Source organism: Humulus lupulus, chromosome 5, assembly GCF_963169125.1.
Source record: "Humulus lupulus chromosome 5, drHumLupu1.1, whole genome shotgun sequence".
Taxonomy (NCBI): domain Eukaryota; kingdom Viridiplantae; phylum Streptophyta; class Magnoliopsida; order Rosales; family Cannabaceae; genus Humulus; species Humulus lupulus.
The window spans coordinates 238,417,049-238,489,137 of NC_084797.1; the positions used below are offsets into that span (position 1 = coordinate 238,417,049).

A 72,089-nucleotide genomic window follows, 5' to 3' on the forward strand; every position below is an offset into this window, starting at 1 on the left:
ATCTCCTGATTCATTTTCTGCCATCAGACCAGAAGGTTCGAGCTCGAGGATTATGAGCTCGAAGAGGATGATCGCGACAACGTTACTTGTTAAGAGCATAGGCGAACCGAGGTATCGAACTTGTGATGGGTGAATGGTCTCGAAGGTGTGTGAGTCTAGTGTTCAAGCTCGTAAGCTGTGTATGAATATGTTTATTGTTATAAAATCCCTATGTTTAAGAGATCAGATGTAATCTGTTATTAAATCCCAAATATCATGGGATTTATACGCGTACATGATAACCATACGCGTTTATTTGCATTTATTTAATTGATTGGTATCATAACTCTCCGAAATCGGAGGGGAGATATTCGGTAAACCACTCAATAAATAGAGTGGAACAATTCATTTGGAGAGAGCTTAAAGAGAATTTTGTATTGGGAAAGACTGTAAAATTACTTCCAGAAAGCTTTGAGAGAATTCCATAAAGTGAATAACACAAACTCGTGGATTAGGCAGATTTTAACTGCTGAACCACGTAAAAATTGTGTCTTTTATCATTTGTTTCCTCTGGTATATTGTTTAATTGCTCTTCATATCTAAGTTGACGAAAAACGGCGTCAACAATTAATTTTACAGTTTGATGGGAAGAAGGAATATTGTGAGATTGCAGACCTCTTGCCAATCCAACACGAATGGTTAGGTCGATTGATGACATACATTTATTAGTAAGCCTATTTTGTTTATGTGTTCGTTTAGTTTTATGTAAATTTATTAATATTAAGGCTAGCTATCTAACTTAAGTACTTTGTGTTTATGCTTAGACCATCTAAAAATATATATAACTATAAATTCATATAATTATACCATTTAAAAAAAATAAGTGCAAAAAAAAATATAAATTAAGAATTGGGCCATTTTAAAATAATTAGAAATAATTATTCCATAAAAAAAATAGGGAGGGGGCTTTCTACTTCAGTTATTATGTAAAAATCGAAGTAGAAAGTGGGGATTCTACTTCGGTTTTTACATAATAACAGAAGTAGAAAGTGCTCAGCAAGGAAGTGTACACAACTTTCTACTTCGGTTATTATGTAAAAACCGAAGTAGAATCCCCACTTTCTACTTCGGTTTTTACATAATAACCGAAGTAGAAAACCTATATTTCACTTCAGTTTTTATATACTTTTTACTTCGCCTCGAACTACTGCAGTTGCGAAGTTAAGCGAAAACCGAAGTGAATCCAGCATAAAAACCGAAGTAAAAGCCGTTTTTTCTTGTAGTGTATTATTTATTAAAATATATGAATAAAAATAAGTTTAAAAAATATATATATTATGTTTATATTTAATAAAAATGAAAAAAATTTAATAAAATGTATATCATATTATTTACAATTCGAAAAAAAATTAAGAAAAATTAATTAGATTTATATTTCAATATTAATTTTCTAAATGACATGGTAGGTCGGTTGTAGAACCGACTTACCATGCTACTTAGTAGGTCGGTTTTATAAACTGACATGCCATGTTATTTTCTTGATATGTTTTTTTTAAAGTACCCTAATTATTATTTATTAATTACCTTGTATTGTTTTTTTTAAATATAATATTACATTGTAATCTTTTTAAAAAAATAATACATTGTAATTTTTTTAAGTTTAATAAATAAATGAATAAAAAATAAGTTTAAAAAATATATATTTTATGTTTATATTTAATAAAAATTAAAAGAATTTAATAAAATGTATATAATATTTATAAATCGAATAATAAAAAAACTTAAGAAAAATTAATAAGATCTATATTTCAACATTAAATTTCTAAATGACATGGTAGGTCGGTTGTAGAATCGACCTATTATGCAACTTAGTAGGTTGGTTCTACAACCAACCTACCATGCTACTTAGTAGGTCGGTTTTATAAACCTACCTACCATACTATTTTCTTGATATTTTTTTTAAAGTATACTAATTTTTATTTATTAATTACCTTATATTGTATTATTTAAAAAATATAATATTATATTGTAATTTTTTTAAAGTTTAATAAATATATGAATAAAAATATGCTTAAAATATATATATTTTATGTTTATATTTAATAAAAATGAAAAGAATTTAATAAAATGTATATAAATTTAACATTTACAATTCAAATAATAAGAAAAACTTAAGAAAATTATATATCTATTTTCAATATTAATTTTCTAAATGATATGGTAGGTCGGTTGCACAACCGACCTATCATGTTATTTACTTAATTATATATTTTAACATATATAAATTATTTTAATAATTGTTTAAAATAAAATAATTTTAATAATATATATAATTTATTTGTGTGTAAAATAAATGTGTAGTTTTATAATTTTTTACCCAAACATGGCTCATGATGACGTGACAAGAACTTATTACACGTGGTTGGCACGTGGCAGCTTCAGAATGAAGAGATGTTGTTCGCGTATCGACCAGCTCCCTGTTGCTTCATCAAATCTCGCAGATAGATGCGACCAGTCTGGTCGCATGCTTCGTTTTCTTTCCTTTAAAGATTGTAATCTTGTAATAACTACATTGATTATTTTCTCTTTATTGCCTTGATACGTTAAGATTAGGGATAATTAAGGTCCATTGGCCCATGTAACCCCCTTGAGCCTATAAATATGAATGAGATGGCACAAGGAAGGGACTTTTTGAACCTTTTTTCCAAATACTCATAAAAAGAGCACAAGTGTGATTATCTACAGAGATTGTAATCCTCTCAAAGCTTATGAAACTCAAGAACCCTAGTTCTTTGATCACGACATTGTGATTCAACATCAATAAGAACACTAAGTGGACATAGGTCATTACCATCCATTGGGGCCGAACCACTATAAATTATTTGTGTTATTTCTTTACCATTTGATTCCATTCTTGACTATTATCTCATTTCTTGTCGTAATTCTGACTCTGTGTCGTTGGCCAAATCAAGGGTCAACAATAATTTATTAATATTTACATTAAATTGTATTCTTAAAAAATATTATTTTACATTAGATATTTTTTTATTTTAATAAATAAATGTGTTGACTGTGTTTTTAGCCAATGACGTGAGAACGTCAAATACAACAAACCTTCAAGAGAATTTAAGCAACACAGACGGTATAAACAGGAAAAGTAAATAACACAAAAGATTTTATAGTGGTTCAGCCCCGATTGTCGGTAATAGCCTAATCCACTTAGAGTTGTGATTTATAGATCCGTACTCAAGATCAGATGGACTGAGCCAACTGAGTTTCTTCAGTACAGATTGCAAAAATACAAGAATTCTCTCAAATATCAGCACTTTCTCTCTCTAGAATACTCAGACCCAAAGTTTCTCTCTCTAGAAAGAAGAAGCAGAAGCAGCCCCTTCTCTAATCCCATAAGCCCTCTATTTATAGGCTTAGGGTCATACAACTGATATCCCTTAGAATCGGGATATTTTATTATATTTATTAAATTACAAAGAAACATTCAAAATTCAAAATGTAACAAACCCCCCATTTGTGGGAAGAATGAGAGATTCCCGGGTGCTTGGACCAATTCTTGCTGAAGTCGTTCCGGGGATTTTGACGTAGTCTCACATGCATGTTGATTACTCCTTCAAGCTTTCCTTGGACCAAGGTGATATATGCATGGCTCTCCTCGGACCAAAGGCCATGCAAGCTTGGCTCTCCTCGGACCAAGGTGGTCCGAGCCAACTCCCTTGTCCTCTCTCCTCGGGTAAGTCCGAGCCTACCTCCTTCAATCAAGGTCCGATCGGACCTTGTGGCCTTCTCCTCGGACCAAGGTGGTCTGAGGCATCCTCCTTGGCATCTCACCTCGGACAAGTCCGAGGCACTCTCCTCTAGCATCTCTCAACTATGTCCGATCGGACATTGTGTATGCTCTCCTTGTCAAAATCTAAGTCTCAATTCTTGGCTTGCATGGAACTCCTCTAACATGGCACTCTCCTCTAGCATGCCATGTTTCTCCTCGGACCAAATCCTTGGGGTTCTCCTAGGACCACTCTCTTGGGGTCTCCTAGGACCACTCTCTTGAGTTCTCCTCGGATGCATTCTCCTTAGCCTCCTAGGATGCATTCTCCTTAGCCTCCCAGGATGCACTCTTCTTAGCTCTCCTAGGATACATTCTCCTTAGCCGCCTAGGATGCACTTTCCTTAGCTTTCCTCGAACCAAGGTGCACTTGGCTTGGTTATGACATCTTTCAAGCAGTCCCAATTCTTCGTCAGTCTACCGGGTCCTTTATCACAACTCTGAGGAGTCAATGTATTTATTGACTATTAATGTGTCTTTTACTGATCATGCACTACCACTTGTCACCTTTATTGTCACGTTATTTATCTCCAATTTTTGGGTATAACAAAATGAATAAAAATAAATTTGTTATGCTTATTAACAATGTTGAAAATGTGTTATGCTTTCTTAAAAAAAAAAAAGGCGACAAAAATTTCACGTTGTACAACAAACCTTTGAGCGCCAAAATTAAATTTTAGGCTCATAGACTTTCACATCTTCCCTAATACTCTCTGAACCCTAACACCAATCTACCGAAACCCACACCCAACAACCACGCTCTGATAACTTCTCTCTTTCTCAAATGTGATGATGGCGGGAGAAGTGACTGGTGATGGATTTGGGAGCTAGCAAGTGTGGTGGCTCTTCATCTTCAGTGAGGATGCGACTTAAAGACAACCCAAATGCCCCATTCAGTATTTCTGAATACCTTTCCCACCATCTGTAATTGTTTTTATTTTTATTTTTCATTCTTTTTGGGAGTTTATGAACAATCAACAAATCATATATCCAAATATTTGTTTTTGAAATGTTTTCGCATATTTGAATACCCTTTCAATTCGGCTATTGAGTTTCAAAAAGCCACATACTGCATATCGGGTTAGTGGGTTATTGAAGTTCACCATCACAAACCCTCACAGATATATTTATTTCATTCTTTGTTGTTTTTTGGATTAGTGGTTATGTGTATAATGCTTTTAGTTCTCTATTGTTTCTTTTTATATTTATATAATCTAAATGTGACTGTTGGTTTCTTGCTTCGGACTTGTATTAGTTTTTAGATTGCTTTTGTTTGATTGAGAATATTATGTGCAATGGGGAATATGATTTTAAATTTGGTGCTTGATTTTGGTTGACAAAGTGAATAACACCTCGTTATTTACATTTGATTTGTCAATAGTTAAGTCAGTAAGTCTCACTCATTCTCAATATCATTCTTTAAACATATTTGCTTTATGGGATTAGATTTTTGTTTTTTGTTTTGCTTTATCCTTTTATACATGTATGTATGGCTGCTATTTCTTATTTATTCTTGTAATTGCCAAGCTTTTTGCTTTGTTTAAACATATATTTGTAGTTGATTTACTTTGATTCGTGGATACACTTGAATTGGATCAAATAGAAGAGTACTATACTACTATATATAGATGTATGTATGTATGCTACAAAAAGAATGCACGAAAATCAAACTAGGATTTTTGTTTCACTGTTTCTAGTTTGCCTTTACTTTTGTAGTTAGATAGTATAAAGCTGCAACTTTGGAAAAGATTATAAATTGAAGCCTTATTATTATTAGATTTGAGATTTGGGATTGGTACCTTTTTTGTTGGTCATGTTTGATCATTGTTTTTGTATATTGTGGATAATTACATGACACGAGATAATGTCCTCTACATTATCTATACGATTTGTTAAAGACATGGGGTTACTCTCTTTGAACTCTTGTTGTATCTGTTATAGGACAATTGTAACTTCTGGTTACTCCAAGACCGTTACTGTGAACTTTGAACCGTGCTTAACTCGCTAATCGAGTTCTTTGGTTATAAACATGCTTCTAGGAGTTATTAATAGGTTAAGGTGGAAAACCAATCAAAAGGAAATGATATATTTTATTTAAAACATAAAACTGTTCATGAGCCCATAAAAGCGTTTACAAGTTATTTACAATCCAAAATGATCATTACAGTGTAAAATTTACAACCCGCCGACTTAAGCGGCAAAAATAGGGTTAGCCCCTAGTTCCTCTGAGAAACTCCTTGGCCGTGGTGGTCAAGCGGCCGCATATGTACACATCACCACCTAAGCTCTCCACTCAAGGCTGGGTGAGCTTTTCTTTCCCTTTACCTGCACCACATAGCACCCATGAGCCAAAGCCCAGCAAGAAAACTCATTACCGCATGTATATAATATCAAATGATGATTATGATAATCACACATGACTTATAGCCCCAAACAGATGAGTAACAGAGGTATACGTCACTAATGTGGGTTCCGCACCCTTTACAAATGAGTGACTGAGTCACTAGCTTAAACCAGGTGAGTGACTGATGAGCGAGTCACTAATGTAAATCAAATGAATGACCATGGAGTCACTAGTGTGGGTTCCATACCCTAGCCATGTGACGATGCAGTCACCTGAGCCTTCTAGCCCTGGCTCTGAGTGACTAGTCATGGAACTAGACAAGCGCTTTTAGTTTTCATCGAACTTGGGGTCGGTTTGGCATTAATGCTCATAGTGAGTCATTCAATGCTGAAGTCAATTAGATCTAATCTTTTCGGCTTTGCGTTCATGACGCTTATGCCGCTCCTAACTCATAGGTCAATAACATACGACCAGTGCTCAGTACTACTGTCGAACTTGACTAGTAAGTCACAGCTTCACAGTCAGTTCTGACACCATTGTCGATTCTGACTGATAAGTCAGTGCCATTCACAAGTAAGCAAGATTTGCTAAGCATTTGATATGCAATCAACGTCCACATTTAAACACTCAACATGCCTCAATAATAACCATGCATGTCACATATGGGGTGCAGTTCTCTTACCTCTGGTTTGAGCGAGAAATAGTAAAAGAGTGACCCTTGAGAACGATCGACCTTTTGATTCCTTAGCGGTTACCTAGTCGTAACCAATTATAATCTCCATTAATGAAAATTAACAATAAAAGGATCTTGTGGGGCGTGAGTCTCAGGTTTCTCTCCTTCCATGGCGAGGAGGCGCAAATCTGTGCTAAAGCCAGCCAAACAAGATCGTGTTCTAGAGCTCCCTTCATCCAATTCTTTTCTTCCATCTCCGGAGGCCGAGTTTACGAAGGAAGAAGATGATGTTGATGTGAATCTTGGGTTTGGACCCAGGAATTTTGTTGAGAGTGCGGAGGATGATGATATTGGTGTGCAGCAGGAAACTGATCCTTGGGTCGCTGAAGGTAGTTCGAGGGGAATACCTCATTCTGATGATGAGCAGGGTCTTGGGCTGATGAGGTTGAGACTGGGAACTTTCAAGAATCGACAAAAGCAACCTGGGCAAAATTTAAAGAATCTCCACCTACATATGGGGGTTTGCAGTTGCAATACGCAGAACCAATGCATAGGGATGGTCAGATCATTGCTCAATTGGATTTGGACAAGATCGAAGTTGAAGCATCCTTTTGGAAATCAACTTTGATTTGTGTTGTGATTGGAGCTAATCCTCCATTAGCCATCTTTGAAGGATTCATAAAAAGGATTTGGGGCAAACTTGGTGTTGAGAAAGTGGCTCGCCTAAATTCAGGTTTCACCATGGTGAAATTTCATGATGAAGCTACCCGTGATTTGGTTCTTGAAACAGGTGTGGTTCATTTTGACAAGAAACCTGTCATCCTTTGACCGTGGACAACTGATCTAGACTCCTTGAGGTCAGTAAAAACAGTTCCGGTGTGGATTAGATTACCTGAACTTGGATTACAGTATTGGGGTGCCAAGTGCTTAAGTGCACTTGTTAGCACAATTGGGAAACCTATTATGGTGGATAAGATTACCAAGGATAGGTCCATGTTAAGATTTTCCCGAGTCTTGGTGGACATGGAAATAGCTGATAAGCTGCCTCAATTCATCAGCTATCTTAATGAACGGGGTCAGGTTATGGAACAGCCGATTGAGTATGAGTGGCTTCCAACCAAGAGTTCTAATTGTAAGAAGTTGGGGCACTCTTCAAGCTCTTGCAAGTTTGAAGCTGGAACTGTTTGGAGGAAGAAAGAGTCTCAGCATATACTAGAACCTATTCAGCAGAAGGTTGAGGATGCCACTAATTTGAAGTAGAACAATGCTGTTATGATTCAGAAGCCTTCTCCAGCAGAAGGTCCAGTTGGTTCTGGATCGAATGATACTGGCTGGGCTCGTCCTAATAGAACTGGGAATGGGAAAGCTAAAGTCCCAGTTGCTTGTGATTCTTTAAGGAACTCCTATAGTGCTTTGCCAGAGTTTCAGAAGACTCTTTCGGAACAGATCTGTACCACTAATCCTAATGGAATTTTGCAACATCCTATCTTGGAATGTTAGAGGGTTGACCATGAAGAATAAACAGATGTCAGTATTAGATGTTTGTAGATTGAATAAGGTTGGTATAGGAGCTTTACTTGAAACTAAAATCAAGGGGGATAAAATTAAAGTTATAATGAGTTCTACATTTTATGATTGGAGATATTATAGTAGTGACTGTCTAGAGGGCATAATTTTATTAATTTGGAAATCTCATCTGGCTCATGTTGGTATCATTCAGGAGTCTTCTCAAATGTTACATTGTCATGTTCATAGTCGTAGTAGGAACCTAGATTTCTATCTTACTATTGTTTATGGCTCCAACTGTTTAGAAACTCGGAGAGTTTTGTGGAATAATATGTCCTAGGTGCACTTGTCTGTCTAGCCATGGTTAGTTCTGGGGGATTTTAATGCAGTGTTTGATAGCACGGATCGTTTGGGTGGGAGGCCTATATCAGGGAAGGAAATGGAGGATGCTCAAGCTTGGTTGGCTCTCGGTTTGGTTGAAGAAATGAAGGTTATGGGACCTTATTTTACGTGGTCTAACAACCAAGATGATGGGCATCGCATTTATTCTAAATTGGATAGAATTTTCTGTAATGAGGCTTGGGTGGATATGTTCCCTTTAGCTTCAGCTTTTTCCCAATGGGAGGTGGTATCTGATCATAGTACTTTGCTTATCAAACAAGTTGAAGTCAGGAATTTGGGGATTCAGCCATTTCGTTACTTTAATATGTGGGCTTCTCATCATCGATTCAGAGAGATTGTGTTAGATAGCTGGACTAAGCCTATCTGTTCTAGGGGTGATTTTTTGTCGAGGTTGGCTCAGAAATTGATTAGGCTTAAGCATGTGCTAAAAAGATTCAACATGAGGATTATGGGGAATGTTGGGTGCCAATTTGAGCATAGTAAATCTCTGTTCCAGCAGGCTTAGAATGCTTTGTTTGCTGATCCTAGCAATGATTCTTTGGTCTTGGCTGAAAGAGAAGCTTATTTGGATTATAGAAGACATGAGAAAGTTTATGAGAGTTTTATTCGACAAAAGAGTAAGATTACTTGGCTTCGCTTTGGGGATGACAATACGACTTTTTTCCATGCCAGTTTGAAGAAAAGGAAGTTGTCTAATCGCATAGTTTCTTATATATCAGCTTATGGGTCTGTTGTTGATGATTACGAGCAGGTTATTCACCATTTCCTTCATCATTTTCAGAGCTACTTGGGTTGTTCGGGTAGAGCTAATGGTCACATTGATATGCAAAGTATCTCTTATGGCCCGGTTTTAGATATGGCTTCCCAATTGGACCTAATTAAGCCATTCACTACTCATGATGTTAAAATGGCCCTCTCTAGCATTCATCCTGTTAAAAGTCCAGGCCCAGATGGGTACGGGGCTGGTTTTTTCAAGGTTCTGTGGAGAGAAATAGGCAGGGAGGTCTCACAGGCTATCCTTGAGTTTTTTGAGACAGGATTTATTCCTCAAACTTAAATGACACTCTTTTGGTGCTGATTCCGAAGGTGGACCAGCCTTCTACTGCTGCTGACTTTAGGCCAATAGCTTGCTGCACTACCATCTATAAATGCATATCTAAGATGCTCTGCAGCAGGCTTGCTGCAATCCTTCCTTCTTTGATTAATTCTAATCAAGGTGCGTTTATAAAGCATAGAACTCTTGCCTATAATGTTCTCATATTTCAAGATTTGATAAAGGGATATAATAGGAAAAATAGCTCTCCTAGATGTGCTATGAAGATTGACCTTAGTAAAGCTTATGATTCAATTGATTGGGACTTCTTGGAGAATTTGCTAAAAGCTCTTTGCTTTCCTAGTAAATTTATCCGTTGGATCATGATTTGCTTGAGAGGTACCTCTTACTCGTTACTGTTAAATGGTAGAATCCAAGGGCAATTTCAGGGAGGTAAAGGGCTGAGGCAAGGGGATCCTATTTCTCCTTTGCTCTTTGTCATTGTGATGGATTACCTTACTCGAATGTTAATCAAAGCTTCCAAGGATAAAGGATTCAGATTTCATCCTATGTGCAAATCTCTCAATCTTGTTAATCTTTGCTTTGCAAATGATTTACTTAATTTTTGCAAGGCTAATCCTCAATCTGTCCAGATCTTGCATTCAACTCTTACTGAGTTTTCCTTGACTTCAGGCCTTTCTATCAACCATAGTAAATCCCGTATTTACCTTGGTGGGTTGTCTGTTGATGTTAAGGAGGATGTGTTGAGCTGTACTAATCTGCAGGAGGGGTCATTTCCACTGATGTATCTTGGTGTCCCTCTTAGGCCTACCAAATGCAAAGCATCTGACTTTGAAGTTATTCTCAAGAAGATTAGATTATGTCTTAATTCCTGGGCCAGCTGAAACTTGTCTTATGCAGGTAGAACTCAGTTAATTCAGTCTATCTTAATGGGAATTAGGAATTATTGGATGAATATTTTTCTACTGCCTCAACATATGGTTAGAAATATTGATCGTTTGTGTAGGAATTTCTTGTGGGGTGTGAAGGGAACCCACAACAAATTTCACCTGGCATCTTGGGAATTTGTCTGTCGTCCTAAAGCTTATGGAGGGCTCGAGTTTAGAGAAGGGCCTGCTTGGAACAAGACTATGATTGCAAAGTTTTTCTGGGCCATTTCCTTTAAGCAGGATCAATTATGGGTGAAATGGGTGAATACCATATACTTAAAAGGAGTGCCAATCAGGGACTATAAATTGAAACAAGATGATAGCTGGTATTGGAGAAAATTAATCAAGCTGAGTCATTTAGTGTCTGGAACTGATTTGGATGCTGCTATAGTGCATGGTCAGCTCAGGTTGGGCAAACTGTATACTCATTTTATTTCTGGTGTTAAGATTGAGTATGGGCGTACAGTTTGGTGCAAGTTTTCAGTGCCTAAGCACCGGTTTGTTCTATGGCAAGCTGTTAATAATCACTTACTCACTAGAGATCTTCTCCATAGTTCTCATGTGAATATTACTTCCTTGAGCTGCCCTGTTTGCTACCAGTTGAATGAATTCCATTCGCATCTCTCTTTGAGTGCATTTTCTTTGAGAAGCTCAGACAGACCATTGCTATCTGGTTGGGAGATGTGATCTGGCCTGGGAAGTTTACTGATTGGCTTGATTGGCTGGCTGTTTGCAGGCGAGATTGGCTGGGCCAGGTGGTATCTGCTACTCTTCCAGCTGCTGTATATTTTCTATGGTTTAATAGGAACAAGTGTGTTTTTGATAATTGTTGTTATTCGGTTACTAAAATAGATCAATTGATCCGTTTTTCTATCAAAACCAGAGCTCTTAATTTCAACTCTAAGAAGATGTCAACTAGAGAGAGAAAAATGCTAGATTTTATTACTAATCTGTAATTTGTTTTGGAGGAGCGTTTGCTCTGGCCTTTGTTTGTAATTTGTTGGTTGATCAATAAATTTTCTTTCTTGATAAAAAAATATAAAAACAATAAAAGGGTCTTGACCTAAACCTCATTCTCGGGACCCTGAATTGTACCCAAACGGTGAGTAGATTCGATCCTGAGCCAAAAACCCTTAAAAATGCCCAAAACAAGAATTTGGAAAAGCAAGGTAGCACTACAGCGCTGCCCCCCTAGCGCCTCAGTGCTACAAGCAGGGAGAAACTGCCCTGGGACAGCGCTGTAGCGCCCTCCCTTGGCCGCTATAGCGCTAGGACCAAGTAGTTCCTGCCCTGGTTTTTCGTCCTTCGACACCACCATTTTCAACCTTAATAACAAGCTTCCAAACCTCATTTTAAATCCCCAAATGAACCCAAAAACCATCCACACATGTCCTAGGCATCATAACCCAAGTAACCGTAGCTTGAGGTAAAGTTCTAGCCATTAAAACTCAATTCCCATTATCCAACCTAGAAAACCAAACTGAAATCCAAAACAAAAACAAAGCAAAGATAGAGTTTTAATGGCTAGAACCTTACCTCAAGCTCATTTTAGAACCATCTTCAATGGTGGAACACAATCCTAAGCCCCCAAGATCCACTTCCCTAGCTTGAATCCTCAAAAGGAGCAAAAAAATCCAAGAAGAAAATGAAGAGAAAATGAGGAGGAAAGATGTACGAGAGAGAAAGAACTTGCTCTGTTGTGGCTAAGCTTCTACAACCTTCAATGACTTAAATATATCTTAGGGTGAAAAGACCTTTTTTCCCCTAGGTCATTTAAAGTCTTCTAAAGGCTCCCAAGGGTAAAACTGTCATTTCCCGCTATTTCATTAATCATAATTAACACCCTCCAATTTCCATTATTCCCAAAATTCTCAAATACCAATAATTCATACCCCGTTACCCTTTAATTCCCAGCAATTTTCTAATCACCAAATTACCCCAAGACTCATCCTGAGCTCCGAACTTAATCCCGTTATGACCAAACTGTTAACTTGTACTCATGCCAAATGGCTTGAACAAATCCACATTATTATGTGGCCTCAATAATATATCACCAACATGCATACAAATATACAATTACGCCCTCAACGGGCCAAATTACCAAAATTCCCCTATGATTAAATGTGGACCCACATGCATGCATTTAACATCATATTATAATATAATTCACATAAACATGCACATAATAATTTAATGGCATAATAAATCAATTATGGCCCTCCCGGCCTACTAATCCAACCATTAAACCTCATTGGGGATTTTGGGGCATTACAATAACCATATTACCTTGAATAAACTATGATCTTGGTTTCTTAAATTAATAAATTTTTTCTTCTCTATTATTGTGACGAAGAAGCAAAAATGATGATATACTAAATTTATACTTGGTGTTATTTTGTGTTTGGACCTTTCTTACAAACATAAAGAAGGACATTTTTTTTAATCCCTTAATCTTTTAGATCTTATTAGTGTTGTGTTTTTGTATTTTTCATGATTTTTTGTGTTCAAATTTCTTTACAATTGCCGAAAGTGCGTTGGGTCATACCTAAGTCATACTTGGATGTGAAGAACAAAGATTGTGGATGTAAGAATATGATGGACATTTGTGGCATTTTGAAATAAATTGAGTTGCACATACCATACAATTGTATATATATATGTGTGTGTAATTTGACATGAATGGTCCTTCATTCTAAAACATCCTAGTTAGTAGCCATAATTTTTTATTACAAAACTATCCCATTACCAACACAAATATTAATCACAAAGGAGCATATATTGGGAAAGAATACGCCTAATTACTTGTCATTGAGGATGCATATTTAGCCACTAAATGCTTGGGTTTAGATCTTTATGAAATTTAAGTTATAAGATTACTCTTTTGTGTATTGATCATGAATTCTTCTGACTTCTTAGGTATAGGAGTTGTCAATGGCACAACAAAGAATGGTGTTGGCATTTGTGGTGTTTATGGGAATGCATGCTATGGTCATGAAGTGTGTTTCTCTGCTTCTTATGGCTGGAGTTTGGGTATTTATTATGGTCACCAATCTTTTAATATAAGGGATTTGGGCTTAGGCCTCTCCGTGTCCTGATGCCTCTGGGTTGGCCCCACCTGCCTCTTCCTCGTCCAAGGGCTCCGCGTCAGCTTTCTCCTTGACCTCAAACTCGGCTCTTTTCGCGGGCGGGTCGGGGTAAAGCAGAAGGTTCATGTTCTTATCCTGGAGCCAGGCCAAGTAGATGGCCTCGTCAAAGGTGGTCTCCAACAAGGCGTCCACTTGTTCTTTCTCATGACGGGTTTCATCGTGCGCCTTCACCTCCTGCTGAAGCAGGTCGTCCAATTCATGGACCCGAGACTCGAGACCGGTGACCCTCTCCCGGCCCTAGGTAGACTGGGCTTCGATCGCTTCTTGCAGAGCCTTTACTCGGAGAAGCTCTGCCTCCAAACTGGCCACCAGCTTGCAATTCTCGGCTTCTCTCCGGGACATAGTCTCTTCAAGTTGAAACTTAGTCCGGGCAGTCTCTTCGCGGTCTGCTTTGGCCTGAGCCACCTCATTGGCTAGGGCTTCCCGCTAGCTCACGGCTGCCTCCAGCTCCAGTTGGCCCGTCTCCATTTTCATTGCCATCTCGGCCACCAAGTCAGAATTCCGGTGAGCCAATAGAGCGTCCTAGAATGAATTGAAGTTAAAAAAATCTGAAGAACTAAAAATGCAAGAAGAAAAAAGAGGTGTAAACAGATAACTTACAGCAGTGGCCTGATGGCGGATGGCCTGGGAATTAAACAACGCGTCCTGGTCGGCTATAGTGGCGTACCGCTTCAACTGCAGGTTGGACATAGTAGCCCCTACCTGCTCCAGCAAGTCCGCGGCGAATGGAGCCGTGTCCTGCCCCAGTTTAGGACGGAACCCAGTTTCAGCAACAAACCGGTCCTCGATCGGCTAGGAAGCACTAAAGGCTACCAGATGCTCTGAAAACTCGACCTTACGATGGATCGTCAAGGCCCGATAGACCTCCTCCCTTTTCTCCCGACCATGCTCCTATGTCCGAGACACCATTTTGGACCGTTCCTCCTGCATGATCGCCTATCCCTCTTCAGGCAAAGCCAGATGGATGGGAAGCGCGGGCACTTCTGGAAGCTCCTGGGTGACAAGTTTACTTTCCCCGGAGGAATCCTTGGCCAAGCCAGCATCTTTGGTCTTGGCCATCTTCGCCCCTTTCGCGGCCTCACCCGCGCCTAAGTCCGCAGTTCTCTTCCCGGAACCCCAACTCACCAGCGGTTCTCGCTCTAGGTCAATTACCGGAGGATGAGTAGAGAGAGCTGGGATAGTTTCAGGACGAACTGTCATGATCGGGACCGCGGCTGAGGCCTCCTCAATGGAGTTAGGCTCCATCACCGAGCTCCCAAGGATCACGTCCAGAGCTTTCAGCTTAGGCACACCTTTAGCAGTTTTTTTGGCCAAAGCCCTAGCCTTGGCAGCCCAGGCTTCAAGAGCCTGTTTCATTTTCTCCACGGGGTTGGACATGTTGCAATCTTATGAAATAGACAAACAAAAAGGGAATTAGAAAAATAAACAAGTTTAGAAAATGAGTAAAAACAAGGCTAAAAGTACTCCGGGACGAACCCTTATCTAGAACTCAGACTCAACTTAATTCTCCTAAGGCGAAGGAATGGACTCGATCTCCCATGTCATCCGGGTATAGGAAGTTCCCATATTGAAGGAACCTGGACGAGTACATGAGAGTTTCCGGATCTACAGTGATGGGAGACGAAGGTCTCATTTCTCCATCAGCCTCGAACAGGGGGCCTCGATAAGCTAGTCTATCCCTAACTAAGTCCCCAACACGGGGAGCATAAATCAATAGCAAAGGTGAATTACCTCAGCCTGATACATTAGCACGGGGGATCCCCGTGTTCGGTTGGGCCTTATCGAAGAGGGTTTCCAGATCCTCAGAGGTGGCACTCTCCTTCTGCTGAGTCTGGTCCCGCTTCCTTTTGGCCGTGTCTGCCAGGGTCGTGGCCTTCACAACCTTGATGTGCTCAAGGGCCAGCTCCTCCTTCAAGGCTGTGTGTTTCTCGCATTGTATCCCCCGAAGGCTGGGGGCCCTGATCGTTTGGTTGGCATCCAACATCTTGATCACTCGGAGGTTTTTGGTGTTGACGTAGCCCCTACATCCAAATCCTCTACGCTTAGCGTGGAGTAGAACTTCTTCCGGTCTAGGATAAACTGGGTGAGGGGAGTCTGGGCATAGGGTCCTGCCATCCAGGGCAATATATTGAGAATGAGGAATAAAAAGTGAAAACGAGAAAGAAACTAGGAAACAAGAAGCTACTCACCCACTCGATGGAAATACATCATCAATGTGGGATTCTTATCCACAAGGACCCCGGATGTCATGAACCAGTAGTGTTTGACATCCGGGGGGTGCTTCTAGGAGCTAGTGGGGGCAGCGTAGTTGCCACGAGGCTTTAGTCTGTAGAAGTCGTCCAAGCTCTTGTCCTTAGCATTAAGCTGCGACTATAGCTTATAGAAGTACAACACCTCTGCAAGAGTCGGGTCTGGGATTTGCTTCGTTATGCAAAAGATGCGCCATCCCGCAAACAATCGGTATGCTTGAGGCAAGAGCTGGAACGGTGCAATCCCCAAGAACTTGAGGAATTGCGCGAAGTAATCATGAAGCGGGAGAGTGGATCCCACACTGATGTGGCTTGCGCTCCAGACCCCGAATTCGCCCATGCCGGTGTGAGCTTTATCTTTTTTTCAGGACAGGTGGTTATAGAACAGTCTAGGAGTCGACTCCACGCCCAAATGCTTCTCTAGGGCATACATCATCCGATAATTTCAGAACAGGTTCTGCACCCCGTCCATCTCCCATCTGTTGGCACTAGAAGCCTTGTGTCCTAATAGAGTGAAATAGGTTGTTTGAACATGTTCTTCTGAATGGAGGGTAACGCCGGAAGTCATGGCTGATGATCTGGGAGCAAAACAGAACAAAATAAACAACCAAGCAGTCAGCACTAAAACCCAAGAATGTTGGTTAAGGCACGAGGGCTCTCCTAAGAACTGCTTGGAAGAGTCCCCTCCGGATCAGGTTCGGGATCACCAAGGAACTGCGGAACCCTGATCGAGAACAAATTAGAAGGGATCTAGCTGAAGTTCTCCTAAGCCGGCCTATTGCCGCTTGTCCGGGAACCACCTGAACCTGAGGAGATCCGGGACAGTCCGGACAATTTGTTCCTAACCTATTCTAATGCACCCAGAGCCAGCCTAAACAGAGGCGAGCTCTAACAGCCTAAACAGACAATTTTGATGATATGGCACACGCAAGAAAATAAAAGCAAAAGTTAGGAAAACTTACTGGAAATGTCTGGTCGTGAAAAATGGTGTATTTCCGACGACAGTGACGGCAAAATCGCGGTCTTAAACAGATGAAGGCGGCTCAAAAGCTCGTCTATTGGACAGGCCGAGGTCATCTGCTCAGGCAAAGGTGCGGAGATCAGGGACGTCGGAAATAAATGGCGGCGAAGACGAAGTAGATGATGGTGAATGTCGTCGGCGAGCTCGGACATAAAAGGTCTTTTAAGCTTTTTTTTTTATGAGAATGTAAAGATGTCAAATGAGAATTCGAGGTTATTTATAAGAACCAGAAGACTGTTTTGATCTAACGGTTCGACACGATTCCACCCATTAGATGGTCTTGGATCGTGCAGGGACATTAATGGGCCTCCTCATATACTGGGTCACGGTTACCCAAGGGTGCGATCCGCACAACCCTGATCCAACGGCCCAGAGGAAGAGCATCTCAAAGGTCATCCCATTCAACGGTCCCCTTCGATGCAGAGGTAATAAAAGGGCTGTCCGTGCGGATGGGATGCTTCGGAAGTCGCACAGACGAATGATTGCCAACACGACAACCAATAAAATGTCTTATGACCTTTCCGTTTCAAGTTCCATAAATGTGCCAGTCACAAGAGGACACGTATGCACATCATAATGAAGCTGAGTGAACATGAGGCCTCCCAACGGCCCTGAAGTAAATGAATCGGGGTTCTGGTAAACAAACTCGAACCCTAGTAAACGGATAGGGAGCTGAGCCGGGAAGGTAACAAGCCTTCACCGCGCAAGCACAGATGAAAGCTTGGGGGGTAATTGTTATCCCCGTTTCTTCCAAAATGTACGGATCCACACTCTAATCCATGGGCCGCCTTCCAAGGAGTTAAAGCCCAGATCGGGCCCATTAGACGAAAAGAAAATGAATATTGGCAGCCCAAGTCTCGGCAAGGCCCAAAGGGCATCCAGGAGTGTAAGTCGGGACCATCGCCGGGGCAGGTTTTATAAACCCGGGACCGCGTACCGGAATGTCTCCTGGGATGCGGTAAAAGAGGTCGCGGCTCCCAAGTCCAAGATTAGGCTGGGATAGCTGAGGATGAACCCGGGTCCTGGTAAACGGACCGGGACCCTGGTAAATAGAGGGGGATGTTGGTAAACAGACCTGGGTCGGTTGGCCGAGTTTGGCGTGGTGAAGTATCCCCAATACTGACGTCATCCCAGGAAGCGTGGAGCTATGTCCCCATAAGTAACCTGCAGAGGAGGTTGCCTCGGGAATGTACGCCGTTGGTTCAGAACTACGCCACCACTACACTGACTGATCTTGTCCCCCGAATCTACCTCGTAGCCCATGACAACCAGACTGAAACACCAGTTTATCGCAAGTCTTATAATGCGACCGTGTTTGGGCTGGCCCAATGGGCCTTGGTTAATTTATGTTTTATATTTCAATCATTTGTATTGAGCCTCCATCAGAGAGCAAATAATATTTACACCCTTATTGGGCCCAGACTAGCTCGACCCAAGCCCAGTGCACTCGCTTGCCTATAAATATGAATAATGGTGCATTGACGAGGGGATCCTAGTTTTTTCTTGTAAGCAATTACTCTGCTAAAACTTGCGGAAAACTCCATTGTCAAAAGCTCTCTAAGCTCTAATACAGCTGACTCGTGGACTAAGGCTCATTAACGCCCCAACCACGTAAAAACCTTGTTTGCATTTCCTAAATCCTTTCTTTTAAGCTCTCTTATCTTTTATAATTCTAGTTTCTGAAAAACTTGGTAAACAGTTATATTAAGTGTATTTTTTTATTTGTGACTTTAGTAATTTTGATATTAGTTTTATTCTATTTGGTGCTCGATTTTAATAGTGCTCATATGACTCATTATTTTAGATAATTAGTTCAAATTTAGTCATATTATTGTAATTAACAATGTTACGGACGTTTTGTATAAAAACAATATTTTTTTGGGGATAAATATGCATATAATATATATATATATAAATAATAACACCACAAGTAAGTTGTAAAACTCACTTGTGATACAAAACACCATAGGTCGGTTATAATCGACCTACCGTGTGTTAGGCCTTATGTCGGTTCGATAATCGACCTACTGTGTGTGACACCATAGGTCTGTTATCGAATTGGCCTACCGTGTGCTACACCATAGGTCAGTTAGTCGCCAATCGACCTACCATGTTTTGACATAGTAAGTCACTGTTTATAGGTCGTTTTTTAACCGATCTCCCATGCATTTTTTGTACTAGTGTCCATTCAATCTGAGTTCTCTCCCCAGCTTCGTCATGCCCCTTGATCGATGCTTCAGATCTGCAAGTTTGCAGCTCAGTCAAAGAGGATAATAAGCCATCTCTGAAAGCAAGCCAGCAACTCCTCACCGTCAATCGAATTGAAGAAACGAGCACACCAGTTGACAACCCCCAATCTCCCCTGGAAATTGATGACCCTAGATCTATATAATAGAAGAAGAAGAATTAGCGTGGGTTGGGCTGGGATGGCAGGGGCTCTCGGCTGGGCTGGGATGCCACGCGTGGGATGGTTGAATCTCGCCTGGGTTGTCTCGGATGCCTAGGGTCATAGGGGTCTCGTGCGCTTGGTTGCGCGCAGCTTGGAACGATGCCTGGGCTGGGGCTCACTGATGGGTTCTGCTTTGGGGTACTTGAAAGCGCAGAGGTGCAAGTTAGATGGGGCAGAGCACCTAGGTTCACTGATGGGGCTTGGGGCTGGGTCTGGGTTCGTGGATGAGAAGGAGAAGAAGAACAGAAAAGAAGAAAATGAGAAGATTGAGAAGGAAGGGGAAGAGAAGAGAGGACAGAGAAAAGAAAAATAAAATTAAATATTTGTTTTTTTTTTCATTTTTTATTTTAAAATATATTTTTCATTATTTAATAAATTCATTAATTCAGAAATATAAGGGTATTTTAGTCATATTAAAAAATTGTTTGACCAAAATCGGGTTCAGGATATCATTTGGTTTCATTTTGCAAAACACAAGGTCAAATTTGTCGTTTAACAAAACATAAGGGTCGATTGAGTATTCAGGCAAAACATATGGACCAAAATGATACTCTTTTTAAACATAAATGATAATATTTTAAATAAAAATTAAGATTATGTATTATATATTATTATTATAATGATATTTTATAATTTTTTTTTATTAGTATAAGTATTAAATATATAGTCTTGTATTAATAATATTTTATAATATTTGAATTCATATTAATATAATTAGTAAATATTAGGATTATCATAATAATATTTATAACATTTAAATTTAAATTTATATAATTATTAAATATTTAGTCTTGTATTAATATTATTATAATAATAATATTATATAACGTTTGAATTTGAATTTATATTAATATAATTATTATATATGTAGTTTTATATTAAATATTATTATAATAATAATATTTTATAATATTTGAATTTATATTAATATAATTAATAAATATATATATTTTTAGTTAGATTTAAATGTATATTTCATTAAATATTTAGAATATTTCATTAAAATTAACAAAACAAACCATTACAACAAAAAAATTTCATTATCTACACACTTTTTATTATAGAAAAAATATGTATTTAATTATGTCGTGTTAAAATAAAATTATAGGTTACTAGTGATGAAATATATTATTATTATTTAAAATAAGTATATTTATCAAAAGTTATACTAATAACACGTTATACATTATATTAATATATAATTCATATTACTAGTGTTAATTATTATCATTAGCTTTCAATAAAGTAAAGAATCATTCATAGGTACCACCCATCTATTTATACTAGTAGAATAATATAAAATAATTAAGAATGAGTAGATTTTGTTAATAATGTATAATCGATCGATCGTGGAGTATATATATTTATATATATACTAGATACAATTAATCTTGCTTAGTTTTCTTTATAGAATTAATTAATTATTTTTATTATATTTATAATAATGTCATATAAATTTCAAATAAATATCTTATTTTAATTAAATAATTTATTTATTTTGTTCTAATTTTTGAATTTGAGAGTGACAACAAAATATTATATATTATATGTTTAATGTAATATTAAATATTATATGGATTTTAAATTTAAGTTTCTTACTAGTTTTTAAAAAAAAAAAGTAATTTGTTACTAATTGACAATAAATTATATTATATGTTTAATATGATATTATTTTAATAACTGAGTTTAAATTTAATTAAATTTTATTTAAATTATAAAATAATTATCATTGTAAAATATCTAAAAAGTATCATATTAATTTTTAATTTTATTTTATTTAAGTTTAAGTTTTTACAATTTAACATTAAATATAAAAATATTCTATTAAATATAAAAATATTTTGTTAAAATTAACATTAAAAAAATGAAAAAATTTTAAAAACAAAAATTTCCGTTATCTACACACTTATTATATAAAAATATATATTTATCATGTCCCTTGTCATGTCTATAAAATTGTGTATGAATAAAATTCTAGAATTGAGTTTAATATCATAAAAAATAATTTGAGTGGAAGTATATATATTAGGGTCTAGTTTATATTATAAGGATATGATATATCTAAAGAGTATTGCTAAAGACTAACAGAGTAGCTCAATATCATAAAAATGTGATATGCTATTGGTGTAATTTAATTTTAAATTTTATATATTTTAATTTAATAAATATTATAAATTATCGTTATCTAACATTAAAATAGTAATTGAATATCTTAAATGTCCAAGTATCACCGATTTATATCTATGACGGAGGAGAAGATGAAGTGACATAATTATAGTGCACATACAGTAATATATAATATATATATATAAATAAATAAACAAAATTTTGAAATCCACCGATATTTGACTCCTTCAAAACTGGGATAGCAAAATTCTTGCCCACTCCGCGTGGTAAAGCCTATAAACCTAAGAACCTACTTAAATATATATTATGGCGTTTCGGTCCCAAAAGGCCATTCCTCGATCTAACTTAACTTCCCTTTATTTCACGTAACAATACATTATTATACACTTTTTTTTTTGTTAAAATATATATAAAAAATATATATATGATATCATTATCATTATTTTCCGCTAATAATTATCTTTTATTATTATTATTATTTTTCTGGATGACGTCATCCCCTCGTCATCCTTAGTTTGCCTCTAATAAGGATATAAAGTACCACACACGTTCACAACAACTTGCAAAGTATTATTATTAGTAATATTGAATAATGAAATGCTATTTTCTTCACATTTGACTCTGAGATAGATTTCGTGTGTTTTCGCAGCGTTTTCGTGTTCACTCTGTGAAAAGTGCCGGATTTAGACAAATTGACTTAATGATAACAACACGAGAGAAATTAATTAAGAAGTCAAGAAAAGGATAAAGTCTTTATTATAACTGAACAGTTTTAAACCTTATAATAATAATAATAATATATTTCTTTTGATGCAACTTGTTGTAGAGAGCTATAGTGTAGTGTGTCTGCTGTATTTTTGTCACGTAGTCTCTTATTCCAGCTTTAAAATACGCAAACTTCACTTGTTTTATTAGGCAAGCAAACTTCACAGGCTCAGAGAAGAAAATTATTAATGAAGGTCGAATCGAGTCCCATACTTTTAAAAAAAGGGCACTATATGTTGGGTTAAGAACGGGGTCTAAGCTATATCATCCTCTTACTAGTTGAGGGTGGGAACAATATTAGGGGACCAAACGAAGCTATATTATATATATATATATATATATATAACAAATCATTAGTTCTATATTTACTAAGGATAATTCTTTTATAGATCTTCATTTTAAGTTTTATCAGTGGTGGGATTCTTAGTATTTCTCGACTCGCGAACAGTTTTCAGCATAATTTTTTTATAACCGTGTATATTGTAGTTATTTAGAGCATCTAGTAAATTTTCAGAAAATTCTAAATAGTTTACAGTATCGAAACTAGGTTCATACATATTATTTTCCACGCGCATAAAAAAAATTAGTCACGTGTGCAACAACATGTTTGAACTTAGTTTTCGTTACTGTAAACTATTCGGAATTTTCTGAAAATTTGCAAGTGCTCTAAATAGCTACAATAGACACGGTCATACAAAAAAATCGCGCTGAAAACTATTCACGGGTCAAGAATACTGAGAGTCCCACCGATAGGGCTTAAAGTGAAACCCTGTAAGAGAATTCTCCTGTTTACATGTATATATATACGTGACAAATTAAGGGAAATCTATGGTCGAAATTGAAAAAATATCTTAATCCCACGAGCTTAATTATGACATGCATGCACAAAAGAAAATATTCATACGTCAATTATGAAAATAAAAATGAAGATGAAAATGTTGCTCATTGATCTGAGATTTTATTAGTTGTATATATATAAGAAATACTAATATTAGTACGAAAATACTTAAAGTTTAGAAGTTTAAAGTTTTTTCTTTTCCTGGCTTTAGTTTATTCATTTTTTAGTTCATTAGTTTTTAAAAAAATTTAACTTTAATTATTTGAAATTTAATTTTCATTATATTTTTAATGAATTTTTACAATAAAAAATAAAAATAATATACCTAGACCAATCACATGATGCCACATATGCGTTGATCGAGCCGTAAACGTTGAGGTGTCAAGAAAGTATAACAAGACTTAGGCATTAAACAATTAATTTTGAAAAACTTAAATATTTTTTTACGCCAATTGCTCTCCAAGAAAAGAAATTATGTGCTATAAGAAGAAAGACGTTCAATTTTTTTTCTTTAATAATGATATTTTGTTTAATAATAGGAGCTTAATTAAAAAAAAATTCATTTGAAAATAATTAAAGATTAAATTCATTTGACCAAGAAAAGCAATACAAAGAATTAGAACAATCACGCGGCTGAGCCGACGTTTACAACAGCGTGGAGATTCAATCCATAAATTTCCAAATTATTGGTCCAAACAAGCCCTACTCAATTACACACTCGAACTCTTTAAACACTAAACCACACTCGCTTACCCACTTGCCTAGACACTTGCAACTTAAGCAACACGACAGCTGTCAGCGAGTGCAAGCGAGTACATATCTCCGCGAGTGCACTTTTTGTTTTTTTTGTTCACGTCCTCTGACTTTTGCTAAAAGTCAACTCGTTATTGTATGTGCAAATTGGGGACTTTGTTTGGATTTATTTTAAAACGAAAAAACCTTCAAATCAAGTGTGTGTATTTATATATATATATAAACAAAGTTTTGGTCTAATATCTTCATAAGCAGAATTATCTTTGTTTATAGAGATTTCAAACACTATTTCAATGGAGGACTGGGATTTGCTAGCTGTGGTCAGATCAGGAGGGAACAGTAACAATATTTGTTATGAATCTCCAAACATGGCCACTAATAATACCATGAACTACACTCACCAAACGACATCGTTCTTCGTTGGTAATCCTCTGAGCGGTCAAGAAAACGACGATGATAATCATGGTGATCACGATAATCACCTCTCCCTTTTCCATTCTTTCCCTCATCTTTTCGAAACGACAACACCTTTCGATGAGCTTGAAGAGCTCTACAAGCCCTTCTACCCCGTTGATCTGAAACCTCCGATCATGAACTCTCATCTTCCGCCGTCTGATCTTCCAACTGTACAACCCAAGCAAGAACCACCGCAGAAGAATCTGACCATGGTCCAAACCGCAAAACAACCAGCTCCACCTAAATATAAGAAGAGGTATATATATATATGTATATATATTTAAAGCTTCTGATATTATGTATTGGTATAGGTGTACATTAATATGTATTGAATCATGATTTTTTTTATGTATAAGCAGAAAAAATCAGCAGAAAAGAGTGGTGAAAGAGGTTAGGGAAGATGGTCTTTACTCGGATAAGTGGGCTTGGAGAAAATATGGTCAGAAACCAATAAAGGGTTCTCCATATCCAAGAAGCTATTACAGGTGCAGTAGCTCAAAAGGTTGCTTAGCCAGAAAACAAGTCGAGAGGAGCCCTTCGGACCCAGAGATCTTCATCGTCACTTACACCTCCGATCACAGCCACGCGCATCCCACGCGCCGCAACTCTCTCGCCGGCAGCACACGAAGCAAGTTCCCAGTCGGTACGATATCAAATAATAATAATCTTAATACCCCATTAGAGGATAATAAATCTCTTCTTGACTGTACGGATTCAGATAAACAAAAAATAATAATGAGCTCGGATAATAGTACTACTGTTAATACTAGTGTTCATCGTGAGGAAGAAGAGGATGTTATGTTTGGAGATAATAATAACGAGTACTTGTTTCCGAGTTTGGAGGATTTGGAAAAGGGTTTAGAGGAGCTTGATGATGAAGTTCAGAGTGCTAATACTACTGGTTCTAATCCTAAGTCAGATCAAATATTTGATTATAATGGTGGGTTTGATCTAGATTATGAGTTTTCAGATCATGATCATAATTTTATGGATGCTTGGTTCAGTGATCAATACTCCACAACCGTGACCGGAGCTTGTTGACTCGTACAAAAAAGAGCAACCATACACTAGTTTTAGCTATAGTTAGATTTTGATTATGACATACTTTTTTTTTTCTTTTTTGGATTCTTTATTTTGCAATATATATATAAATATATATGTAATTTTGGGTTGATTAGTGACAAAACAAAGATGCATGGTTTGTAAAGTAAAAATCACAATTTGTATATGCAGAAAGAGATTAATAGAATTTGCAAGTAATTATCACTCCTTTTATCCATTCAATTATATACTTGTTTTATTTATTACTTTTATTCTTTAATTATTTATATTTATATATTAGCTGCTTTTAACAATTTAATAATGTAACTAATAAGCGAAAATCTGTTCAAAATCTTGTTTTATTAGTTAAAAGATAAATTATTGATTAGGATTTTATCATATTGTAAACACTACTCAATCAAGGTTAAGAACTAATATATATGAATTTTGCTTGTTAATTATAAAGAGTTGATATATTAAATACTTTGCATATACAAAGGTATAAATAAATAAATATTCACATGTGTTTTAGTTTGATCGGTAACCGCACAGAATTTTTTTAATTATGTTGAGTTCTAAGATTCAAATCTTATGCTATATAAATACTTTATCTTAATCCATTCGGTTAGTAGATAAGTCCATTACACGATATCATTTAGATATATATATATATATATATATATTATATACTAGATACAAGCATCATACAACACGTTTGTTTAGTTTTATTAATTATTTTTATTAAATTTATAAATTTTATTTTTATTAGTTTTTATTTATATTTGTTAGATAATTTGTTGCTAATTCACAATAATTTATATTATATGTTTAATATAATATTAAGTGAGTTTAAGTTTAATTAAATTTTATTTAAGTTATAAAAAATATGATTTTATTATTTTTAAATAATCATCATTGTAAAATATCTTAAAAATATCATATTTTAATTTGTTTCATTATTTATTACTTTAAAATAATTATTATTGTAAAATATCTTTAAAATATCATATTTTAATTTGTTTAATTATTTATTATTTTTAAATAATTATCATTTTAAAATATCTCAAAAATATCCTATTATAATTTTTTTTAATTATTTATTTTATTTTATTTAAATTTAAGTGTTTACAAACTACCGTTAAATATAAAAATATTCTGTTAAAGTTAACATTAAAAAAATAAAAAGCCGTTAAAACTAAAAATTTTCGTTATCTACACACTTATTATATAGAAGAGATATATATATCTATACATATTAATGTGTCAAAAAAATAATAATTCTGGATTTAGTCATTTATATTTATTTTGAGATGTTACTATATGCATGCATTGGATCAAAATAACGTCATCTTCTCAATAATTGATACAATTATATATCGACAACTTGGGGTATAGTTTTTTTTTTATTTGATAATTTTAGATTCTCTTATTTTATATGTAGTGCACTGTCAGCGGTAACCAACATCCCAACTGCAAGTGAAAACGATGGATATTTATATGGAAATTTGGTTATATTTATATATAAGTTATATCAAATTTTTGGCTTCAAAAAGAGTCTTATCGGTAAGATTTTTTTGTGTTCTTAATTCGTTAATAGTTTTCGGCGCGATTTTTGTTATGATCGTGTATATTATAGTTATTTAGAGCATTCTGCAAATTTTCAGAAAATTCCAAATAATTTCCAATGCCGAAAACTAGTTTAAAAACAGATTGTTGCATACGTGACTAATTTTTTTATGCGCATGAAAAATAAGATGTTTGAACCTAGTTTTCGATATTGTAAATTATTCAAAATTTTCTAAGAATTTACAGTATATTCTAAATAACTACAATATAATATACACGGTCATAAATCGAAAATACAAAAGAGTTGCACAGATAAGCCTATTTTTGAAAGTCCTACTATAAAATCCTCCTAAAATATAATATAAACTATAAATATAATAAATATATATCTGGAACCCTAGGGTTGGAGAAAGTTTCAATATCTATTACATGCTCCCTAAAAAGGCTGCATAAATTTAATGAACATGTTTGTAGCTTAGAGGCTTCTATACACTTCCCTTTGAAAATTGATAATTAATGGCCTTATTAAATGATAGTTACAACTTATTAAATACATGGTTTAATTAATTAATTAAGTTCATGACTTAATTAGTGTGAAATAAGACCTCAGTTTCTTCAGTAATTAAATGTAACACGGATTTGTTAGATACACGCGAAGAATTTCCTTCCATATAAAAAAAAAATTACTTTTTAAAAAAAAAATAATAATCCAAAAGAAAACGCTTAATATATTTAAGCACAATTATTGTCTATACAAATGTATAATTATTTTTAAAGATTATCTAAGAAAATGAGAGAAAAAAAATAGCCGCCCTATATCATACGCTACTGATCACAAAGACAAGACTTATTCACATCTTTTTAAAAATTATCTAATAAAGGTAATATATAAATAGTGCTAATTAAACGATTATTTTATTTGTCAAAAAAATTAAATGATTATTATTTTATTTGTCAAAAAATTAAATGATTATTTTAGACTGGCCAATTCGTCCATAGGGTATTCAAAATAAACCAACTTAGAAAATTGGCTAACGTACCTAAATAAACCAAATTAAATCAAAACGTTAGCTTTAATTTATTTTGTTTTATTATAAAGTTGGTTGGTTTGAAAAATATATATTTGCAAATAATATAATTAATAATGTTACGTTTTTGTGTGAAATTGCTACCAAATAATACTGTTAAATCAATTATGCAGTTTTGTCCTTACATTAATTTTATATATATGTTTCGGAAATTTACAAAACTACCTAACATTAATTTTAGTGGCATAATCGTAAACAGGATTTTTTTTAAACAAAGTTTACAAATTTGTAATAATATAGTTTTTTATAATAAAAATTTATAAATTTGTAATTAAAATTTATAAGTTTATAACTATATTTTAAAATTTTGTAAATAATATTTACAGACTAAAAAGAAAATTATAACAAACTATTATCTCTATTTTTATAATTTTTATAAAATTCCATATTTTTCAAATTTTTTAAAAATTTACAGGTATAATTTTTCATATTTTGTTTCATTTGAATTAGAAAACAGACTCCCTTTTGCATATATAGTTGTGTTTATTGAAATTAAAACCTAAATTTCGTTGAGGTTAACTGTTTAGTAATGAGTGGTTAAGTTTGATTTGTGTTAGTTATATTGGAATTTATGTATAAAGTTAAAGTATATATATTATATTATTGTGACTTTAATTAGATTATTATATAAAAAATATATAGGAAAATTATATAAATATATATCTGAACTTTTTAATGACATGTGTTTAAACTATTTAAATCTATTCAAATTTAGATAAATTATAATTAAGTACGTCTCCATCAATTTTTTTAAAGTTTTTATTTATTATTTTTATCTTTTTTAATAATAATATATATCTTATTTTATCTTTATATAAAAACAGAATAAATAATTGTATTAGAATATATTTTTGTGATTTAGAAGCTAGATTACTCAAATAATAACAACAACAACAAAAATTAAATTTATTTTCTATTAAGTATAAATTAAAATTAAAGCTGAGCTAAACAAACAAGTGTGCATGATTTACTTTTAGTTTGGTTTCTCCCAAAATTCCATATTCATCAACACAATAAATCTAAGAGTAATGATATGTGCAACAAAATTATGCACTATAACATCACACCAGCTGACGTGACAGTTTCATCATTTAACTATTTAAATTTATTTTCAGGCGAAACTCACTGTTTTTTCTACGTCAGTTAATGTAATATTTTGATGCATAATTTCATTACACATAAATAATCATGTTTAGCATGATTATTTTAACCTTCAAAAGGGATTAAACCAATTGCATGCACCATTATTATTTATTGGACATGCAATTTTCCTAAGTGACATTTCTATATCATCTACCACAAGTATATATATTATTCTTTGTATGTATATATAAAAAAATGTTAAATATTTGAGATGGCATCTCCAAATTAGAATAAGATTCTTTAGGTGATTTGGGGTATTAAAGCAGCCACCGAACCTACAAAAGCAGCGTTGATATAGGTGGTAGGCTCCAAGTGGGAGTAGTCGGATCTCACATCACTGAATTGGTCACTAGAATTAGGGCCTCCAACTAGAGCTCCCACGTGAGTGTTTGGATTTGGTTTGGTTGATGAGAAGTAGATTGCTTGGCCTTCGTTGCAACCCACCTTTGTTGGGTGAACCCTCAAGGAGGGGATAGATGATCCTCTGTGGTGTAGTTGAGTGGGATATTTGCTTCCAAATCCAACCATGTATGATCTATTCATGGGGTTTTTTCCTAATATGTAGTCCACCTGAAAAAAGAACACTGAATGATAAGGAGCAATTCAATGTCTATTTTTATATTAGATTTTGACAATTAATACTCGAGATGAAAACGGGGTGAGAAATGCCTTCCCCGTCCTCATCCCCGCCCCCTGTTCCCTCGTTCTGCCTAATCCCTAGTGGGTTTGGATTTGGTAATAGGAAATTAATCTCTATTGGGTTTAGAAACACTAATTTAAGGACTTACTTATGTAAAAATAAAATAATATAGAGTTATATAAAATAAAAACTAAAACTACAACACAAATAAATATATAAATATTAAAAACAAAATTATAATTTCAAAATATATATAAATGTATGTATTATATGAAAATAAAAATAAAAGTAAAATATTTATTGTAATAGGCATATACATATATATATGTAATAAAATATAAAATCAATTAAATAAATAATAATTTTTTATTAAGCAGGGGAAATTCTCAAAAAATTAATATTAGGTCACTGATACTTAAGAGTTCTTAGGTCTTGTCAATTGAACAAAAATCTGCTGTCCCATTTTTTCAGTCTCATTCCTGTCCCAGTCAATTAAATATTGACACATCATTTAATTTGACACATCTAAAACTAAAAATGCTCTTAAATTTTCTGTTAATAATACCTAGCATTTATTATTTTATTTTTATTTATATTTTTGATAAAAAAATAAATAAAGTCTGGTCTACAATGAATATATTGCAGCAGAAAATATCTTTTCATCTTCTTCTTCTTCTAATTTTCATCTTCTTATTTTGTTTTTTTTATGAAATAACAAAGACTGTTCTTGTAATGAATATATTGTAGAGAAAATTTTTCATTATTTTTCTATTCAATACACCAACCAAAGAGTTCTTAGGTCTTGTTAATTTTTTATTAAGCAGGGAAAATTCTAAAAAAATTAATATTAGGCCACTGATACCTAAGAGTTCTTAGGTCTTGATAATTGTGGTTTGGTAATAAATAATATGATTTTAATTTCTTTGTTTTGAAATTTGAGATGAAGAATTAAGATGGTGCAAAAGTGAACCTGTGATTTTGCCAAGGCTCTGATTTGAGAGGCTGAGAAGTTTGCTGACCCACATTGGACTCCACCGATTTGAGTCGAGTTTAATGTGTTGGAATACATCAAAAACACCATGCTAGAGGTTGTCACATACTGCAAATTACTGCTGTCTCTTGTATACAATAGGCCACCTGCCATATATAATATATAATAAATATATATATTTTTTAAAACCTTAATAATGGAATAAATTATTCTACATGAAAAGTGTGGGCTATATCCAACAATTTATATTAGCATAGGTCACTTCATTCATCACCAATTGATTTTGAGATGGAATCTCATGCTTCTTACCATGCACATCATTCTACTTCTAGACCACTATTCAACATTATAACATGGTATCATGAGCCAAAGAAAAAACCGTCCAAGATTAGTGAGCAAAAACCATCTTAAGGGAATGGTAGAGAAAATATCCTACATAGAAAGTGTATGGATATATTCAACAATTTATAAAAACATGAGTTACTCTACTCACCAGTAATTAATTTTGAAATGAAACCTCAAACTTCTTAATATACACTTCATTCTCGTTTTTAGAGTGAAAATCATTCTTTTTAAATGAATTAATATTAATTTGTTATGTCAGATGTGTAATTAATTCTACCTGGGGTTGCTTTAATTTGTACAGAGCTACTCCCTGGCATCACAGCACAAACAAACGACTCAATATCACTCTTGTACTTCTCCAAATCCTTCTTTCCTCCATAGAATTCCTGGAAATGGAATATAACTGTTTTATTATTTTTGTATATATATATATTTCTGAGAGTAACATATATGATCATAAATGAGTAATATATATATAGGCCTACCTTGGCTAGTAATGTCTGAGCTCCTACAAATTTGTTGTCCCAGCTAAATTCAGACACCGGTTGGCTCCACCCTTTGTTGCTTAAAACATAGTTCAAGTAAGTGATATTCCCACTTGCCTTGTATAGCCAAATCGCTGCCCATAACAGCTCGTCCTATGAAAATATTTATGTGATTTAATTTATAAGTGCATCAGTTACTCCACTCATTGCCAATTGGTTTTGAGATAGAACCTCATGCTTCTTACTTCTTACCATGTACTTTATTCTACTTCTAGACCACTTTTCACATTCTAATAAAACATAAAAATAAATTTTTGGTCGAGCATTTGCCTATATTATATTACCTGATAGCCAGAGTATGAGCAGTAGAAAGGACAAGAACCTTGGTAAGATCCTCTATATTTGTCTGCAAATTCAAATAGCTGTAAAACCTCTCTCAGTTCACATTGAAATCTTAATTGAAGCTTTCCCATTTTGGTACATAGTGAAAGGCACATAACAAATTAATTAACAATTAAGATCTTCTCACTTACTGATTGAGACTGGCTTAATAGCCTTGATGAGTAATTAGAATCAACCTCTTTAAAGACAATTGAGGCGGCAGCAAGAGCGGCCGCAGCCTCGGCCGCCACTTCAGTCCCCGGAGAGTCAGAAGTGATTTTGTACAGCCACCGCGAGGTGTCCATGTCTTCAGGGCGCTCCCAACATTGGTGATCAGCATTTCCATCTCCTACCTATGTGGGATTAATCATAAGTACGAACTAGCTAGGAACTAAAAAAAATGCTATGATTAGTCATATAAATGTAACATAAATGTTAGGATATTTATGGCATTAGCCTTTTGGGCTGCCTTTATTAGAACTGAAGTGTACAATAAATGTCTCAAAAATCTTTCAGAGCTAGCCCAACAAGTTACTAAGTATCAATTTTGAGTGTCTTTTGGTTATGTAATGACTAGTTTCTAGTCCTCTCACATTTCTCAAAGTGATTTACTCGGTGAGTATGTAAATCATGTTAGAATATTTTTTTATATGGTATATAAATTCAATTTGTTACAATTAATTGATTTCATATATCAAAGTCAATATTTTATTTATTGAAAAATATTCTAATTAATGGTAAACATAATTTGTTACCTAATTTTATTTGTTACCCGTCAATTGACTCGCTACTTATTACTCTGTCTTTCAGTAATTCCATCTAAAAGAGTTAGTGAGAGCTTGGAAGCCTGTGTACTCGTTCTAATTTATTTATTTTTTTTTTTGTAGATCTAGAGTTATAGATCGAGATTATCAATAGCAATAGCTGGAGTTACATATATTCGATCGTCTAAATTTTATAACAATCTATTTATTCCGCATCAGGATTGTTATGCATCTAGATTAAGATTACTCTAACAAATCAGATTCAAATCAAAATAGTAAGAGTAACAAGACCAAAGACCTGGGTATACAGAGTGGTGGGTGAAGTGTGAGCTTTTAGAATGAAGTCAGTGCCCCAACGGATTGCACTTTGGAGATAATCCAGTTGGTTGGCAGAAGATATCTCAGCCTGGTACTCAACAGCAGCCCAGCTCAATAAGCTGACAGAAAACGCCATAGGCCATCCAAACTTCACATTGTCACCAGCATCATAGTACCCTCCCTCCAAATTCACCTGCCAATTTCAAACACCCTTTTAGGTCAACTTATATCTTTTCCTTTTGTGATTTTATCTAACTACACATAAAGTACCATAAGTATAATAATTACCTTGGTTAGTTCCTAGTAAGTATATTATAACTACATGTTACTTACTATGGTTAACTTATTAAAGAGACTTAAGCTCACAAATCAGCTAAAAAAGATGAAAAGTAAACCGCTCAACAAGCATGTTTTGAGGCATATGAATGGCATGCATGCATTTACGTACATCATCAGGCTGGCCATCTGAGAGGGCAGAGTCTCCCCTCCAAGTAATTCGCTGGCTCGCCGGCAACTTCCCCGAGCGCTGCCCTTCGAAGAACAAGATGGCCTTGTCAAGGGCATCTTTATAGTCAAAATCAGCAGCAGAGGAAACTTCCTGAAAAGCTAGCCCTTTGTCTTTGATACCAAACATGACACATAAAAATGCCAAAGCACCCCAAAAAACACCAAATCGCACCATACTTCAACTCTAAACTACTTCTTATAGATAGTACCTCTTTGAGTTAGTTGATATGTATAATACTCCAAGACTAAACTAATTAAGTTTTACAGCTCCTCTTTGAGCTGGTTGCTATATATAGAAGTAGAAGTAATTGTTGTGATTAATTGGGGGCATGTGTAGTAACTTCATTTCAACTATTTTTTTCTTTCATTATCTGAAATTTATTATTTATTTTGACAAGGGTAGTGCATGTGTTTTGAACCTTCAACCTAACCTCAACATTGGACAATCATAGAAATATTCCAATAATATGAGGTGTGACAAAAGTGTTGCCTCTTGCAGCCAATCTAGTTTCCATTCAAGAAAATTGATTTCCAAGGAATGAAGAGCTTTGAGTCAAATATGTTCATAGCTATCATTGAGCTAATTGAAGATATCTTCACCACATCAATTTCTTCAGCACGTTTTCAAACTAATCTCCAAGCCCATTGTGTGTGACCTGGCAGTTTCAATGCAATATTTTCACAATGGTCACTAATTAGAGTGGCATTTCATTCATTTTTTGACTCTTGCTCTTTCTTCCCTAACATCCAAACCAGAGGACTTAATTTATTTTCGTTTCAACAAAGAAAAACGACAACTATAAGGGATGCTGCTATTGTTCACAAGGAAGAACATGCTAGCAAATTTGTCAAAAATAAAAACTAATTTTGTGATTTTTTTTCTTCTTTTGTTGAGTTTGAAGAAGAAACATTGACTGTACGAGACTTAATTGTATAGTTTTAAGGAATCTTATCAACATATATATATAGTATTTCAACAGTGTTGCCTCACTTTCCTCTGATTTTTAGCATTCAAAACAAGAAAAAGAAAATTTGATCTTCAAGAAAGCTAGTAATATATTAATCACCTATTACAATTTCATAGCATAATAATGTTAGCCCCACTAGTTACAAAGCCTAATAATAACTTCTTTCACACATTGATTACTATAACTATAATAGAGGCAGCATTAATAATAGTACTATACTAATGCTTATTTATATAGCCAATTGATTTTCAAGCCTTGATATATATCATCAACCATAGATATTATTTGTAGTTAATTTGAGGTTGCATCACCAAAGAAGATTCTTCTGCCTTTAGGGATAGTAAAGCGGCCACCGAACCTACAAAAGCAGCATTCATATAGGTGGAGGGTTCCAAGTGGGAATAGTCTGATCTCACATCAGTGAATTGGTCATTAGAATTAGGGCCTCCAACAAGAGCTCCCATATGAATGTTTGGATTTGGTTTGGTTGATGGGAAGTAGACTGTTTGGCCTTCGTTGCAGCTCACCTTTGCTTTGTGAGTACTCAGAGAGGGAATGGATGAGCCTCTGTGGTGCAGTTGAGTGGGATATTTGCTCCCAAATCCAACCATGTATGATGTTTTCATAGGATTGCTTCCTAATATATAATCCACCTGAGAAACAACAATATAATATCACAATTGTATACGAGTTAACATGTGTAAATTATTTATTTTTAGAATGATTCATAGTATCTATTGATGAGTATTAATTACTAACATATACACATTAAGATTAATTTAGAATTTTCAAAATATATTGTATTAAAAATAATTCTAACTACATTTAATATAAAATTGCTTAAATTTATTTATTTTTAAAATGATATATAGTATTAATTAGTGACATATACATATTAAGATTAATTTATAATTTTCAAAATATTATATTAAAAAAAAATTCTAACTACATAAACTTTCATAAACGGAGATTACTTTACCCAAAATAAGAAAATAATTGGTAAGTTAATCATTTTAAACAAGAAAGGATCAGAGAATATATATGATACAAAATTATAAAAAAAAAAAAAAAAAACTTTCTTATCAAAGATGTGGGATTGGATAAGTAAAAATATTTCAATTTGTTTATGAGACTAAATTATTTTATGCTAAACAGATTAATTAGGTAGGATTTTTTTTTCTAATATACTCTTTAATTACTTAACCAAAAGTCATAGCATAAAACTTATCCAATCTAATCCTTACAAGAAAAAAAAAACCTAAACATGAGCATAAATGACCACACATAAAAAGTTATTTGTCTTGGAATCAACTTAATAGTCTATCATTCAAATAATATCATATCAATACGGTCAATTTGTTTAAAATTATACTTTTTTTTTCTTTTGTATATATAAAAAAAAAAATTTAACAAAATCTTATAGTTATGTTTAAAATTAATATTTATCAAAATTAGTGAAAATATAACTAAATAAGAATAAAGTAACAGTGCATGGCAAAGTTAACCTGTGATTTTGCAAAGGCTCTGATTTGAGAGGCAGAGAATTTTGTGGAGCCACATTGGACTCCCCCAATATGAGCAGAATTTAAGGTGTTGGCATAGATGGATAACACCATGGTCGATGTTGTCACATACTGCAAATTACTGCTATCTCTCGTATACAATAAACCCCCTGCAATTATAACACTTTTTAATAACAGTTTTTACATTCAAAATCAGTTATGTTAGTTATAGATTGGTATTTATTCTGTTTAGGCTGTGATGGCCATTAGTTTATGTAATGTAGACCATACAAAAAGCAAAACAGAGTGTTTGTGTAATGGTGTTTTGCATTTATCATTATTCGACTCAATTAATAACATTGGATTTGTATCAATTTTAATGTTTAACATGTTGATTTTAAAGAAAAATTAACAAATGTTAGGTGTAGTAAGATGCATGACTAAAAAAAATAACAATCAACTCAAAAATAACAATATAAATTTATATTTATAATTTTCGACACTGTCATGACCAACAGATACAATACAATATGAATCTCACTTTTCACATCTAAATTTCATTGAGGATAATTGATTTTTTGCATTTTGATTTGGTGTTTTTCTTGACTATAATTAGTCGAAAGCTGCTTGATTAGAAAAATGTATGGCCTCAATTTCCAGTGTGATGTGAATCTCTTTTTCTAATACTGTTAGATTGTTGGAATAATTTCATTAGCATATTATATATGACATATACATATTGGTCATGGAAGGAACTTGTAACTCAAATAAATTAATTATTAGTTATCAAATATATATTGAGAAATTAGTAAAAATGGTTTTTTATTTTATTTTAAGTGATTTTGCCCTCGAACCTACATTTGATAATTTTTTGCAAAATACCCTCTGTCTAAAATTCGACTAGTTGTCTAAATTTTTCGATTAGCTGTCTAAAATTTTCGACCGACGGTTTAAATGTTTGACTACCAATCTAAATTATGAGACGTCATTTGGCAAAAAATTATTAAAACTAAGCTAGAGCGCAAAATGACTTTAAAAAATAAATCATTTTGCCGAGAGACCCATAAATGCATATTATTACCTGGAGTGGTTTTGATTTGTACAGAGCTACTCCCTGGCATGACAGCACAAACAAAGGACTCAATATCACTCTTGTACTTCTCCAAATCCTTCTTTCCACCATAGAATTCCTGGGAATGGAATATAACTGTTTTACTATATCTATATATATATATATATATATGAGTAACATAAATTGATAATACTATTATTGAAGTATTAAATATAGGTACCTTGGCTAGTAATGCCTGAGCTCCTACAAACTTGTTATCCCAGCTGAATTCAGACACCGCATGGCTCCACCCTTTGTTGCTTGAAACATAGTTCAAGTACTTGTTATTCCCACTGGCCTTGTATAGCCAACTCGCTGCCCATAACAGCTCATCCTTTCAAAAGTTTCAAATGCAAAAAAAAAAAACCAAAATGGTAATGTTTAGATGTGTCGATCAGAGTATTATGTCAAATCACAGAATATTATAACAAGTATTTAGCTTTACCTGGTAGCCAGAGTATGAGCAATAGAAAGGGCAAGAACCCTGGTAAGATCCTCTATATTTGTCTGCAAATTCAAATAGCTGCAAAAGAAATTCAATTTGTTAATTGAGTAGAATGAGGGAATTAGTAGTGATTAAAAGATATGTACTAGCACTTTTATTAGATGTTTCATAATAGAGAATTATTCAAATATTTGAAGAAAAAAAAAAAGTTAAAAGTACCCTCTATAAATAATGTAAATTGATTTTTCATTTTAAAAATTGTCTAAAATTTACTATTCCCTCTCTATATCTAAAAAAAAGGAATAGTGCTTCTTCAAAAAAAAAAAAAAGTAATTAATACTTTATTGTCTTTACTTTTGTTTTTCTACTCTAAAGAGTTTTTAATTGATATTTAGTATTTTTTTATTATTAAAATGAATAAATAGTATTTAAAATTATAATTTTTCATGATAAAAATAAAAATATAGAGAAGCATGTATGGAGTGATGTAAAATAGAAAAAAATAAAGTTTTGATTATGTATTTTGATGCAAAGAGTAAAAAAACTAGTGTGAATAATTTAAGTAAATAATTAACAAATTATTTAATAATTAAGATCATCATCTTCTCTCTTACTGATTGTGACTGGCTTAATAGCCTTGATGAGTAACTGGAATCATCCTCTTTAAATGCAATTGAGGCAGCAGCAAGAGCAGCCGCAGCCTCGGCTGCCACCTCAGTGCCCGGAGAACCAGAAGTGATTTTGTATAGTGCTCGGGACGTGTCCATGTCTTCAGGACGCTCCCAACACTGATGATCTGAATTTCCATCCCCTACCTATATAATCAGTTTATGAAATAATTAAAATTGAGAAAATTACTTTTAGCATGTGATATTTTTTTGTGTGTTAATTAAAAATGGTTGAAAAATCAATCCAATCTTCATCTATAGGATAATTCTTTAATGGGGTATTACTTTTGCCCTACCAGTAGGAACTTTTTTATTATAATTTTTCCAAGTGCTAAAAATAGAAATACTTCTATTAGTAGAGTAAAAAATAATACTCGTATCATAAAAGCTTCCTATATATATGCTACTCTTTTAGTTACAATAACGAAGTGTTATTTGTCTGATTATTTAATTAATTTTGTAATAAAAAATTAAGAGTATTTTGGTCATATTGAAAAATTATTTTATCAAAATCAGGCTATTATTTTGATATGTTTTGCTAAACACAAGGTCTAAATTGTCATTTAACGAAACATAAGGATCGATCTAATATTTAGACAAAACACAAAGTCAAACTGGTATTTTCCCAAAGTAAAATATTCAAGTTACCTGAGAATATAATGGTCTAAAATAAGTTCTAAGTCAAATTTAACTCAAAGAGGGGCCTAATACTAAATTTGAATGAAAGTTAACATGTATAAAAGCCAATATGCATTGTACATATATACATATAAAAATAAAATCTATCATTGATTCAAATGTATTTAAAGACCTGGGTATAAAGAGTGGTGGGTGAAGTATGGGCCTTCAGAATGAAGTCAGTTCCCCAACGGATTGCATTGTGAAGATGGCCCAGTTGATTGGCAGAAGATATTTGGGCCCTATACTCAACCGCAGCCCAACTCAACAAGCTAACCGAAAATGCCATGGGCCATCCAAACTTGACATTGTCACCTGCATCATAGTACCCTCCCACCAAATCAACCTGACCAAAATATTCAAACATGTAACGAACACCTTTATAAGTTTATTGATAAACCTAACATCTTCATTTTTTATTGTATAAATAGAGGACAATTTATTTTAGGAGCTTTACTTTAAGCTCTATTGGTTGGGTTCTTTAGTGTTTTTGATTCGTAAATAATTTTTGGCACGATTTTTTTTATGACTGTGTATATTGTAGCTATTTAGAGCATCCTGTAAATTTTTAAAAAATTCTTAATAGTTTACAGTACTGAAAACTAAGTTCAAGTATGTTGCTTTCTACACAGATATAAAAAATTAGTCATACGTACAACAACATATTTAAATTTAGTTTTCAATACTATAAACTATTTAGAATTTTCTGAAAATTTATAAAATACTCTAAATAGCTACAATATATATAGTCATAAAAAAAAATATCGCCAAAAACTGTTTACAAGTGGAAAAGTGAAATCAAATAAATATATATATGACATGGTCAGGTGATAGGACCATATATGTATGGGGTGCATGTGCAGCTTGACTTTTTATCCCAGTGATTGTATGTGAAATATATTAAGATTTAATAAAATATAGTATGCACTAATTACCTTCTTAAAAAAGCCTATATTTGACTCATAAAATGTTATTGGTAAAAGTAAAAAGAAATTTAGATAATTAACTTGTAAAAAATAACTATTTTGAACATTATTTGAGTACAATGTTAATTTTGTTGCCCATTCTGAAAAAAATAAAAATAAAATTAAAAATAAATTATATAGAGAGCTTCTTAGTTATGGGTGTCTCTTCTATCTCTATACCACTAAGTGTATTTTCTATTTTCGGTCTTAAAAAATTATTACTCAATTTTTTTTATAAGATAGTAAACATGACAACTATAGCGCAGGACATCCTACAAATTTTTAAAAAATTATTAATAATTTATGTAGTATCAAATAATTAGGGTTCAAATAATTTATTTTACACGCATATAAAAAAAATCAATCACATGTTTAATAAACTGTTTGAACCCTGATTTCGGTATCATAAATTATTCAGAATTTTTCAAAAACTGGTAGAATGTCTACTATAACTATAATGCACACCATCATATAAAAAATTTTTGGTTATCATCATTTCTCCACATGCTAGATTTAAAAATGCTACCTAAGAACTATTTAAACTTTGAAATATATTTGATGAAGACACTACCGATCATATTTACCAAAAGCTTAATGGGATGTCATCATAACTTATAATTACTAGTTATATATGTTGTAGAAACCAAATGAATATGTAAATATATATATATATTTACATATATATATATAAGACATGCATGCATGCATGCAAGTCACGTACGTACTTTCTCAGGGTTGCCATCGGAGAGGGCAGAGTCACCCCTCCAATGAACTCGCTGGCTGGCCGGCAACTTCCCTGACCTTTGCCCTTCAAAGAACAAAATGGCCTTGTCGAGGGCTTCTTTATAGTCATAATTATCATTATTATTAGTAGCAGACGACATTTTCACACTAAACAATAGTACATATAAAAATGCCAAAGTACCCCAAAATACCACTCCACACTTCTCCATATTAATTTCCAAGAGATCTTGATATAAGCTAATTATAATAACTTATATATGAAACTCTATCTCATTGATATTGGAATGAGCTACTATAGTATATCAATTGGGTATTTATAGAACTAGAATGAAAAGTAGTGCATGGGGTACGTTATAATTAATTAATAATAACTATAGTTGCGTGGAAAACATATACTTGTTCTAAATCAAAAATAATTTGATAAACCTTTATTAGTTTTGTTTTGAAACAATAAGTCCATATGATCTGTATGAGGATGACACGCCAAAGGAATGGAGATTGCGTGAATTTAATTAACTATATATATAATCTTTGGATCAGAATATCTTAGATTGAGTCATAGAGATTGACAATGATGGAGAGAATTTCATAATCAGTGTCTATACTATCATAGTAGTCTACTGTAATTGGCTAAGTGTATATGATGTTGTAATAGTAGTATTAATTGTATATATGGTTTCTTTGGGTTGGGATACCAGACATGAATAGAGCCACCGAAAATTGAATTAGGTTTTTAACTATATTTTCATGTGGTTACAGGGATTTTTGGCGTGAAACTCACAAATTTGACAAATAAAGAAATGTTTGGAAACTTGAGGAGAACAACTTTAGCAGGACCCATAATGCATGAAGCCACAGCCAATAATGATGATGTAAAAAGCTTGATTCTCGATCTTTTGGTTCGATCAATAGAAAATTAATATAATTTGTAATTATTCATCTGTTTTACTTTTATATTCAGATTAATTAATCATTTAGCTTTTTCATTATGTGTCCCTTATTTTCTCATTCAAATAATTAATTATATATACACTTTATGAGATATATATGGAGCTTTTTCGGTAAAGATATCACTTTTGCTTGTACCGTAAGAGCATTTTCTATTTTCGGTCTTGTAGAAATTATAAATCAATTAATTATAGTAGGTATTCTGTCAATTTTCGAAAAATTACAAATAATTTACAATGATGAAATCAGAGTTCAAATAATCTATTTTTCATCCGTATACAATGAATAAGATTGTTTCTTGTATAGTTGATCTTATACCTAGTTTGTACTTAATTTTGACTAATTTTCCTCCTAGTTTTGGCTTAGAAAGAATTTGAATAACTTTTCTGTTAAGGAAGAATAACGGCAATTTGAATAATGTGGATGTGATTATTCATATATCTTTTCATCTACTCTTTGATTTGTTTTGCTCATAAGAATATAGCCTTATATGGATTGTGCTCAAAATCTTATCCGTTAATTGTTGGGGACATAGGCATGATTTAAGTAAATAGTGCCATGTAGTCCCTTTTGGACTTGACCAAATCTCGTGTTAGGTAGTTTGTACTAGGCGGCTGTCCAACGCATATATATGCTTAATTAATGGGAAATTATAGATATTTCTAGGAGCTTTTTGCGCCACAATAAATGACCTGATGAAAACTTTTACAATACTCTCATAAATATACATACATATAAGAAAGTATTTATATTTTTGTACTCTGGTTTTTTGTCTCATTATCTGTTTAGATTATGTATTTTGATAAATTATTTTTTTGACCTTATATTTTATAAAATTATTCAAATTGAACCCTAAACTCAATTTTGGTCAAAGTTTTCTCAACTGAAATCACAAATAATTCACCAATCTAACAATTCAGAACAAAAATAAAATCATTTTGCTTAAAAATTGTGTTGTTATATTCAATTTTTTCTTCATCAAAATTAAGTTTAGGGGTCTATTTGAACCATTTTACAAAATATAGGGTTCAAAAATAATTTTTTTAAAACACGAAGTCCAAATAGGTAATCGGAAAAAATACAGGGTCCAAAAATATATAAACCCCTATAAGAATACTCTATATAACAATAATCTCTATTTTATTATAAAAAAAAAAATTGGTCTCAATTTGGGCCAATTATAAATAAGAATAACCTTTAAAATGTAATTAGTTATACGTTTTTTAAGTCACACATTAAAAAATATATCTCTATATAGTAATAATTATATATACAGTCAAATAAATATATATATTATGTCATTTATTTGTACACAAATAAGAAAATTAAGAATTTATTCTACATTTGAATTACTTAAGTTACTTTTAAATATATAATACATATTAGGGAGTTTTATTGTTATTGTTGTTAAAATTGATACTTTTGGGTGTTTAAAATTTTTTTGTACCAATACCTCTATTCAGTTATAACCTCTCAATTAGAATAAAATTAGTTTGATCTCAAAATTATTCTTATATAGAAATTTTATAATATATAACCAATTTTTAAGAAAAATAAATTATTACATATATGTTATAAAGTAAAAAGTAGTCAAATATGCATTTTTAAATATTTAATTATATTTATAAAACTTTACACTTAATACACCCTCAATTCACTATAACCATTATAGGTATTTGCGGGGTAGGTATTAGCGGCAGGCTCAGTCCGCCTCTATTGTATAGACTATAAGCGGTGGACTAGGGTGTCCGCCGCTAATAATATTCGAGTAATTTTAAAAAATAAAAAAATATTTATTAGCGCGGACTTACTATTATTAGCGGCAGATGGTCCGCCGCTAATAGACGTAATAAAAAACCCGGGAATTTTTTTAAGTTTTATTAGCAGCGGATAATCATCTATATTAGAGGCAGACTATCCACCGCTAATAATATTAGCGGCGGGTAATTACTATTATTAGCCACGAGAACTAATAATAGCGGCGAGACCCGCCGCTAATGCTCTTGAACAGTTTTAAATTTCATCACATCCCCTCTTCCTCGCCTCTCTCGTTCTCTCTTCTCCATCTGCTCTCTCTAACGCCGAGAAACACCGAACCAGACGAAACATCTCCATCTCCATTTGCACACAACAAACACCGAACCAGGCGAAACCCGGGTGACTTACTATCTAAGCATATATATATAGGATACTTCTTAGGTGAGCACATGACTTTTGCCCTTATGGGTGAGGGTGTTTTTGTAGACATTGATTTTCAATTATGTGGTTGTGATTTTGTTTGGTTATAATAGAATGATTTGCATTTGAATTTTTACTTTTAATATATATTATTGCTTACCCACGTTTTGCATTAACTGCTTTCAACTTTCACTTTCCTGTTGCAGCTTCAATTAAACAATCCTCTCATCTTTCCTCTTTTTTTCCATTAGCAGTCAAAAAGGTAAGTAAAGACCTATAAACTAGATTTTTTTTTATCAAAGTTCTTGAATCTAACTTTTAATTTTTTGTTTTCTATTTCGTTAGTTCACAAAAAAAAAATACAATTTTATATATTTACTTTAATTCCTCCCATCAAACTTCTACTGAATTTTTTGTTACACCCAGATTTCGAGCTTTAGGAATTGTGATCTCAAAAGCTGGATTCGTCAGAAATGGACTCGTAATGTCTGGAACACGTGTCCACAACCTAGGCACCAAGCCTAGGAAGCAAGGACAACTTCGAAGATGGTAGGCTCGAAACCCTCACGAGCTCGAAAGGGAGATATCGAAGTGCGTCTGTTCTCGGATGACCTCGGATCATGGGTTCCGAGCCTGACATAAGTATGAGCTCGAAGCCACATAATCTCGGGAAAATGCTATAGCTCGAAAGTCATTAAGAGACCTGGGTAAACGTGGTATTGACAATATAAGCTGATAACTTTGAATATCATAGTGAATCATCTAAGAAAGACGCAGTCTACATTCATTGTTGTAAATCCCCTATAATCAAGGGATATTTATTATTCAGTTATCCGCTCCCTAATCTTCAGGAGACGTTTCCTTGTATATAGGATTACAAACTTTTAATGCCATTAAATTTATTTACATATACAGAATAACTTCCCGAAATATGTGGGATAGTATTCAGAAATCTTCTCTATAAATAGAGTAGTCATGCACCATTGTAAAGGACCGAATTTTTGTGATCTTGAGAGAAACTCTAGAGAATTCATTCTTAATGAATTTCCATAAATCATCTTAAGTTTTAATAACAAAGACTCGTGGACTAGGCAGAGTTAACTGCTGAACCACGTAAAAAATCCCATTTGTGTGATCATATTTTTCTTGGCCATAACCAATTATTGTTTTCGTGCTCTTATTTCACTGTTGACGAAAAACGGCGTCAACAGTTTGGTGCTTTCATTGAGAGCCTTAAGCATTCAGTCCCTGAACAAGTTATGGCCGCTAATGATCAGAACGTTTCTGAAGAAAACTATCCGAGACGCCCTGGGAAACAACCGATGGTAAACCCAGATATTGAAGAGAGAAGCGAATCCTCCGATTCTCGAGGACCACCCGCACCACCAAAGGATGAGGATATGTATTACAATCCTGAGCGGTACGTTCCCATTGTGGAACTTGAAAACCGGCAGCTGAAACAGCAGTTGGCAGAAGCAAACAAGTGGAATGAGGAGTTAGCAAGGATAGCCGCAGAGGCGCAGGCAGCTCAGCCCCCGCCTCCGCGTGAAAACCAAGCTCCCCCTCCGAGGGACGTGCATGCTCCTCCCTGCAGGCCTCGTGGGCGTCCACGAAAGAATGCTGCCACAAGAAGGCCGGAACAACCTCCGGCACTAGCAGAGCCATCCACTCCCTCGAGACCCCAGAGAAGTACCCGAGCCAGGGCCCCAGTTAATCCACCTGCGGAAGTACTTGCGGGAACTGAGAACAACCGAGCCCCTGCAGAGGCTCGGACTCAAGTCCCTGGGAGCGCACAAAATGCAACCAACCCATCTCGGGCAAACTCCAGACCATCTAGGCTGCGAAATGGGTGGCAGCCACCGTCACCCATACGGTTCCCTCCATCACCTATAAGATATCCTTCACCTCCTCGCAGGAATGCTCAATCAGTTCGAGGTGAGGACGAAAGACGTGCGGGGAGGAGACAAGGAAATAGGGAGACTTTCCAGGAGCGGAGAGGCGCCCCTCTAAAAAAAGCCAAACGTCCCGATCTCGCACTACAGAAATGAGGCGGCATGAAAATGACCCACCTCGAAATAATCATGCGACGAGTATTACTAGTGATGACTCTGGAGATACCAACTCGATCAGCATGCATGATCGAGGTCGAAAGAATACTGGAAGCCGCAGGAATTGCTCCGACCTACGGGAACACTTGAATCAGAGTCGGGGTAATGTTAACCCGATGAACACGGACCAGAGGGATCGCTTAAATAGGCGTAAAGACCCCCTGCGAAGGCACGAGCCTAGAATCGTGATCGATGACAACCAATTCCAGACAAGACCCCTCGCGGACCCAGTCTAGGAAAGAATTGATCAGTTAGAAAAAGCCTTCAGGCTTTTGAAAAATGAGCAAGGCCAGGAGTATTTTCTCCTAAATACCCACTTACACCCAATTGGCTTAGACCCCGGTGGGAGGTCTACCAATTCCCAAGTGTTATTGGAAAGAATGGAATCCATCTCATCATAGATGGCTTCTTTCCAAAATGCACTATCTCTCGATTGCATAGCTTCTCTATAAGTCTTAGGATCATCCTCAACGAGAAGTACAATAGGAATTTTCCTAATGACTTCCTCTCTATTTCCTTCTACCATGTAGAATGAAATTCGTTGAGAATCCACTACTAGACTTTTATGATTTTTAAGCCTTTGACTTTTTCTAGGTTCAAAGGGTTTCTTTACATCCTTTTGAGAATTCTCCTCTTGAGAATCAACTTTGGATGTAGAAGCTTGAGAATTATTCTCATATAACAAATTCTCCTTTAGAGATGTTGAAGCTTGAGAATTGTTGTCACATAACATATTCTCAAAGAATTCAACTTCTCTAGATTCAATCACAATATTAGAATCTAAGTCTAATAACCTATAAGCTTTACTATTGTTGGCATAACCAACAAAAGCACACTTTATGGCTCTTGAGCCTAACTTTGTTCTATTAGGTTCGGTTTTCTTGCAATATGCAAGACACCCCCACACTTTGAAGTACCCTATGTTGGGTTTTCTTCCTTTCCATAACTCATATGGAGATATCTCATTTTTCTTCATCGGTATTCGATTAAGAATGTGACAAGCGGTTAAAAGCGCTTCACCCCATAAGTTGAAGTTCAACTTAGAAAACACCAACATAGAATTTATCTTCTCTAGATAAGTCCTATTTTTCCTTTCGGCAACACCATTGTGTTGTGGTGTATAAGGTGCAGTGCACTCATGAATTATACCATTTTCTTCACAAAATGTATTGAATTCATTAGAGAAGTACTCTCCTCCTCTATCACTTCTTAACACCTTAATATTTTATTTAGTTGACTAAATAATCTCAAAGTCACTTAACCAACTTTTGTGTGTCTTCTAAGAGTCTCTTTGAGATTCTTTTGAAAACATCATTTGACATCCATTGATTTTCTCATCAAAATCAATTTGAAGATGTCAATTTTAAAAAACACTTAAATCAAAGAAAATAAACCCTCAATGATTTATTTAAACACTTTGTTTTCTAATGCTTTGGTTTAACCTTGTCTCCTCATTGAGATTAATTTAAAACATATCACCATCTTTAACAAGAATGAATAAAATTCTCTTGAACCTTATTCATTATTGGTATAAAGATTCAAAATTGCTTCTCCAATTTTGTAATGTCACCTCATTCAGACATTGAATATTTGAGAATTATTGTCACTAAATAATTCTCAAATGTTTTCTCTTTTGACCACACTTTAGACTCCAAGCCTATAGGTCAATATTTCATCCCATAATTTGGATCCACCTTGATCAATTTTTCTTGCAATAGCAAGATACTTATCAAAAGATGTAACCTTTTTAGGTTCATCTTTTCTTATCTCATAAGTTGAGATGTTCAACACTTAAATGAGAAATTTTAATTTTTCAAATAATTCTCTTTATTTACCAAATAAATGGTAACTCATCACATTGCAATAAAATATGATAAAACATATTTATATTATTATTATCACCTTAATAATCATATTATATGGCACACCATAATAATCATGATAATTCTCATGTATATATCAATATACTTTTATATATTAACACAATTATGTCTCAAAGAAATTTCACATAATTTTTCAACATACATCCATCATATTAGCATGCATTTTGAATCTCATAATTATATTGTAAGTATATCACAAATATCATACAATAATTCACATATCCACATATTTATATATTTTATTGATTCACAAAATCAATATATAGGCATGTCAAATACTACCTAATTATCATGATTTATAAAATCTCAAAAAATAATTTTCATGTCAAATGTATGTCTTACTATCTCACATATAGCATACACATAAGATTAAAAATCACTAGATTATGTAGAGCTTCTCAAAAGTTCACTTCTAAAGATTTAACTTTCACAAATAGATGTGTAACCTATGTTACAATGTATCTCATATTATATTAACATGTTAACATTTACACAATTTATTCATATATCAACATTTGGAAAATATGCTAATACATGAAATAAAATTTCATCACTATTATATAAAATTTACACTTACCTTGTCTTACCACCAAGTTCAATTGAATCCATGAAACATATTCCACCCTACTAGGTATTGGTTCATGATTTTGATAGTCTCACATTCCATTGAAACAAACAATGGGGATAAGCTTTTGAATGTTAAGAAAAAATAATATTGCCTCAATGGAAATGGTAAGATAATGTTACAACTCTATGAAAAATATTACAATGGACAAGATTGATTAAATAAAGTGTTACAACTCTATAACTGAAAATACAAATAAAACGGAGGAAATGAAGAAGATGATGAAGAAGAAGAGAATAGTAAAATACAACTCAAAACAAAAGTTACAAATAAAATAAAGTGTTTGGACCAAATGAAGAGATTACAAATCTTAAACAAAATATACAAGTAAATAAAACAAGAGAATAAGAAGAAGAACAATAGAATAAAAGGAAGAACATAAACCACAAACAAACTCTCACTTACACAACCTAAGTGAAGAGGATTGGGGATCACCAACTTGAACAAGGTTTAAAACCTTTGTCCAAAATCTTATTTCCCCCTAACTCAAGCACTAAGGGATCTCTCTCAGATTTTGGAAATGCTTTATGGAATTATCAAGCCTCAAGGTGTTTCTAGCCAAGTGCTTTAGTGGATAGAAATGGTGTGTCTTACAAGTGAGCATTAGGCTCCTATTTATAGAGTTTAGAGACACCCTTTGAATTTCAAATTCCACCAACCCCATGGCTGTTACCAATGATTAATTGGGTGTTTTATGGAATTAAAATAGAGACTTGGGAGTTACTGGCTGTTGGAATCGTTCAAAATTGGATAAAAACCGAAATTATATGAAGCTGTCAGCCATTAGGGCCGCGGCGCTTGTTCTAGGCGCCGCGGCCCTCAGTCAATTTTAGCAACACATTTTTTCAGTTTTTTCCAAAACGTTCCAATTTATTCCCACTTGATTTTGTAACTTCCATACACAATATGGGAGTTAAAATCACATCTCTATCAGCCATTTCTCATATGGCTTTAAGAAATTCATCTCAATATTGTGTAACAACAAATCTACACAATAATGGGTGATATTTAGGAGTTACAAATTTGTGATGAATTTGTAACACCAAATATGTTACATGTTTGGATATTTCACATATATCCAAATAATGTAACTCTCTATTATATGTTACAATATGTGACACTCTATGTCACATTTATTTAATCTAAAACATTATATTATAAAATAATATAATATTACATTATATTATAAAATAATATAATATTACATTATATTATAAAATAATATAACACAAACCACACCCAGCTCGAGGAAACCTTAGACTTGATTGAAGAAAAGAGAGAAGAGGCTCAGCTGAGAAACGCTGCTTACCAGCAACGAACTACCAGGTATTTCAACAAGAGGGTTCGAGATCGAAAGTTCGGAATGGGAGATCTGGTGTTGAGACGCGTATTCTTGGCAACACGAGATCCAGCAGCTGGAGTGCTCGGGCCGAATTGGGAAGGACCATACCAGATAGAGTCAATCATCCGTCCCGATGTGTACAAACTTGCGAGATTGGACGGGAGCCTGGTACCGCGAGCATGGAATGGCGAACACCTTAGACCTTACTATCAGTAGTGTAGGAAAAGTGTTGCCTATAACCATGATTTTCTATCTGTATTAGTTTGTTTGCTTTTGAATTCCATCAAATAAAGATATATTTCATTCAATATATTATCTCTTTTTATTTTTGCAATCTTTCTTAATTTAATAACCTATGGTCACACTCATAGGATATTAAGGGGGCATCGTTGGTATATATACCATCAGCTTAAAAAATAAAAAAATAAATACATAAAAGTATTTGGATATAACTAGATACGCGAGCTTAGATAGTTCAGACATAACCGAATTATCAAAAACATAAAGTATTTGGATATAACCAGATACGCGAGCTTAGATAGTTCGGACATAACCGAATTATCAAAAACAGAAAACGTTTGGAGTTAACCAGATGTGCAAACTTAATAGGTTTGGAACAAACCAGCCAAAAAACTAATCAACGATAAGTAGGAACCTAAACCTACTTCGGGATAAGTCGAGATCGAGGCTGGAATATCTTAAAGAAAAATAGTATCAAACTCTTAACCTTGGAGTAAAAACCGAGGACGAGGAAAAGTAACTAAGCAAAAAATATATAACCAAACCATTCACATTACATACCATATAAGTACTTTCGGGTTCATGGTTAAAGTAATATCCGACTTTGATGAATAACGAGGTCGGAAGCATATAATTTGAACAAACTATGCATGAATGCATCGAGTTTCGAGCCTAAATCCACACTATGTTTGTATGAATAAATAAACATAAATGATTCATCAATATAAAATGTGCAAAATATTTCGAGCTGAGAAATGTAAAGCATAAAAGAAATTGTATCAGCCCGTGGGCATAAATCAAAATAATTACAAAAATAAGGGGACGCAGCCCCAATAAATGATTTCCCCGAGATCAGATTTAAGAAGGAGGAGTCTCCTTGGCCTTCTCAGTATCAGCAGCACCGGACTCCTCAGGACGAATAGCATGACTATCCTTCTAGGCTCCCTCCGAAACGGCCTCCCGAGCAGCCTCTTCCTTCTCAAGCCGAGCATTCCACCTGTCAAGAAGTGTCGCCTCGTGAGGACCTAAGAAGCTGGTATCCAGGTCTTCGTTGTTGGCCCACATTCGGTACATGGCCGAGTCAACCGCCTGGTCCTTCTTCTCTTTGTACTCAGCAAGGAGACGAGCTTTTTCATCCTCCATAATGTCAAAGGTGGCGGCCTTTTCATCTTCGAGCTTCTTTTTGGCCTCCTGGAGCCGAGTGATCTCCTTCTTAAGATCCGCGAGCTCGGCATTCTCCTTCTCAAGCTCCTCGAGCTTAGCCTTCATCTTCCCGAGCTCGGAGGCCATGCCCTCGAGTTCCTTAGCTCCTGCATCAAGCTTTGCATTGGCTGCCTTCAGATCATCGCTTGCTTTGAGGTGGAGATCCTTCGCCTCCTGAGCATGAGACTTGCTCGAGTGAATCTCGTTGTTTAACTTATAGTTGAGCTGGGCAATAAAGGCAGGAGACTGACAAAGGAAAAAATCATCATTAGCTCCAGGTCAGTGTGATTATAACCAAGAAGTAGGATTGTAGAAGGACACTTACTGCGGCAGCGAGCTTGATACTCTTCTCATAAAGGACAGTGCAGTCTTGGGTGTCGTTCAAGCATTGCCATTGGGGAGCTTCGAGACTGCCAAAGCTCTGGCCGATCTGGGACATAACATCCGAGACCAGCGTAGACCCATGAGACCCAGCGGCATTGTCAACCACATATGCATCCATGTGGGTGGAAACTGACAGCTTTTGAGCTCGAGAAGCAGAAGGCTTTCTAGAAGGTGGGCCAAGTGTCGATCGAACCACTGCAGGAAGTTGAGGCTCGGTCGTGTTAGAGGCATCGACCTCCGAAGTCAATGCCACAGTTGGGGCACTGACCTGCGAAGACGACGCCGTGATGGAGCTGGTAACAGGAGGAGCTGGGGGAGGAGGTGTCTTCTCGGTCCTTTTGGGAACTTTGGTGGGTCGGTCCACCTTTCGCGATGGTGCCCTGGGACGCTTGGTCCTTTTGGCACCACCGCTCTCGATGATATTGTCAAGGTCGGAGTCCATGGAACCTGCACAGTTCCAATCGAAGTTAGACATAATGATAATAACTTGGAAAATTAAAAAAAAAAACCAAGTAAAGAAAAGACCTAACTAGAACTCCTCCCCGAACTAGAGCTCGGGGACCATGAAATTCCCCCATCTTCAGAAGAAGCAGGGGGAGTACCTTCCCTATAGGTGGGTGACAACCTCGAAAGGTCCCTATAATCGTTGGTCCCGTATTGGACAGCTATCCCGTTCCACACCTCGTCCGAAGTATACATGGTGTCATACTTCCCGAGCCCACTATCAAACCTATGAACACAGTCGTCTACCCAACTCCATATGTAGAAGTGGTATCCATCATATGGGCATGAAACTAACCTATTGGGTTTATGCTTTAGTAAGGTGGGGGACCACATTCTCGAGATAAGGAGGGCTTTACCTTCATCCAAATCTGAGCTCGAGGCTTCATCATTAGCCTCATTCCCCGACGGCGGACTCCTTATGCGAACTGGAAGTGGGGGCCTCACCTCTCTCCTCGGAGGGAGGACGCTTGTGGGCAAAGGCACCTGCTCCCAGTGTTCATACTTTTTATTGGACCAGTCAGAGGTGGACTGGCCCTCCCCCAAAAGTCCGCATTTTCGGAGCTTATCCTCATGTAAAAGGTACAGGAGAGACCTCCTACCATGAGGGAGTTGGAGCAGGGTCTCCTTATGTCCCTTCATTGCCTCGTCAGGAGAGGGACGCTGAAAATTGGCTGAAAAGCAAGACACATTTCAACTAAGTACGGATCTAACAGCTAAAATCCCGAGCACAGAGATAACAAGAACTGGAATACTTACGAATCCGCCTGAACGAGTAGTGTCGAGACGGGGACAGACCGTCTGTCCAGAAGAAGGCTTTTTTGAAATCAGATGGATGATTGGGGAGATCTTCAAAGACCTTCTTCTCTTTGGGATAGCTCGAAAGATAGTAAAAGCCATCTCCTCCCCGAGCTCGGGAGGGGTTGATTTTCAGACAAAAGAGATATAAAATCGCCTGAGGCGAAGGCCCTTCCCACTCCAGCTCGTGGTATAGCGACCTCAGGGCAGACAGCACCCTGTAAGAATTGGTGTTGAGTTGGAACAGAGCCAACCCAACAAAATCCGTGAAGTCCTTGAAAAAAGACTTCAAAGGAAACAGTTCCCTCGCCCTCATGTGTTCCTGGCTCCATGCCGCGTATTTCAGCTTGGCGTCACTGTCCCCGGGCCCGAAACAGCTTCGTTCGTGGGCGGCCGGAGCTCGACACTTCAAAGAACCTGACAAGCTGAGGCCATGGAGGGCCAAGATGTCAGTTATCTGACTAGTCAAGGTAACTGAGCTCCAATAGTGCTCGGCCTCGAACATTTCTTTCCTCGGCTGCGAGGAAGAAGGCTCCCCCATTAGTGAAAATTGAAGTTCTCCTGGACTATACGCGACAGTGACCTTTAATGCGGGGTCGAGGGGAATCGGCCTAGGCCCTGAGTTGGACTCTGGATAAAGGGACTCCCGAAGAGTTCTCCTCTTCTTCTCTATAACCTCGTCTATTTGACGGCGATAATGAGCTCGGATATCCTCCTGCTCGCGCGCAAGCTCGTACTCCCGAATTCGGCGTTGATTCCGAGCGAACAGCGACTCCGGGCTCGGGGTTTTTGGCGAGTAAGGGATTGCCAGCAAGGACCCCCATCGTTTTTACAGATTCTGTGACATCTAGCAAGAAAGATAAAATGGTGAGGGCCATGCATGCAAGAATTACGAGCTCGATAGAGCGAGCTCGGAGTTTAGGAACAAAACGAGCTTGATACTAAAACCCTATAAAAAGTCAGAACGTGTATTCTACGGGAAAAAGGAGGAGAATGGACATAACTTTTTGAAAATCCCGAAGTATCAGGGAAAAAAGGTGGCGGTTATTCAGGAAAGGTAACATGGGGTATCGTGCATTCTTTAAAAACCAAGATTGCGTACCCAAATATCTTGGTGTGCAAGATACGTCTTTTAAATTTTGAAAACCCAAAAATGAAGAGACCATGTTTGGGTTTGTTCTACACAAAAATAGGATTTGAAACCAGAGATTCAACACCTAGTATGGGAACGTAAATGTAGAAGCCTATTGATCAAAAATTTCCTAGCATATAATACTAAGGAAATATATCAGCGCATTCCCAGAAATAACAAGAACACTATGGACAGAAACTGACACAAGGGAAAATAAAAATTGCACACTTACACAATAATGGCGATTGCAGAGAGATCGTTGACTGAAGGAGAGGCTGCAAATATGAGCTCACGGACTCGAACAAACCGGAGGTTCTTTGTTTTTTCGGCCGAGAAAACATGCACGAGAAAGAAATTCTCTGAGATGGCCTCTAGTTTCGTCTTTTCCTTTTCTTTGTTTCTGATGCGTGTAAAATAAGAGGAAGAAGAAGACCTTGAGTATATAAAGGGAGAAAAGTGATAAAAAGAATTAATCTGGGCCATTGGCTAGAATCCTCATAAAATCCAACGGTCAGGGGTCAGTGACATGATGGGGCCGAAAAGATGGCAGACGAATGATCGTGGGCATGTTTCCAAGGTACTCAAGTACCAAAAATGAGCAATACCCAACTGACGCGTGTCCATTTTCAAGTGTATGACGGTACGGTTCCCGAAGGAAGTAGTTCAAAAGTTTCCTTCTCTTAGGATTCGAACAAATACTTTTGAGGGGGCAAGATGTTATACCCAGATTTCGAGCCATGTTAAATGTGACCTCGAAAGTTGGATTCGCAACGAAATGAACTCGTAAAGTTTGAAGTATGCTCCAGGACTAAATATCGAGCCTGCAAGACTGAGACGACCTCGAATGTGGTGGTCTCGAAATATTCACGATCTCGAAGGGTAGCTCCCGAGACGCATCTATCCTCAAGGATGACCTCGGATCAAGGGTTCCGAGCCTGACGCGTGTATAATCTCGAAGCCATGTGACCTCGGGAGATGTCATTAGCTCAAAAGCTGATGAGAAACCTGGAAGAATAAGGGCTTGGAGATATATGATAATGACCTTGAATATCTACAAGTGTTGTCTATAAGGGACGTGTTCTGCATTTATTATTGTAAATCCCATAAAATCATGGGATATTATTTGATTAGTTATACGCCCCCTGGTCTTCAGGGGACGTTTCCTTTTATATCGGATTGCAGGCATTTAAAGCCATTTAATTTATTTACACAAAAAGAGTAATTACCCAAAATATGTGGGATAGTATTCTGCATCCTTCTCTATAAATAGAGAGGTCATGCACCATTGTAAAGGACCGAAATTCTGAGTCTTGAGAGAAAACTCTGGAGAATTCATGCTTAAGAATTTTCAGAGATAATCTTGAGTTTAATAACAAAGACTTGTGGACTAGGCAGATTTAACTGCTGAACCACGTAAAAAATTGTGTTGTGTATTGTCATATTTTAATTGGCCATTACTAGTTATTGTTTACGTGCTCTTCTTTCACTGTTGACGAAAAAGGGCGTCAACAATAACCAAGCAGTTAAAAACGTACAAGTGTTTGGATATAACCAAGCTGTTAAAAACGTACAAGTGTTTGGAGAGGATAATTTGGATATAACCAAATTATTAAAAAAACATACAAGTGTTTGGATGTAACCTGTACGCCCTGGTTTTCCCACGGGCTATTAGCGAGCTGAGATACAGCCTAATCATGTCTACCACGTGAACATCCCCAAGAACGGAGCTTCCATCGTAAGATCCTTCCTCCTTAGCTCGAGGTAACCTAAGGGTTCGCCAAGATTACTTAAGGACTGAGTCTGGATTCTGAAGGCCACAGGTCGAGGGAAGCATCCAGCTCGCGGTGCGAGCTAGAGTTGGAAGCTGTGACCCTTTATAAAGTCAACCACGCAAGGTAAACGTGCATATATCAGACATCACGTGTCTGATATATCCCTGACTTCTCGGACACGCTGCATGAACGTGCGCATTCAGACACCAACGGCTAGGTTGGGCCATGCGGCCCATTATCCCCCTTACTTATTGATTAGACCACACTTCATGTGTCAGGTTTTAGGAATTAATCATGAATGTCACAGAGTTGACATGATAGGTAAGAAGGTCACGGGATGACCTTCTTACCAACTCCCAGGTGCCCTCTCCTATAAACATGGAGACCCTGGGAGTTGCAAAGGGTTGGATTCTATCGTGTAAGAAATACCTTGTAAAAGAATACCAAGCATATAGAAATAATATTGACTGGTGGAGTAGAAGGATTTTAACCTTTGAAACACCTAAAAACATGATTGTGTCACCAGCCCATTTTCAAAAGATCATTCATCTATTTCGGTTCAACATAAGAACTAATCCCTTCCTCTTATTTTCTTAATTTCCTGTTGGCGAAGAACCGCGTCAACAGTTTGGTGTTTTCATGAGAGCAAGTTGGATTGGTGCTGTCGCACACATCTACTATGGTGACCACTCGATCCAGGCATGGTAACGAGACGGAACAACATGATGGGCAGGAAGCTCATCATATCGCCATCTCCGGCGAACAAGTCCAACAGCAGCCGGGCAAGCAGCCGGTGGGCCAAGATGACACTGGAAGTTCGGCGCCCCGGCCACCTAATCCAAACCCAGATTATTACACTGCGGTGGAGATGGAGAATGCTCAGCTGAGGAGCCAGCTAGCAACAACTAATCAACAAATCAAGGAGGTGTTGGCCTGACTGCCCCCTCCTACAACCGACGCTAACGTCGGAAAGAGACAAGGCGAGACTCATAAGTCCCGCCGGGGTAATCGGTCCAGGCCTAACTGCTCAGATAGACCTCCGACAGCCAACTCCATTCCCTCCTCGCACCATCGAGAGGCAAACTTCGAAGAAATGCCTAGAGCCGAACAACAGTACAGCTGTTCGGTCCAAACCTCAACACCCAGCTCCCAATCAGCCTTGAGCGCGACCAGGAGAGCTCGAGGAAATTCCAGAAGGAGATCCGGGGAGGGCTCATAGCATCAACCCGTCCCCGCCAACCGTCCTGCACCTCGTCCAGATCGCCAGGCGCGGGACCTACATGTTAGTAGGGCCACGAGGCCCCCACCTAACTTGATCTGCCCTGATGGAACCAGGATCGCATCTCTGGTCAGGCATCCTCCCTCACCAATAAGATATCCGTCTCCACCTCGGCCCATCCGAGATATCCCAGCTCATGGAAGTAGTAGGAGAAACCCGCCGTCCGTGGGACCTTCCCGACGTAGCGGGGCACCGAGAGGGAGCCCGGATCCTCACCCCCAAAGGCGGACTCCGAGCTTTTCCAATGGGAGCTACTGGACCAGCAGTCGCCGGAGCGACCTTTCTGGCGGAGACCTGCGCCAGCGTTTAAGCTCGGCATAAAGTCCTCAAACTACCCATGGGGGGCGACCTGCGAGATCGCCTTAACTCTCATAGAGGAGAGCCAGTAGGAGGCGGCAGCCATGCTCGCTCGAGGGAGATCCTGTCCGAAGTACGTAACGGCGGGAATGCCCCAAATAACCTATCTCAGGATAGGAGGGGCAGTAACCCACCAAATATGTACAATGGATCCGGAGCTGTTGAGCAGCCCCAGAATAACCAAGGAAATTAGGACGCAACCCTCGAGCGCCTGGCTCAGATGGAGGAGTTGATGAGGAAGCTCCTGTCGGAGAAAGAAAAAGATGAATATGATTCAGGGGACGAGATGGAGCTCTTCGCCCCCAGCATAGCAGCAACGGCTTACCCACCCGGTTTCTGTATGCCGCACCTGTCCAAATTCAATGGAGAGGGAGATCCGTCGGATCATCTAGGGATGTTCAACACCCTGATGATGGCCCACAACATCGGCCCAGAGCTGAGGTGTCTGATATTTCCCTCCACACTGACTGGGCCAGCCAGGCAGTGGTTCAAGCAAAGCAAAAGACAATCAATCAGCTCCTGGAAGACTTTCTCGGCTGACTTCAAAAGGGCATTCCGAGCCTCCCAAGCTACCCGCGTCAAGGCCGATTCTCTGGCTAACGTGAGGCAGCAGCCCGACGAAACTCTGAAGGCTTACCTGAGCAGGTTCGTGAACGTCGCTGCTCGGGCCAGAGACGCGGATGACAGCTCCAAGCTCATGGCCCTGAGAATTGGAATCCTCGTCGGAGGGGAACTCTGGAAAGATATACAAAGGAAGGGAGTTAGCTCGGTGAACGAGTTCCTAAACAGGGCCCAGGAATGGATCAGCTTGGAGGAGGCCAAAGCCTCAGCTTCTGGGACCAGCCAGGTCCCTGAACAGCCCGCTAGAGTGGGGACGGAGGTCACAACGGCGACCCAAAACGTCACACAGAACAACCAGTTCGGTGGAGGCAAAAGAAAGGGGAATGGCGAGGGCAGCCAGCACGGCCCAAAGAAGAATAAGTCCGTAGACAAGTTTAAGCCTGTCTACGCGACTTATACACAGCTCACACACTCTAGGGAGAACATCTTCCTAGCTAACTCTACTCGCCTCCCCTGGAAGAGGCCGGAGCCGTTGAAGCATCAGAAGGGGAAGAGAGACAGCTCCAAGTTTTGCCGTTTTCACAACGATGTTGGCCACAATACAAATGATTGTAGGCATTTGAAAGATGAGATCGAGACTCTCATCCGAGCCGGCCCCTTGGCTCAGTACGCGCGGAACAGGGTTCCAGCAAGTCGACCTGCTCCGGAAGTCCCAGTTAGTCAGCCCGGGTCTCGGGTAGATCAGGACGTCCCTTCTCCCGTGATAGGAGGAGAGATATCCACAATATCTGGAGGTCCACATATGGCTGGTACGAGCAGGGGTGCCCAGAAGAGGTACGTAAACGAACTCAAGGCGCATAATGGAGTAGAGTTCGTCCCGGAGCAACGTCTGCCGAAGCAGCAGTGATTGGAGAGACAACTGATCATTTTTACAGAAGATGATGCGGGCCATGTCCAGTTCCCTCATAACGACCCTCTGGTCGTAACAGTTCAGCTCGCCAATCGGAGAGTTAGGAGGGTGCTGATCGACAATGGGAGCTCGGTAAACCTTTTATTCCGGTCCACATTGGAGAAGATGGGTCTGACTGTCGCCGAGGTGAAGGCGACCTCCATGATGCTGTATGGTTTTTTGGGAGAAGGATCAGCGGCTATAGAGGCTATCGAGCTGGTGATCACCCTAGGAGAAGGACCTCGAACAGTCTCCAAAATCCTCGAGTTCGTGGTCATCGACTGCTCCGCTGCATACAACGCAATTTTGGGACGACCCACGCTCATAGCCTTTGAAGCCATCACTTCCATTCGCCACCTCGCGATGAAATTCCCTACTTCCACGGGAATATGCACTGTCCATGGCGATCAGCTCGCTGCCAGGGAATGCTACAGCATTTCCATGAAGGGAAAATCGAAACCCGGGCAGTTGGCAATGGCCATCCAAGGTGGTGAAGAGGAATCTCAGGAACCCTTAGCTGATCTTGAGATTGAAAAACCTCAGAGCGCCGAAGGGGAAAATATTGCCTTGAGTGAGGATATTGACCCCCGAATAGGCGAGGACAGGTCCGAGCTCCAGGCTATTGAGGAGCTCAAGGAAATAAACATCGATCCGCAGAACCCTTCACGGATGATCAAGCTCGGGAAAAACCTCTGTAGCAAGAGGAAGGCGGAGCTGATTAAATTTCTGTAGGACAATCTGGATGTGTTTGCATGGTCACACGAGGACATGGTGCGGATCAGCCCGAGTGTCATCATGCACACCCTTCATCTGGATAAAAGCGTCCCTGTGAAGTCTCAGAAGCAGAGGCGCCTCGGAACAACCCGGGCTGAAGCCTTAGAGGAAGAAGTAGCCCGGTTCAAGAAATGTGGCTTTATCCATGAAGCCAAGTTTCTGATTTGGGTAGCCAATCCCGTGCTGGTCCCGAAGCCCAACGGGAAGTGGCGAACCTGCATCGACTTCTCCGACCTGAATAAAGCCTGCCCCAAGGATTGTTTTCCATTGCCAAGGATTGACCAACTGGTGGATGCCACGGTAGGGCACGAACTCATGTCCTCTATGGACGCATACTCAGGCTACAATAAAGATCGCCATGAATCCGGCGGACCAGGAGCACACCAGCTTCATGACCCCGACTAACGTTTATTGTTACAAGGTCATGCCATTCGGGCTGAAGAACGCCGGTGCTACGTACCAAAGGTTAGTAAATCGAATGTTCGCAAACTAGATCGGGAAAAACATGGAAGTGTATGTTGATGACATGCTAGTCAAGTCAAAGACTGCCGATAACCATGTTTTCGACCTGGAAGAATGCTTCAAGATACTACGGGAGTATGGCATGAGGCTAAATCCACAGAAGTGCACTTTTGGAGTCGCATCGGGAAAATTCCTGGGTTTCATCGTCAATACCCGAGGAATCGAGGCAAACCCTGACAAGATCAAATCATTGCTCAAGCTTCCCTCTCCCAGGTCGCGCAAAGATGTCCAAGGCCTGACAGGAAGGGTGGCAGCCATCAACCGATTTATTTCAAAATCCACCGATAAGTGCTTGCCATTCTACAACCTGCTCCGAGGAAATAAGAAATACGAATGGACAGAAGAGTGCGAAAGCGCTTTCCTCGACCTGAAGGCACATCTGGCCGAGCCGCCCGTATTTTCCAAACCAAAGGCAGGAGAGCCTCTTTTTCTCTACCTAGCTGTCACAGAGGATGCAGCTAGTGCCGTATTAGTCCGAGAAGAAGACCGGGTTCAGAGACCAGTATACTACATCAGCAAGAGACTTCTCGGAGCTGAATCTCGGTACCCGTTGATGGAGAAACTGGCGTTCTTCCTTATCACGGCCTCTCAAAAGCTTAGGCCGTACTTCCAGTCCCACTCAATACACGTCATGACCGCTCAACCTTTAAGGCAGGTTTTGCAAAAACCTGAAGCATCGGGACGTCTGTTAAAGTGGGCTATCGAACTCAGTCAGTTCGAGATTTTATACACCCCACGGACTGCTATAAAAAGTCAGGCCCTGGTCGATTTCGTAGCAGAGTGCACCGGATTCCAGGAGGATCCTGCAGAAGACTCACCCCAGGTCACCTCGGCCCAGGCGTCGTGGAGGATCTTCGTGGATGGTTCTTCCAATGAGAACGACTCCGGGGCTGGAATCATTTTAATATCCCCTGAGGGACATAGATTCCACTCAGCGCTGAGATTTGGATTCAAGGCCTCCAATAACGAGGCCGAATACGAAGCTTTGCTGGCCGGGCTAAGAATAGCCCAGGAGCTGAAGGCGAGCTCCGTCCAGTGTTTCAGTGACTCCCAGCTCGTGGTAAACCAAGCTATGGGCGAATATCAAGCACGAGGACCCAAGACAGCTGCCTACTTAGCCAAGGTAAAAGTTGAACTGTCCGCATTTGGGCGAGGCTCAATCGAGCAGATACCTCGGGAGTAGAACGCTAACGCAGATGCTCTCGCCAAGCTCACCACCTCCGGGGAGACAGAAGCTCTGGGGTTAGTTCCGGTAGAATTCTTGGAAAAACCAAGTATAGAAGAAGCCCGGGCGGAGGTCGAGATGATCGACGCTAGGCCGACCTGGATGACCCCCATCCTTGAGTATCTCACCGAGGGGAAGCTTCCTGGTGGACGTAATGATGCGCGATGAGTACTGTATCAAGCTCCTAGGTATACGATTATAGACGGAGTGCTATACCGACAAGGGCACTCCCTACCCCTCCTACGATGTGTTCTTCCAGGCGAAGCAAAGGCCATCCTGCAAGAAGTGCATGAGGGTGTTTGCGGAGATCACACTGGGGGGCAAAGCTTGGCCCTAAAGGTCCTGAGGCAAGGATATTACTGGCCCACTCTGTCCAAGGATTCAATCTCGTATGTCAAGAAGTACGACAAGTGCCAGCGGTTCGCCACAGTTGCCCAAGCTCCCCCAGTCGAGCTGAAGATGATCTCTTCCCCATGGCCATTTGCAGTTTGGGGAATCGACTTGGTTGGCGCCCTCCCTACTGGAAAAGGCGGGGTCCGCTACGCCGTGGTGGCCATTGACTACTTTACGAAGTGGGCTAAGGCAGAACTTTTGGCAACGATAACTTCCAAAAAAGTCCTCGACTTCGTGGTTAAGAACATCATCTACCGATTCGGGCTGCCCAAGAAAATTGTTTCCGACAATGGGACTCAGTTCGACAGCGACCTATTCACCGAATTTTGCGAAAGGTACGGAATTGTGAAAAGTTTCTCCTCCGTGGCCTATCCTCAGGCGAATGGCCAGGTCGAGGCCATCAACAAGATGTTAAAGGCGAGCCTCAAGAAGAGACTAGACGAAGCGAAGGGGGTCTGGCCAGAACAGCTCCCCCAGGTTCTGTGGGCATACCAGACCTCGCATCGGACTCCTACGGGTCATACTCCTTTCTCCTTGACCTTTGGGAGTGAGGCAGTCCTCCCCGTGGAGATTAAGGTACTTTCGCATAGAGTCCAGGCATATGACCAGGATCGCAACCACGAGCTACTCTGCACTTCCCTCGACTTGGTTGACGAAAGACGAGAAGATTCACAACTCCAGCTCGCGCATTATCAGCAAAAAATCACTCGTTATTTCAACTCAAAAGTCAAAAAGCGCGCCTTTAGCATGGGCGACCTGGTCCTCAGGAGGGTTTTCTTAGCCGGTAAGGATCCCAAAGACGGAGTGTTAGGACCGAACTGGGAAGGACCATATCAAATCGTCGAGGTCATTAAAGAAGGAACCTACAAATTAGCTCTGCTCGATGGAGGCGCAGTCCCACGAACTTGGAACGCCGTCCATTTAAAGAGATATTATCAATGATTCCCTTGTAAGGCCTAAAAGGCCACTTTTTATGTATTACGCAATGAGAATTAACTTTTTTGTTTATGAGTGTACGTATTTACAAGTGTAATCTAAAGTAACCACGAAAGACCATTTCCCAGTTACTTGGGGGGTATATGGTGCCTGGATATAACCAGGTCGCCTTAAAAGGCTTAGAAGTTAATTCAAATCGATTGATCGTTGTTCTTCTTAAAGAGCACGAGATATTGATAAAAATTAACGCGAACTAAGCTGTATCCTGGATATAACCAGGTCATAAAACTTAGAAGTTAACTTAAATCGATTGATCGTTGTTTTTCTTAAAGAGCACGAGATATTGATAAAAGTTAACACGAACTAAGTTTTCAAATTAAGTTCCTGGAAATAACCAGGTCATAAAACTTAGAATTTAACTTAAATCAATTTATTGTTGTTTTTCTTAAAGAGCACGAGATATTGATAAAAGTTAACACGAACTAAGTTTTCAAATTAAGTTCCTGGAAATAACCAGGTCATAAAACTTAGAAGTTAACTTAAATCGATTGATCGTTATTTTTCTTAAAGAGCATGAGATATTGATAAAAGTTAACACGAACTAAGTTTTCAAATTAAGTTCCTGCAAAATAACCAGGCCATAAAACTTAGAAGTTAACTTAAATCGATTGATCGTTGTTTTTCTTAAAAAGCACGGGATATTGATAAAAGTTAACACGAACTAAGTTTTCAAATTAAGTTCCTGAAAATAACCAGGTCATAAAACTTAGAAGTTAACTTAAATCGATTGATCGTTGTTTTTCTTAAAAAGCATGAGATATTGATAAAAGTTAACACGAACTAAGTTTTTCCAAAATAGTAACTAAAGTGCGTAAAGACAAGGAAATAAGTCAATAAAAAATATAATTGATAATTAGATTGTCTCGAGGTGGAAACACCTCATGCAAAAGTTACACAAAAATTTGAAAATATTAAAGGAAAGGGGGCGAAAGAGGAAGGCCCTAAGCTCCGCCAGGCTGCCCCGTGGAGGTCGCCGTCTCGCCCTCCTGCTCAGCTGCGCCGAAGGCTTCCCCGGTCTCGGAGGGTGCTTTTTTCTCGAGGCGAGCTTTAAACCCCTCCAGCAAGGGCTCCCAGACGTCCGCTCCCACGAAGGAGAAATCACCATCTGAGTTATAGACCCAGCAGTGATAGAGCATGTCCTCCATGGCGGTGCTGGAGGCTGCCTGCTCGGCTTCCAGGGCGGCCTTGGCCTCCTTGGCCCCGGCCTTCACATTTTCTATCTCTACCCACGCAGTGGCGAGGGCGGCCTTGGTTGCCTCGACCTCCTTAAGCTTGGGACGGGCTTCTTCCAGCTCAGCCTGCGCGGCGGCCAGGGCATCCTTAACCTCCTGCATAGAAGTCTAGTGGGTGGCCACAACTGCCTAGTGCTCGCCCCTCATATCATCGAGCTGGGCCTGGATCTTGGCTATGCTCCTGTGAAGGGCCAAGGCGCTCTGCAAAAACGGAGAAGCAACTGCCTTAAGAAAAAAAAGAAAGGAAAAACAGGGCAAGGCATACTAGTCGAAGATCACAAGAGGATAAGGTCAACTTACCATAAGGGCCATGCCCAGTGAAGATTCCAGCACGCCCATCGGGCTCATCGTTTCGATGGCCCGTAGCTCCTTCTCTTTGAAGCGGTAAAAGTGGCCGACGGCGTAGTTCGCCGTCTCGTACACCGTTCCCCTAAAGGCATCTGGGATCTTCTCCAGGTCCTGGGGGTCCACCGGGATGCGTACCTCGGGAGGCACGATCGCCGAAGTCCCGGGCTCCACCCTTGTGTCCTGGACGAAGGTCGGAGCTCGCGGAGGGGGTGGGGGCATGCTCCCCCCTACAACAGGGGGTGCAGTTTTCTCGACCTGGGCCGCTGGGAGCTGCTCTTTCTCCTTTGCAGGAGACTTGGTTGGGGTCCCGGCAGCTTTCTTTGCTATCCAGAGCTTCTTCATTTTGGGCCCAGAGGCCCCAGCTGGGGGGTTGCCCCCAGCGAACACAGCCCGCAGACTAAGACATCTCTTCTGGCAAAACAAATATATGGTTAGTACACAAGTTAGCAGTCATACAAAAACAAAAACAAAGGGAAAAAGATGCGAAATTCAAGTATATATATGTACTAAAGGGAATCCTACCCCCCAAGCTAGAAGAAGAGTCTATGGCTACGACCATCGGCCCCGGAGCTTCCGTGGGGGAATCTAAGGCAATTATTTCTCGAGCTGGCGCAGGTTCTGGATCCGAGGCTAGCTCAGGACTAGACTCCTCTACATATTGCCTAAGACCTGAAGCTACGGCACCCTCCCGAAGTGATGGCCATGACCGAAGGTTAGTCCCATACTCCTCGAATAGGATCGACCTAAAATCTAAGGTGTTGTCTACAACTACGGTACCCCTAGGACGGCTACTTTCGTGATCCAGCACGAGCTGGTCGACGCAGTGAAGCAAGGTTTCATCTAAGTCTTTGTCACTTCGGTGGCGTTGGACGATCTGTCTGGGATCGAACCTAGCTAGCCGGGGGTCTGCAGTGGCCCTATCTAAGTTCCTAAACATGTAAGGGTTACCTTGGCCAGAGGGACCTGCAGCTACTCCGGACCGGATCCTCTCCTCGTCCGTTCTTTGGGCTTCCTCCAGCGCCCGCTTCCTCCTCACGAGGGGCACCTCGTCGTCCTCGTCCTCATCCCCCGTGACCTCCTCCATGATGATAGGCCTCATATCGCGAGCTGGGGGAGGCACCCGGGGCCTTCTAAGGTTTAGAGTCTGGCCTGGGGAGATCATCTTACAGGCCACCATCGTCTCGTCAGTCACGAGCTGACGATAGTCCTTTTCACTGGGGGGCAAGCCCGCCAGTGTCTCGTACTGGCTCCCGAGGATCACAGATTTCTCTGTCCTCGCGAAGATAGCTGCAGAATTAATCTAAGTCAGAAATGGATACAGGAGGAGCTAAATGGTACTTAATTTACGAGCTAAGTTTGAAAGGCACTTACGAGGACGGTTGAAGTAGTGCAGCTCGTAGTTTCGAAACCCCGTCGACATAAAGAATTGATCTCTGAAGTCATTGGGGTGGCTGGGCAGCTCGATGACCGCAGCCGTGTTGGGGAACCGGGTTAAGTAATAAAACCTATCACCTCGCCCCCGCTGCTCCGGGCTGGCCTTGAGGCAGAAGAAATATAGGATGTCTGCAGGAGTGGGGACCTCCCACTCCTGTTTCAAAAACAAGTATCTTAACCCCGCCAACAAACGGTAAGAGTTGGGGGGAGCTGGAATGGGGCCAACCTCATGTAATTGAGGAAATTAGCGAAGTACTGATCCAGCGGGAGGAAGGCCCTCTGCCTTGAAATGCTCGTCGCTCCAGGCCGAGAACACCTCATCAAGCGGCGCGCAGCTCCGCTCGCCTTCCAATGGAGGTCGGGCAACCATGTTTCCTCTCCCCAACTCGATGTTATGGGAGAGGAATATTTTATTCACCCTTGCCTGGTCAGTGATCTTCGAGACGATCCCCTCCGCCTCAAAGAATGCGTCGGGGGCCACCTCGAGCTCCCGTTCCACTGCTGGCCCAAAGTGGGGGATTGGGGATTCAGCCATCACCTCATTTCCCTTGTTTTGTTGGGAGGACGAGCTGCCTACAGACTTCTTGGGAGCGTTCTTCTTAGGTCCCATCTAGTCACCTAGCGAACAAAAAGAAGAAATTTTAAAAGAAGGCGATCTAAAAATGGAGAAGAATCTGAATTTGTTTCCTTAACACGAGCTGAGGTAAGCCCAGCCCGTGGAGAGTAAGACCACGCGGTTCTATGAACACGCGCCTGTGCTCCCAACAGATCCCCGATTGCTCGGAATTCGTGTGTCAGGAGGGTCAGGATAGAATTTGCCTTGGAGGGAAAGTTTCAGTAGGAAAACAAGGCAAAACCGCCTGTGAAGCGTGTCCCCTAAGCTACCCGATTTTGCACCCAAAATACTGGGTACTTTAAACAAACATATCTAAAATCCTACCCAGAAAATTCCCCAGAAAACACACCAATGCTCCGAAACGGTTTTTTACTGCAAAGATACCCTAACCTAAAAGACTTTTTACCCTTCATACCCACACAAAACCAGCAAAACCCTGCATGTGGCTACAGTAAATATTTACCTAAGCTACAGTGAAAAATAATTTCAAAACATGCACAGTTAGGAGACGTACTGAGTGTTCTGGTTGGGTAGAGAGTGAAGGGGTCGTCTGGGTTGGGGCTTCGCCGGAGTGATTGATTCCAAAGCTTCGAAGGGGCCCTTACACCTGAACTTCTTGAGTGCTGGGAATGACAGCCGGAAAGAAGAGGGCTTTTTCTCTTGAAAATGAAGAGAGAAGAAGAAGAAAATTTCTGAAAAATTTCAAATGAACAGGTGGCCCATGCATAAGGTGGCCACCCCTTTTATATGCATGAAGGGCCACTTGAGGAGGGCCATTGGATTGCCCTGATGAGGGATCCAAGGCTCTCCACTCGAAAGACGAAATGACGGCTGAGTATAGGCTAGGCCATTAAATGCGGTTCTCAGAAGACGTACCGTCACCAACCACGATGTTCCACGTATTCGGCGCCTGCGTAAGATGTGGAATATGAAGAGTTCGTGAAGAAGCCTAAAAGCCCCTACTGTGGCCCTATACGACGTCGTGTACCACGAGTAGGGGCTTGGGGGGCAAATGTATGCCCTGGTTTTCCCACGGGCTATTAGCGAGCTGAGATACGACCTAATCATGTCTACCACGTGAACATCCCCAAGAACGGAGCTGCCATTGTAAGATCCTACCTCCTTAGCTTGAGGTAACCTAAGGCTTCGCCAAGATTACTTAAGGACTGAGTCTGGATTCTGAAGGCCACAGGTCGAGGGAAGCATCCAGCTCGTGGTGCGAGCTAGAGTTGGAAGCTGTGACCCTTTATAAAGTCAACCACGCAAGGTAAACGTGCATATATCAGACATCACGTGTCTGATATATCCCTGACTTCTCGGACACGCTGCATGAACGTGCGCATTCAGACACCAACGGCTGGGTTGGGCCATGCGGCCCATTATCCCCCTTACCTATTGATTAGAGCACACTTCATGTGTCAGGTTTTAGGAATTAATCATGAATGTCACAGAGTTGACATGATAGGTAAGAAGGTCACGGGATGACCTTCTTACCAACTCCCAGGAGCCCTCTCCTATAAATATGGAGACCCTGGGAGTTGCAAAGGGTTGGATTCTATCGTGTAAGAAATACCCTGTAAAAGAATACCAAGCATATAGCAATAATATTGACTGGTGGAGTATAAGGATTTTAACATTTGAACCACCTAAAAATGTGATTGTGTCACCAGCCCATTTTCAAAAGATCATTCATCTATTTCGGTTCAACATAAGCACTAATCCCTTCCTCTTATTTTCTTAATTTCCTGTTGGTGAAGAACCGCGTCAACATAACCAAATGCGCGAGCTAAGATAATTTGGATATAACCAAATTATTAAACAAACGTACAAGTGTTTGGATGTAACCAAATGCGCGAGCTAGGATAGTTTGGATATAACCAAATTATTAAACAAACACACAAGTGTTTGGATGTAACCAAATGCGCGAGCTAGGATAATTTGGATATAACCAAATTATTAAAAACATAAAGTGAATGGATTACAAACCAATCACAACCCTAAAAGGTTTGGAACAAACCAGCTAGAACTAATTGACGATAAGTTGGAACCTAAACCTACTTCGAGATAAGTCGAGATCGAGGCTGGAATATCTTATGGAAAAATAATTTCGTACTCATAACCTCGAAGAAATAACCGAGGACGAGAAAAAGTAACTAAGCAATAAGATATAACTAAACCGTTTGCATTACACACCATACAAGTACTTTCGGGTTCATGGTTAAAGTAATATTCGACCTTGATGAATAATGAGATCGGAAGCGGATAATTCGAGCAAACAGTGCATGAATGCATTGGGCCTCGAGCCTAAAATTCAAATTATGTTTATACGAATAAATAAACATACGCGGTTCTGTAACATAAAATCTGCAAAATATTTCAAACCAAGAAATGTAAAGCATATATAGTAAAATAAAAAGAAATTGCCCTACGGGCATAAATTAAAGTAATTACAAAAATAAGGGGACGCAGCCCCGAAGTGAGGTTCAGGAAGGAGCAGTTCCCTTGGCCTTCTTAGCATCAACGGCATTAAACCCCCAGGACGAATAGCATGATTATCCTTCTAAGCAGCCTCCCGAGCAGCCTCGTTCGCCTCTAGTCGGGCATTCGACCGCTCTACATACTTCGCCTCAAGAGGACCCAGGAAGCTAGTATCAAGGTCGGCATTGTCAACCCAGATTTTGTACATGGCCTGGTCGACCGCTTTTTCCTTCTGCTCTTTGAACTCGTCAAGGAGGTGGGCCTTCTCGCCTTCCATTATCTCGAAAGTGGCAGCTTTCTCCTCCTCGAGTTTGGCATTCGCCTTCTCCAGCTCCGCAAGACGAGTCTTTGTCGTTTCAAGCTCAGCCTTCACCTTGTCAAGCTCGGCCTTCGAGTTTTTGAGTTCATCAGCCGTTTTAAACTGAAGATCCCTCGACTCTTGGGCCAGAGACATGCTCGTATGCACCTCGTTGGTCAGCTTATAATTAAGCTGTGCCGAAACGACAAGGGCCTGAAACATAGAGGATGAGTTAGAACACAAACCAAGACATAAACAATTAAAGAAGAGTTGCGAAAATTACCGCGGCAGTAAGTTCAATACTCTTATCATAAAGAGTATTACAGTCTGGGGCCTTATGCACAAGATCCCAGTGGTCAGCGCCGAATCCTGAAAGACTCTGACCCACTCGAGAAAGGACGTCTGAGCCAAGTACAGCCCCTTGGGTCCCAGCAGCACCGTCAAGCATGAACTCTTCAACATGAGGTCGGGCCGTCGGCAGGAGGACCTTGGAGATGGAGGGTTTCTTCGGAGGCCGGCCGATTGTTATTTAAGTTGCGACCGGAGGAAGCAAGGTGGGCGCGGTCGAAACAGATGCATCGACCTGGACATTCGGCTCCTCGGCTGTACTCGCAGCAGTCTGAGCCGTTGGGGTCTTCTCGGTGCGTCTGGGGACCTTGGATGGCCGATCGGATTTCCGCGCGCCTCTCGGGCGCTTACTCTTTTGAGCTCCGTCATCGCTAAAGAGCACAGAATCGAGGTCGGGATCTATAGCACCTGCACAGTTCCAATCGAAGTTAAACATAATGCTAACAAAACTTGGAAGAAAAAAAAAACAACAAGTAGAGAAGGACCTAACTGGAACTCTCCCCCGAGCTTGAGTTCGGAGACCATGAAATTCCCCCATCTTCAGAAGAGGTGGGGGGAGTACCTTCCCTATAGGTGGACGTCAACCTCAAAAGGTCCCTATAGTCATTGGTCCCATATTGGATGGCTATCCCGTCCCACACCTCGTTCAGACTGTACATAGTGTCATATTTCCCGAGCCAATTATCAAACCTATGAACCCGGTCATCTACCCAAGTCCATATATAGAAGTGGTCCTTATCATCCGGGCATAATACTAACCTATCGAGTTTGTGTTTTAATAGGGTGGGGGACCACATTTTCGAGCTAAGGATGACTGTACCTTGATCATCCGAGTCCGAGCTCGAGGCTTCGTCGTTGGCCTCGTTCCCCGACTACGGGCTCCGTCGGCGAACCGGAGGCGGGGGCCTTACCTCTCTCCTTGGAGGGAGGATGCCTGTTGGCAAAGGCACGAGCTCCCAGAGGTCGTACTTTTTGTTGGACCAATCCGAGGTGGACTGGCCATCTCCCAAAAGCCCGCAAGCTCGGAGCTTACTCTCATGCAAAAGATATGAGAGAGACCTCCTGCCATAAGGGAGTTGGAGCAGAGCCTCTCTATGCTCCTTCATCACGTCATCGGGAGTAGGACGGTGAAAGTTGGCTGGAAAACAAAACACATTTCAACTAAGTACAACCTACAGACAAAAGTCCGAGCACGGAGATAAAGAAGGTTGGGGTACTTACGAATCCGTCTGAAAGAGTAGTACCGAGACGGGGACAGGCCATCTGTCCAGAAGAAGGCCTTCTTAAAGTCAGGTGGATGGTTAGGAAGGTCCTCGAACACCTTTTTCTCTTTGGGGTAGCTCGAGAGATAGTAGAAGCCGTCTCCTCCCCGAGCTCGGGAGGGATTGCTTTTCAAACAGAAGAGATACAAAATCTCCTTTGGTGAAGGTCCTTTCCACTCCAACTCGTGATATAACGACCTCAGGGCAGACAGAACCCTGTAAGAATTAGTGTTGAGCTGGAATGGGGCCAACCCAAAAAATTCCGTGAAGTCCTTGATGAAATACTTCAAAGGCAGTAGTGCTCCTGACTCCAAGCCGCATACCTCAGCCTGTTGTCAAGGTTTCCATTCCCTGGAGCATAGCAGCTTCGTTCGCTAGAGGTTGGAGCTCGACACCTTAAGGAGCTTGACAACCTGAGACCGTGGAAGACCAGGATATCAGTTATCTGGCTTATCGAGGCAACCAAGTTCCAGTAGTGCTCGGCCTCAAAGAATTCCCTCCTCAATTGCGAGGTAGAAGGCTCCCCCATCAGTGAGAATTGGAGCTCTCTCGGACTGTACGCAACGGTCACTTTTAACCTAGGGTCAAGGGGGATCGGCCTGGGCCCTGAATTAGATTCCAGATAAAGAGCCTCTCGAAGGGTTCTCCTCTTCTTTTCTATGACCTCGACGATTTGGCGGCGATAGTGAGCTCGGGTTTCTTCTTGTTCGAGCGCGAGATCGTATTCACGAATCAGACGTTAGTTCCAAGCAAACAGCGATTCTGGGCTCGGGGATTTTGGTGAATACGGAATTGCCAGCAACGACCCCCACCGTCTTTCCAGATTCTGTGACATCTAGCGAGAAAGAAAAAATGGTGAGGGCCATGCACAAGCAAAAAGCTCTCTGAGATGGCTTCTGGTTTTGCCTTTTTCTGATGAGTGTAAAATAAAAGGAAAACGATGACTAGGGTCTTATATATAGATGGTAAAAAGTGGTAAAAAAGGGACTAATCTGAGCCATTGGCTAGGATCCTTATGAAATCC

At 38.3% G+C, this 72,089-nt stretch overlaps 4 protein-coding genes across 4 annotated transcripts; 2 read left to right on the forward strand and 2 right to left on the reverse strand.

The window, feature by feature from the left end:
• The first annotated feature begins 8,106 nt into the window (after positions 1–8,106).
• LOC133780132 (uncharacterized) lies at positions 8,107–11,412 on the forward strand. Its single transcript, XM_062220006.1, has 5 exons — positions 8,107–8,329; positions 8,730–9,132; positions 9,271–9,718; positions 9,829–10,546; positions 10,697–11,412. The coding sequence occupies exons 1-5, from the start codon at positions 8,107–8,109 to the stop codon at positions 11,410–11,412; spliced, it is 2,508 nt and encodes an 835-aa protein (XP_062075990.1).
• Positions 11,413–24,306: 12,894 nt separating this feature from the next.
• Positions 24,307–25,798, forward strand: LOC133778500 (probable WRKY transcription factor 27). Its single transcript, XM_062218445.1, has 2 exons — positions 24,307–24,785; positions 24,889–25,798. Exons 1-2 carry the CDS (start codon positions 24,367–24,369, stop codon positions 25,568–25,570), a joined length of 1,101 nt encoding a protein of 366 aa, XP_062074429.1. The 5' UTR covers positions 24,307–24,366; the 3' UTR covers positions 25,571–25,798.
• Positions 25,799–29,498: 3,700 nt separating this feature from the next.
• Positions 29,499–34,070, reverse strand: LOC133834083 (endoglucanase-like). Its single transcript, XM_062263589.1, has 8 exons — positions 33,740–34,070; positions 33,272–33,484; positions 32,362–32,562; positions 32,173–32,250; positions 31,829–31,981; positions 31,621–31,729; positions 30,978–31,144; positions 29,499–29,937 (listed from the first exon to the last, which is right to left on the reverse strand). Exons 1-8 carry the CDS (start codon positions 33,971–33,973, stop codon positions 29,608–29,610), a joined length of 1,485 nt encoding a protein of 494 aa, XP_062119573.1. The 5' UTR covers positions 33,974–34,070; the 3' UTR covers positions 29,499–29,607.
• Positions 34,071–34,836: 766 nt separating this feature from the next.
• On the reverse strand, positions 34,837–41,149 carry LOC133778501 (endoglucanase 20-like). Its single transcript, XM_062218446.1, has 8 exons — positions 40,861–41,149; positions 39,304–39,516; positions 38,439–38,639; positions 37,825–37,902; positions 37,561–37,713; positions 37,350–37,458; positions 36,272–36,438; positions 34,837–35,419 (listed from the first exon to the last, which is right to left on the reverse strand). Exons 1-8 carry the CDS (start codon positions 41,086–41,088, stop codon positions 35,048–35,050), a joined length of 1,521 nt encoding a protein of 506 aa, XP_062074430.1. The 5' UTR covers positions 41,089–41,149; the 3' UTR covers positions 34,837–35,047.
• Between the last annotated feature and the right edge of the window lie 30,940 nt (positions 41,150–72,089).

Coding starts and splice junctions, on each gene's coding strand:
- LOC133780132 (XM_062220006.1), top strand. CDS start 8,107: ATGATTCAGAAGCCTTCTCCAGCAGAAGGTCCAGTTGGTTCTGGATCG. Junction 9,133..9,270: donor AGGGGTGATTTTTTGTCGAG/GTTGGCTCAGAA, acceptor TGCTGATCCTAG/CAATGATTCTTTGGTCTTGG. Junction 10,547..10,696: donor TAAGGAGGATGTGTTGAGCT/GTACTAATCTGC, acceptor TGTCTTATGCAG/GTAGAACTCAGTTAATTCAG.
- LOC133778500 (XM_062218445.1), top strand. CDS start 24,367: ATGGAGGACTGGGATTTGCTAGCTGTGGTCAGATCAGGAGGGAACAGT. Junction 24,786..24,888: donor CCACCTAAATATAAGAAGAG/GTATATATATAT, acceptor ATGTATAAGCAG/AAAAAATCAGCAGAAAAGAG.
- LOC133834083 (XM_062263589.1), bottom strand. CDS start 33,973: ATGGTGCGATTTGGTGTTTTTTGGGGTGCTTTGGCATTTTTATGTGTC. Junction 32,251..32,361: donor TATTAAGCCAGTCTCAATCA/GTAAGTGAGAAG, acceptor GAGGTTTTACAG/CTATTTGAATTTGCAGACAA. Junction 29,938..30,977: donor GAGCCTTGGCAAAATCACAG/GTTCACTTTTGC, acceptor TTCTTTTTTCAG/GTGGACTACATATTAGGAAA.
- LOC133778501 (XM_062218446.1), bottom strand. CDS start 41,088: ATGGAGAAGTGTGGAGTGGTATTTTGGGGTACTTTGGCATTTTTATAT. Junction 36,439..37,349: donor ACAAATCAAAACCACTCCAG/GTAATAATATGC, acceptor TTATAATTGCAG/GGGGTTTATTGTATACGAGA. Junction 35,420..36,271: donor GAGCCTTTGCAAAATCACAG/GTTAACTTTGCC, acceptor GTTGTTTCTCAG/GTGGATTATATATTAGGAAG.